The sequence below is a fragment of the Chelonia mydas genome, chromosome 26 (assembly GCF_015237465.2).
Source record: "Chelonia mydas isolate rCheMyd1 chromosome 26, rCheMyd1.pri.v2, whole genome shotgun sequence".
Taxonomy (NCBI): domain Eukaryota; kingdom Metazoa; phylum Chordata; order Testudines; family Cheloniidae; genus Chelonia; species Chelonia mydas.
Window position 1 is genome coordinate 15,411,555 of NC_057859.1, and position 58,878 is coordinate 15,470,432.

Consider the following 58,878-nt stretch of genomic DNA (forward strand, 5'->3'; position numbering starts at 1 on the left):
GTTAGAAAGCTGGCAACCCTGCGGAGACCCCGAAGGCCGGTGGCAAAGGGCTAACAAAAGAGTCATTGACTTAAGTGCTCACCTACAAGGAGGACACCTGGGGACTTGTCCTGGACTGGCAGCCCTGGCGGGCCTCGGTCTCTTCAGCCATTCTCCCCTGCCCACGCTGAGTGCAGCCACGTGCAGGAGCTGCATGGGGAGCTGCCCAGGGAAGGGGGGCGAGGTGGGGCCCTGCGTGGGGCAGGTTCCAGGTGATCTCTCTGGATGGCTGTTAAGTGAAGAGCAAAATGGCAGGCTAGACTCTGTGCAAAGCGTCTGGCTGGGTGCTCCGGGTGCCCCGGGACGCTCTGCGGGACGGTGCTCGGCCCCCGGGAGGCTGATTGTCAGCGCCGGGCGCAGGGGCTGAGCAGGGGCCCACGTGCTCTGTGCTATCAAGTCGCTCACACACCGTCCGTGTGCCGGGGACCCCACGAGACGGCCGGGCTGGGGCTCTGCGCTGACACCAGAGGGGTGAAACGCCCAGGGACTCGGCCGCTGGATCCCTCAGCAGTGTGGGGAGTTGCCAGCCATACACCAAACCACCCCCCCAGACACCACAACCAGACACCCCACCCCCAGCCAGTCATCCCCACACAGCACACCCCCGGCCCCACACCTACCCCCAGCCACCACAACCGCACACCTCACCCCCACACTGCAAACCCTTGGCCCCACAACCAGACACCCCACCGCCATACCCCCAGCCCCACACCTACCCCCAGCCACCCCAACCAGCCACCCCAGCCCATCACCCCCACACTGCCACCCCCGGCCCCACACCTACCCCCAGCCCCACAACCAGACACCCCACCCCCATACCCCCAGCCCCACACCTACCCCCAGCCACCACAACCGTACATCCACATCACACACCGACTCCAGCCCACCAGCCACCACAACCGTACATCCACATCACACACCGACTCCAGCCCACCAGCCATCACACACCCCAGTCACCTACCAACCCATGCTCAAAGCCACTGCCCCTCACCCACCCCCCTACCCTCTCAGCCGTGGGCTATGCCCCTCACCCACTCAGAACCCCCGACTTGGCCCACGGCAGGGCAAGGGGAGTTCCTGCTCTATTCAGGGAAACAACACTTCAGGTTGCCCTCGAACCCTGATCTAATTTCTCCGCGATAGCCTTTATCTCGTCAGCTTTTATTGCCAACGTGCGAGACTACGTGTGCTGCTCAATTCCACCTGGGGCAGATGCGCTGCGGTGAATGAGACCGAGCCACGCCAGGCTCACACTCTTCTTTATCACAGGCGGAGCCGGTAGCAGCATCTCTCATCAAAGTCGCCTGGCGCCTGCCAATGCACGATCCTGTTTGCAGCTGCTTTGGCTCAGGTTGGGCTTTTGGGTGGAAATTTTCCAGGCCAAGCATCTGCCTTGAGCTGCGTGTTCAGAAAAGTTTCAGCCCAGATGTTTCCAAGAAGGAGATCGGGGGGGAAATACGTTGTTTGGTCCCTGTTAAAACACCCCACTTATAACCTTGGTTGAGAAGCTCTAGCGTCCCCAAGCTTTGGAGCAGGGGGTCGTCCTGGTGCCTGGGAGGGGCCTTTTGCTGCTTTCCTAAAAATACACCCACATTTGGCCAAGTTACGAGCCTTTGAAAAATCTTTGCAGCAAGTGCCCCATGGAGACTTGTGAGAGTTTGGCTGCTCCCTTCTGACGATTCTGAATGCGCTGAGCATGCTCGGTCTCTGCAGAGCAACTGAGCGTGTTCCTGCCCAGGGCTGCAGGGACTGAGCAGGACGTTTCCCCCAGGGACGGGGGTAGTGGCCAGCGCGAGGGCAGGCCGGGAGCCTGGCTCTCCTGCGCAGATTGGGACAAGGGCTCTGGGGCGGGAAGCGAGCAGCGAGACAGGGCGCAAACGAAGAGGCACAGTAACCGGCAATCGCTGCACTTTAGCTGCTCTTTGCGCACGACTAACGCAAAACTCGTCACCCAAACCTGCAGCATCCCCGGGAAGATCCCTGGGATCAACCAGATGAGCAGCCAAAGCCAACTTGTGTTGGGGCAGGACCCCTGGGGCGGATGAGCGGAGGGATCCCCGGAGCAAATTTTGCAGGGGGCGCCTGGGTGTGTGCAGTTCAACAATGCGGCTGGCTGGACAGGAGGCAGCATGGCCCGATTTTCAAGCCTCTGTGGAGACCGCAAAACGCAGAGGACAATTGCTGACTGAGAAGTCCTTGTGCGGGTCAGTGTGATGTGACTGTGGGGCTTCACCCTGTGAGGGTGTATGGAAGGACGGGGGAGACGGGGGCTGGGACGTGGAGTTGGGTGGGGTGGGGGAGACAGGACTGGGCTGAGGACAAGTTGGAGCACGTGGGGCAGTAAGGGTCAAGTCTGATCTGGGAGAAACGGGCAGAAGTGTCTGTGCCCACTACAGACATTGCCCTCCAGAGCCTGGCATGGAACCCAGGAGTCCTGAGTCTCCCCCTTCCTCTGCTGTCAGCAAAAAGCCATGAAACCCCCTGGAGGAGTGTGTGTCCTGTCCCCCCTAGTGCTGGTCCATGCAGAGGATGACAACCTACTACTGCTGTCACTTCCTGCAGTAACTCAGGTGGCGGAGATCTGAAGGGTGCAGCCTGGCTGCTAACCCAGGGGGGTGTCAGTGTGACCCCACATGCCAGGATTTCTAGTTTTCAGTTTGTTTTTTTAAAGACACGCCCCCACTCCAAAAAAAACCCCGTTACAATATGTATAATAGCAGCTCCTGTCGCTGTCCCAGACGGCCTGCCCCTGAGTTAATGATACAAGGGATTTACGGTTGTGGTGCAGTCTGATTGGCTTCCTGGCCATCAGGCCAGATAGGCTAATAGCAGGCAGTAGCTGCATTAATGCAGGGTCCGTGGGGGTGGGGCAGACCTGGCCCTGGGCTCCCACTGCCAGCTGCTCCCCCAGGGCTGGCGACACTGAGAGGATGCCAGGCCACTTCCCGCTCACCCTGGTGCTGCTCAGCGCCACCCTGGGCCTGGTGAGTGCGTCCTGGGCATGGCCAGCCACTCCCCACCCCATCAGCTGGTTTGGCGGGGTCTGGGGAGTGCGGGGAGGGCAGGGCACCCTTATACAGAACAGCTGCTGAAGGGTTGCCGGTGCCACCCAGGGGACTGGGCTGGGCTGGCGTCTCTGGCATCATCTCTTCCAAAAACAGGGTGATTGTGCCAGTCTGGGGCAGCTTCAAGGATGGGCAGGGAATGGGCAGGCTCCGATCCACCCCCAGGGCAGGGACTGGCTGGCTCAGGGGGGCAGGGGAGAGAACATGGGGCCTTTCCCCTCTTGGGGGCCCTGGCCCCAATCCAGCCAAGGCTTTCAGTGTCCAAAGGTCTAACGGAGTTGCAGGGTCCCTACGCAGGGGTCTGAGCCCATCACTCGCGGGCAGGCGGTGATCACAGCTCCGCTAGCCGAAGATGCCTGCCTCTGCCCCCAGAGGGGGTCTCTCCAACGGCAACGGCGGGGGTGCTGTGTGGAGGGGCAGCTCAGCTGGCTGCCCTTGCTCTGTGGTTGAGGGGTGCCCAGTTTCTGGGCTGGTGGGACTGGCATTTGCTAGGATGTTTGTGGGCAGACCCATGTGTGTGGGGGGTGCATTCATAGAATCCTAGGACTGGAAGGGACCTCGAGAGTCCAGTCCCCTGCCTCATGGCAGGACTAAGTATTAACGAGACCATCCCGGACAGGTGTTTGTCTAACTGCTCTTAAAAATCCCCAGTGATGGAGATTCCACAATCTCCCTGGGCAATTTATTTCAGGGCTTCACCACCCTGACAGGATGTTTTTCCTAATGTCCAACCTAAACCATCCTTACTGCAGTTTAAGCCCATTGCTTCTTGTCCTGTCCTCAGAGGTTAAGAAGAACAATTTTTCTCCCTCCTCCTTGTAACAACCTTTTATGTACTTGAAAACTGTTCTCATGTCCCCTCTCAGTCCTCTCTTCTCCAGACTAAACAAACCCAAGTTTTTCAGCCTTCCCTCACAGCTCATGTTTTCCAGACCTTTCATCATTTTTGTTGCTCTTCTCTGGACTCTCTCCCATTTGCCCACATTCTTCCTGAAATGTGGCGCCCAGAACTGGACACCATGCTCCAGTTGAGGCCTAATCAGCGCAGAGTAAAGCGGAAGAATTACTTCTCGTGTCTTGCTTACAACACTCCTGCTAATCCAGCCCAGAATGATGTTCGCTTTTTTTGCAGCAGTGTTACACTGTTGACTCATATGTAGCTTGTGATCCACTATGACCCCCAGATTCCCCTTCCGCAGCGCTCCTTCCTAGGCAGTCACTTCCCATTTTGTATGTGTGCAACTGATTGTTCCTTCCTAAGTGGAGTACTTTGCATTTGTCCTTATTGAATTTCATCCTAGTTACTTCAGACCATTTCTCCAGTTTGTCCAGATCATTTTGAATTTTAATCCTGTCCTCCAAAGCACTTGCAACCCCTCCCAATTTGGTATCGTCTGCAAACTTTGTAAGTGTACTTTCTATGCCATTATCTAAATCATTGATGAAGACATTGAACAGAACCGGACCCAGAACTGATCCCTGCGGGACCCCACTCGTTATGCCCTTCCAGCATGACTGTGAACCACTGATAACTACCCTCTGGGAACGGTTTTCGTACCAGTTTTGCACCGACCTTACAGTAGCTCCATCTAGGTTGCATTTCCCTAGTTTGTTTATGAAGGTCATGCAAGACAGTATCAAAAGGTTTACTAAAGTCTAGATATACCACGTCTACCGCTTCCCCACATCCACAAGGCTTGTTACCCTGTCAAAGAAAGCTATCTGGTTGGTTTGACACGATTTGTTCTTGACAAATCCATGCTGACTGTTACTTATCACCTTATTATCTTCTAGATGTTTGCAAATTGATTGCTTAATTATTTGCTCCATTATCTTTCCGGGTACAGAAGTTAAGCTGACCGGTCTGTAATTCCCCGGGTTTTCCTTATTTCCCTTTTTATAGATGGGCACTAGATTTGCCCTAGAGTATTCTAGGATGTATTTGACTTGAAGACATCTAACTTGTCTAAATAATTTTTAACTTGGTCTTTCCCTGTTTTAGCCTCTGATCCTACCTCATTCTCACTGGGAGTCGCTATGTTAGATGTCCAATCGCCACCAACCTTCTTGGTGAAAACCAAAACAAGGAAGTCATTAAGCACCTAGCCAGGGCCAGCCCCTAGCTCCCCTGAAATCCTGCCAGGGGTCCAGGGCTGGGCAGGGCAGGGCCGCTGCTGGTTTGATTGGTTGGCTCGGGTACCCGACAGGTTTCCAAACTCAAATCTGGGAAATTCCCAATTTTAAAGTTGAGAAAAATGGTGGGTCAAAAAACGATCTTGAGGGGGTGGAAAAGAATTCGGGGCAGTCTGGGAATAGGCAGCGCTGGGAGCAGCTGGCCGGGCAGCGTGAAAAGGGCATGCAGCTCTCAGCAGGGTGAGAGGGCAGGGCAGGTGCAGGGCCTGGTGCTGGTCTCACTTTGGGGGGAGGAGGACGGTCTCATTAGGTCGGGGGTTGTGTGGTTGTGGGTCAGTCGCACTCTAGCAGGAGTCATGTGGTGCTGTCAAGGCACTGGGTCAGAGTCACACTAGGAGTGTCACCAAGTTGGGGGTCAGGGTGTGGGGGGGTCAGTCTCCCACTGGGAGGGTTTTTGGTTTGGGGGTCGGGGTGCAAGGGATCAGTCTCACACTGGGGGTGTCCCTGGGTTGGTGGTTGGGTTGTGGCAGTCAGTCTTGCACTGGGGTGTCCCTGGGTTGGAGGGTCGGGATATGGGGGTCAGTCTCCCACTAGGGTGTCCCTGGGTTGGAGATCAGGGTGCAGGTCGTCGGCTCACACTGGGGTGTCCCCAGGTTGAGGGTCATGGTGCAGGTGGTCGGCTCACACTGGGGTTTCCCCAGGTTGGGGGTTGGGTCATGGGGGTCAGTCTTGCCCTGGGTGTCCCTGGGTCATGGGGCTGGGGGATCAGGGCGGGTCCCATCCCCGGTGACTCCCAGCCCCCCAGCTGCGCTGCTGGTAACTTGTCTCCCTTCTCTCCTGCAGGGACAGGCTGCAGAGGCGCTGACGGAAATCCACCAGGCCGGGTACTGCTCCTTCTACGGCGAGTGCGGGCGGAACCCCGAGGTCAACGTGAGCCTGCTGTGGGCGCCGGTGCCCTGCCTGTCCAACACGCGGGCCCGGCTGCTCAAAGGTGCCACCCTCAGCAAGCTGAAGGAGGTGTGCCCCCGGCTGTACACAGGCGAGACTGCCACCTATGCCTGCTGCTCCTATAACCAGCTGGTGGCCCTGCAGCTCAGCCTGGCCATCTCCCAGGCCGTCCTGACCCGCTGCCCTGCCTGCTCCGAGAACTTCGCCAACATCTACTGCCAAAACATCTGCAGCCCCGACCAGAGCCTCTTCACCAACGTCACCCGCTTCTTCAACCGCACCACTGCCCTGGGCGTGCGCCAGGTGGGCGTGCTGGAGTACCAGTGCTTCTACAACCAGACCTTCGCCGACGAGTGCTATGACTCCTGCAAGGGCGTCCGGATCCCCGCCACCGGTGGCTATGCCATCGCTGCCATGTGCGGCAAGTACGGTGCCACCCTGTGCACCAGCCAGCGCTGGCTGGACTTCCAGGGGGACAGCAGCAACGGGCTGGCCCCACTGGAGATCGACTTCCAGCTGGTGCCCGCCAATGGCGTCGTCGGGGAGGGCATCGTGCCGCTCAACAGCAAGACATGGCGCTGTGGCACGGCCATCAGTGACGAGGGAGAGGCGTGCTCCTGCCTGGACTGTGCCGAGTCCTGCCCGCAGATCCCCACTCCCACGCTCCAGCCCCCACCCTTCAAGGTGGGCAGCCTAGACGGGATCTTGTTTGTGTGCTGTCTGCTCTTCTGCCTGCTCACCGTGCTCTTCGGGGCCTTCCTGACGTGGCGCTGCATCTCCAGGCCCAAACAGGCCGGCAGTGAGGGGCGGCAGCATCCGAGGGACCAGCCGAAGCGCTCGGAGAGGCTCAGCCAGGCCACCCACCGCATCCTGGGGGAGATGTTCAGGAGATGGGGCACCATGGTGGCTTCCCACCCGGTCTCGGTCATCTTGGTCTCAGCCGTGGTGGTGGTGGGGCTCTCCTGTGGGATGGTCTTTATCCAGCTCACTACGGACCCTGTGGAGCTCTGGTCCTCGCCTGACAGCCAAGCCCGGCAGGAGAAGGACTTCTACGACCAGAACTTCGGGCCCTTCTTCAGGACCAACCAGGTGATCCTCACGGCCAAGGGCCTCCCCAGCTACACCTACGACTCCCTCCTCCTGGGCAAGAAGAACTTCAGCGGGATCCTCTCCATGGCTGTCCTGCTGGACCTGCTGGAGCTGCAGACACGGCTGCAGGAGATCGAGGTCTGGTCGGAGAAGGACGGCAGGAATGTGACACTCAAGGACATCTGCTACGCCCCCCTGAACCCCAACAACGCCAGCGCCACTGACTGCTTCGTCAACAGCCTGGTGCAGTACTTCCAGAACAACCGCACCCGCCTGGAGATGACAGCCAGCCAGACTCAGGGGGGCCGGACGGGCATGGTGGACTGGAGAGACCACTTCCTCTACTGTGTCAAGTAAGTGCCAGGCCCCGGTGTGGGAGAACAGGTGGTGTGCACGCTTCCCATACAGCTCTGCCAATGCCCCATTCCTGATCCGCAGCCCTCCGCTCGTCCAGCCCTGGGCCCCCCCACAGCTCTCCCCTTTGGCTCGGGGGGTAAGAGTCAACACAGAAGGTTGTGGTTCCATACCCGCTAACGGTCTGTAGAGACTTGGATTTGACTGATGCCCCTTTATTCCCTGTGTCCCCCCCACATCTGTGGCCTATTCCTTCCAGAGCAGGACCAATCGCTTTCCACTCTGCTTCTCTCTTGCGTTTCCAAGCCGTTCTCGGTCTGCGCCGCTGCCTCTCGGCCTCAGGATTCCGGCCCAGCGCCTGCCTCATTCCCGGGCTCAGCTCTCCCCTCCACGCATTTCCTACCATCTCCATTTTCATGCCAGCATTTCCTGGCCCATCACTTTCCCTTTCATCCTCCCTGCAAGTTCTGGGCTTGGGAGCTTTGCTGGCTGTCTGCTAGTGTGGATTTGTCCTAGGCAGCTGGGCCCAGCACGTGGCGTTTGGTTTGGGTTGTGAATCATGTCTGGCTTCGCTATTCTGGCTTTAATGTCTCCATCTGGCTGCCTCTTGTGCTTACAGCGCTGCCAAGTTCTGCGAAGTGTCGGACGTCACAGTCAATCCAGTGACAGTTCGGTGTCAGGCTCTTCAGTGCCTCTCTCCTTTCCCAGTCCGTCCCCGGGAGGAAGCTCCCAGACATCTTAGTGTCATGGATCCCCGGGACTGGGGCTATGGCACAGTCTCTGGGAGGCTCCCTTCAGCGAGCCAGACCCTCGGCAGTCTCGCTATTCCTCCAGGACAAGCCCTGCAGCTTCACCGCCTCCTTAGGCCATCAGCCCCTGGCTTCCCACCGTGAGCTCCTCTCAGCAAGTCCCACCAAGGCAGCCCCTGAGGGAGACTGGGACGATCTCGGGGAGCAGCACATGCCCCTCCACTAGCCTCTGCAGGGACACCCAGTCGGCGCAGGCGCCCAGCTGGACACAGCACAGGGAGGCCTCGGGTAGCCCAGAGAAAAGAAAGATCCAGCCCCGTCCATCCTGGTTAGCCCAGAGCCCTCAGCCCCATCGCTCTGACCTGCCTTTGTCCCAAGTCAGGTGCCCCAGCTGTTTCCCACAGCCCACGTTTAGCTCCCCGAGCTGCAGCTCAGCCCCTGCGCGAAGCGGGCAGTGCTGCTCTCTGGGGCGTTGGTTGCTAGGTCTCCATGCCTGGGCAATCAGATTTGCCGTGCTCTTCTCCAGAGCTCCGCCGGGTACACCCCGGGGGACTCCTTCAGCGTGCCAGCCCCCCAGGGGTCCCCCTTTTCCTTCAGGGTGGGCCATGGCATCCCAGCCCTCCTGCTTCGCACCCGGAGCTCTGCCCAGTGAGCGAGGCCGAGCCAGACGCTGGGCAGAGCCTCGCGGGGCCCAGCGCAGCCTGTCCCAGCAGAGCAGGGTTGATTGGTCAGCTGGGTGCAGGCCGGGCTGAGCTCAGCACAGAGACGTGAAGGCTGAGACATGGCCCTGCTGGCCAAGCCGGTGCCCCCCAGCCACGCGGCCACGGGCGCCTGCCAGGCTCTGCCTCGCCGGCCTGTTGCCTGTCCCAGAAGCCGGCTCTGTATCCCCAGTCCAGCCCCCTCGGGCATTGTTCTCCAGCTGCCTCTGCTCAGCGTCCCTGGTGAGAGCTGGGGGAACCCATCCCTTGCCCCCTCCTACGTGCAGCTCTCTGCCTGGATTTCCCATAGATCTGGGTCAGCCTCGGCCACTCCCACCTCCCCAGCTCCTGCCCGGCCCCAAGGGCAGTCTTAACTCTTTCGCCCCCATGGGGTTGCCATGAAAAGTACAGGGGAAACTGAGTCACAGGTAGTCCTCACAAAAATACTGCCAAAAATTCCCACTTCCTCACAGGGTGGCTCTGGGCTCTGGGGGGCTCCCTGCTGGGATGTGTGCTGGGAGGCTCTGGATCTACACTGGGGGTCTCCCTGGAGTGCTGTGGGGGACTGGCAGTGGCTCAGCCCTGGGGTGGGGAGCTCCCTATGAGGCAGTAGCTCTGCCATGCTGGGTGCCCCCTGCAGAAAGGCTGGAGATGGGGATGGTTGGAGGGTGCCGGCCTTCCTCTCCTGCTGCCCCTGCCATGCCCACCGCCAGCTCCTCCCCTGTCACTGGCTTTCTCCATCTCTTCTCTCCACCCTCCCGCTTCGCAGTTCCCCTCCCCACCCTGCGGTCTGCCTCTAGCCCCCCTTCTCTCTGCCGCCACCCCAGGCCCATCCCTAGGGGAAGCTCCTGGGGCAGGCTGCAATTTGCAGAGCAGTGAGCATAGGCACAGTGCTGCAGAGCCAATGGGACCGTGGCATCCGGAGTCCCGGGGTGCTGGGGCCCTGCAGTGCCCCTGGTAGGCAGCCTGCTCTCACTCACTCCCTCTGCCTCCCCAGCTCGCCGCTTTCCTTCAAGGACATCACGAACCTGCAGCTGAGCTGCATCGCTGACTACGGCGTGCCTGTCTTCCCCTTCCTAGCTGTGGGTGGCTACACAGGTAAGGGGCACCAGTGCTAGGCAGGCACCCAGCTCCTTGGCTTCATGGGCAGCGACCGCCCACCTCCTCCACAGGGCTCACGGCTCCGTGGGGGAGGGGGGCACAAGGGAAGCATGTGGTGGGTTGGCCTGGCAGGTGTTGGCACAGCGCCCCAGCAGCCTGGCACCACGGCCAGGGGAAGAGTGACGGAGCGGCTGAAAGGTGGATAACCAGGCGTCTCTGGGGATGTTCAAAGGGAGCGTCTCCCCAGCGTGAGGGGCAGCTGGTGCACAGCTGCATTTGTTGGGCATGTACCAAGTGAGTGGTGCCAGCTGGCATGAATGGCAAAGCACAGCGGGGCTCGTCAGCGCAGGAGAGGCGATGGGCAGGGTGGGCACAGCCAGGCAGGACCTGGCAAGAGAAGACCAGCGGTGGGTGTCCGAGGCACCGGAGAAGGTGTGAGGCGAAGAGATGAGCAGCAGCATCCGAGTGGGGCAGGACTGCACACAGCGAGGGCATGGAGCAGCGGCAGTGCCAGCTGCTGAGGGGCCAAGGTCCAGCTCTGGGTGAGGACAGCCCGAACTGGAGAGACAGGCTGCAGAAGGAATGGGCAGGAGAGGGCTGAGCCTCACAGGCATCCCACTCTGGGGGCTGGATCAAGGGGGAGCTGGTGGTGGGGCTGGTGTGGGAAGCAGCAGGGAGCCATGGAGCCACTTGCCTGCATCTGGCCTGGTGGGACCGAGCACAGATTGTGCCAGTCCAGCCAGGGTGACTCTGGATCGTCGGCCCTGGGGGGGTCCCGGCATCTGGATGAGAAGCCCCCAGCCCCTGGCACATGTCTTAGCTGGTTCAGTGCCTCAGCCCAGTGCTGGGGGCACTGTGCTCCTGGAGGTGCCGTCTGGAAGAGGAGACCGGAACCAAGGCTCTGGCTGCTTGGGGCCATTGGAGATTCCAGGACTCTGCTAAGGACCCTGGCGTCCTAGCCAGTGCTCCAGGGACTTCAGCCTGCCCGCCTGACCTCCCTCCACCCTGTGGCAGTATCAGCTGGGTACAGAACTGTCACTTCCTGTCTTAAACGGTCAGCAGGCGTTGCAGTGTGGGGTTAGCCAGCTACCACACCGCTGCCTGTCAGTGATGTTGGAAGGCTCCTTGCCCCTCCCCCACTGATCCCAGGGGGCTGGTGTTTGGGACGTGGCCCTAAATCCTGAGCTGGAAGGTGCCCGGGTGGGGCAGGGTGGCAAAGTCTGGATATTTATGATCTCCCTTATCAGCCCAGCTCCTTTCCTGTGAGCCGGGTGCTGCTGTGGGCGGGGGCAGGAGGCTGAGTGCCAAGGGCTGGCGGGAGGAGGGGGATGTCCATGCCTGCCGGCTCTCAGTGCCCTCCCCCGCCAGGTGAAGATTATTCGGAGGCCCAGGCACTGATCCTCACCTTCTCGCTGAACAACAACCTGCGGAGCCAGGCAGGGTATGCCTGGGCTCTGCTGTGGGAGCAGCGCTTCCTGCAGGTGGTGCAGGAGTTCCAGCGGGCCCACACCCGCAACTACACCGTCGCCTACATGGCCGAGGTACTGGGGGTAGCGCCAGGCCCTGGCGTCACAGACACCCGGCTGGGGGCCAGGGCCTGGGGTGCCAACCCTGGACAATGGGGGCTCAAAGACCCCCCCCATCAGGAACTCTCTTATGGCTCAGGGCTGTTCAGGTCTGTTGGGGTCTCTGGAGCTGGGACAGGGTGCAGCGTGCCCCCCCCCAGCCTGGAGTATCCCCCAGCCCAGAGTGACCCCCACATCCTGTTGCCCCCTCTCCTTGCTCCATTAAAGGCCAAGGATGAGCCTCTGCTGCTGGCACAGTGGACAAGCTCTGGTTTGGGGGGCATATGCGCGGGTGATGGTGCTGGGCACAGGGCATTTCCTGATGCCAGATTGGGGCTGGGGGGAGAGGGGGGACAGCAGGAAGGGATGGGGGAGGAACGGCCACAGCCAGGGCAGGGGCAAACAGAGGGCACTTCAGGGTGCATGGGGGAAGCCCAGCCCTCTAGCTCCATAGGAGGCCCCAGGGCACAGCTCTTGGCTCCAGCGGGCACAGTTCCAGCCAGTGGCCATGGGAAGCAGGCGCTGCCCCTTCCCCCTGTGGCACTGCCTGTCTCTAACCCCCTGCCCCCCAGCGCTCCCTGGAGGATGAGATTAACCGCACCACAGCCGAGGACATCCCCATCTTCGCCATCAGCTACCTGGTGATCTTCCTCTACATCGCTCTGGCCCTGGGCGAGTACTCCAGCTGCAAGCGCATCCTGGTACGGGGGCAGCGGGGCTGGTGGGAGGCTTTGGGGCCAGCTTTGGGCCCATCGTGCCAGCTGGGAAGCAGGGGTCTGGGATGGGGCCCTGGCATGAGCCTGCGGTGAGGGCAGTGCCTGTCTGCTGGCCTGTGTCTCACTCCAGTCTCTAGTAGCCAAGCACCCCTGCGCCCACCCATCGCTGGCACGCCCTGGGGCTGAGCGGGCCCTGGAGAGGGGGCTGGCCGTTCCCTGCAGAGTAGGGGGCTGGGGCTGCCTGTGGGGGACTCTCGGTCTCTAGAGCTGGTTGGGTCCCTTTGCGCAGCTTGGAACGGACTCAACCAGCCGCCACAGAACGACCAGGGTCCACTGCATGCACCCCGCACCTCTGCACAGCCCCGGCTCCCCGGCCCCACAGCCCAGCGCTCCCTGGCTTTGCCACGCACAGCTCCAGCCCCATAGCCTGCCCTGAGCGCCAGGGGAGAGCGCCCCCCACTAACCCTGCAACCACCCCCTGGCACTGCCACTCAGAGCCACAGCCCTATAGCCTGCCCTGAGCGCCATGGGAGAGTGCCCCCTGCTGACCCCATAGCCAAGTGTCCCCTGGCACTGCCACACACAGCTACAGCCCCATAGCCTGCCCTGAGCACCAGGGCAGAACACCCCCTGCCGAGCCCCCCAGCCCGCTCCTTGCAACCCCATCCCCGCGTCACTCCCGAGAGGCCCTGCCCCCCACGGGTGCCAGTCGCCCTGACCTGCTGCGCTGCCCTCTGCAGGTGGACTCCAAGGTGACGCTGGGCCTGGGTGGGGTCCTGGTGGTGCTGGGGGCCGTGTTCTCCTCCATGGGCTTCTACGCCTACGTGGGGCTGCCCTCCTCCCTCGTCATCCTCGAGGTGGTGCCCTTCCTCGTGCTGGCTGTGGGCGCTGACAACATCTTCATCTTTGTGCTGGAGTACCAGGTGAGCTGGGGCACCCAGCCCCCCCCCCAGAACACCCAGCCCAGCCCCCCAGAATGCCCAGTCCTCCAGGGAATCCCTTCCATCCCCCACACCCCAGGGCAGTGCCCCCTCTTGGCACATCCTACTGGGCAGCATCCCATCGCTCCTGGGGCCCGCTGGGGATATCCCATCGGTCGTGGGCTGGGGTGTCCCACTGGGGCCCGGCTGAGGGGGCTGGGGTCAGGGACTGACCCTCATGAGCCTGGAGGTCAGAGGGGCCCTTCCCACAGCAGCGGGGGGGATGGGGATCGACCCTGTCTGGCTGTGGGAGCAGGTGATGAAAAGAAGAAATCCAGGCTGGGGCAGGTCCTGTTTGGGGGGCGGGGTCCACTGGCAGGACAGGTGGGAGGGGCAATAGGCAGGGGGTACGTCCCTACCAGGGCGGGGCAATTGGGGGGCATCACCCAGCCCCTTCCCTCACCCTGGCGGGTGCTTTGCAGAGGTCGGTGCGGGAGCCGGGCGAGCGGCGTGAGCAGCACGTCGGGCGGGTGCTGGGCACTGTGGCCCCCAGCATGCTGCTGTGCAGCTTCTCCGAGGCCACCTGCTTCTTCCTGGGTGAGTGCCCGTGGCGCAGGGTGGGGGGCCTGAGCTGGGGGAGGGCTGGGCCCAGGTGTGGGGCACCTGGGGGTGCCCAGCGCCATGGCTGCTTGTGCCCTTCCTGGTATGCCGCCGGGCCATGGCTGGGGCATCGGGACCCGTGCTGGGAAATGCTAGTCTGGCCAGGGTAGCTCCGGGTGCACACAGCGCCCCTCCCCCACACTCACGAACTGCTCCCCCCAGGCACAAAGACCCCCCCCGCTCATGAGCTCTCGTGCCCACAGGCTCCCTGACACGGATGCCCGCAGTTCGCACCTTCGCCCTCAATGCTGCCCTGGCTGTGCTCTTTGACTTCCTGCTCCAGATGTCCATGTTCGTGGCGCTGGTCTCCCTTGATGCCCGCAGGCAGGAGGTGAGGTGCCCCCTCCGCGGGGCATGGGGCTGGGGGGCAGGAGGGGAGGGGTGCCCACTGTGGGGCATGGGGCTGGGGGGCATAAGGGGAGGGCCATCTGCCATGGGGCACGGGGCTGGGGAGCAGGAGGGGAGGGGCACCCGCTGTGGGGCACAGGGCTGGAGGGCACAAGGGGAGGGCCATCTGCCGTGGGGCACGGGGCTGGGGGGGCAGGAGGGGAGGGGTGCCCGCCGGGGGGCTCGGGGCTGGAGGGCAGGAGGGGAGGGGCGCCCACCGTGGGACAGGGGGCTGGGGGACAGGAGGGGAGGGGCGCCCGCCGGGGGGCTCGGGGCTGGAGGGCAGGAGGGGAGGGGCGCCCACCGTGGGACAGGGGGCTGGGGGGCAGGAGGGGAGGGGTGCCCGCCGGGGGGCTCGGGGCTGGAGGGCAGGAGAGGAGGGGCGCCCACGGTGGGACAGGGGGCTGGGGGGCAGGAGGGGAGGGGCGCCCGCTGGGGGGCATGGGGAGGGAAGGGGCGGGGCCGTTCCCCGGCTGCACCGAGCAGGCAGATTTACGGGCAGGGCCGGGTGCCCCTTGGGCCGGGCCAGGTCTAGGGCTGCAGGGCTCCTGCGTCCAGGCCGCTGGCCGGACGGACGTGCCCTGGCTTCCCCGTCCTGGCAGGGCTGTGCCCTGCGCCCTCGTGCCGCTGACACCCCCTTTGCACCCAGGCCGCCTGCCTCGACCTCTGCTGCTGCCACCGCCTGAGCAAGCCGGGGTGCCCAGCGCGGAGTGAGGGGCTGCTGCGCCCCTTCGTGCGGCGCGTCTACACCCCCGCGCTGCTGAACGGCACCGTCAGGGCCCTGGTGGTGAGCGAGGGCCACGCGCAGGGGGCGGGGGGGGCCTGGATGCCAGGACGTGGTTGGGCCCTTGTGCTGGGGCTGGGGTGCCGTGTGGCAGGGAGAGGGCAGGGACTGGAGGCGGGGAAGGGGAGGGTGCTGGGGGGAGGGGCAGTGGGGGGAGGGGCAGTAGAGCTGTCCTCACCAGGGTGCCCCCTCCCCACCAGATGCTGCTTTTCCTGTTCATGTTCTGCGCCGGGATCTACCTGGCGCTGCAGGTGCCTGTGGGGCTGGACCAGGAGCTGGCGCTGCCCAAGGTGAGAACCCCCCCTCACCCCCCCACGTGCCCATTGTAGGTCCTGTGGGCCATGCGGCTCTCACAGGGCGCCTGGAGCCTGGGCTACAGGACCTGTCCAGGCGCTGCCTGGCCCTGATGCCCCTTGGCCAGTCGCACCCCACCCACCCATGTTGGCAGCTTCCCGGGAGCCCCAACAGGGCAGCTTTGTGTCACGGGGTCCCTGGGCCATGCTCTGGGACTGCTCCTTACAAAGCCAGGCAGGACTCTGGGGAGCCTCCTCTCGGGGAGCAGCCTGTCTCCAGGACACACAGCTCACCCGGCTCCACCTTCCTGAGTCTGACCCCAGAGCATTCAGCATCCTCTGCCCCGCCATGCGCTTCCCCCAGCGAGTCCTCTCAGGCGGGGTCCTGGGGAAGCCAGAGGGTCCTGCCCCCCAACTCCGCAGTCAGACGTGACTCTCAGCCAGCCAGTAAAACAGAAGGTTTATTAGACAACAGGAACAGGGTCTAACACAGAGCTTGTAGGTGCAGAGAACAGGACCCCTCAGCCGGGTCCATTTTGGGGGCAGTGAGCCAGACAACCACGGCTGCACTTTGCTCCTCATCCCCAGCCAGCCCCAAACTGAAACTCCCTCCAGCCCCTCCTCCTAGAATATCAGGGTTGGAAGGGACCCCAGAAGGTCATCTAGTCCAACCCCCTGCTCGAAGCAGGACCAATTCCCAGTTAAATCATCCCAGCCAGGGCTTTGTCAAGCCTGACCTTAAAAACCTCTAAGGAAGGAGATTCTACCACCTCCCTAGGTAACGCATTCCAGTGTTTCACCACCCTCTTAGTGAAAAAGTTTTTCCTAATATCCAACCTAAACCTCCCCCATTGCAACTTGAGACCATTACTCCTCGTTCTGTCATCTGCTACCATTGAGAACAGTCTAGAGCCATCCTCTTTGGAACCCCCTTTCAGGTAGTTGAAAGCAGCTATCAAATCCCCCCTCATTCTTCTCTTCTGCAGACTAAACAATCCCAGCTCCCTCAGCCTCTCCTCATAAGTCATGTGCTCTAGACCCCTAATCATTTTTGTTGCCCTTCGCTGGACTCTCTCCAATTTATCCACATCCTTCTTGTAGCGTGGGGCCCAAAACTGGACACAGTACTCCAGATGAGGCCTCACCAGTGTCGAATAGAGGGGAACGATCACGTCCCTCGATCTGCTCGCTATGCCCCTACTTATACATCCCAAAATGCCATTGGCCTTCTTGGCAACAAGGGCACACTGCTGACTCATATCCAGCTTCTCGTCCACTGTCACCCCTAGGTCCTTTTCCGCAGAACTGCTGCCTAGCCATTCGGTCCCTAGTCTGTAGCGGTGCATGGTATTCTTCCATCCTAAGTGCAGGACCCTGCACTTATCCTTATTGAACCTCATCAGATTTCTTTTGGCCCAATCCTCCAATTTGTCTAGGTCCCTCTGTATCCTATCCCTCCCCTCCAGCGTATCTACCACTCCTCCCAGTTTAGTATCATCCGCAAATTTGCTGAGAGTGCAATCCACACCATCCTCCAGATCATTTATGAAGATATTGAACAAAACCGGCCCCAGGACCGACCCCTGGGGCACTCCACTTGACACCGGCTGCCAACTAGACATGGAGCCATTGATCACTACCCGTTGAGCCCGACAATCTAGCCAGCTTTCTACCCACCTTATAGTGCATTCATCCAGCCCATACTTCCTTAACTTGCTGACAAGAATACTGTGGGAGACCGTGTCAAAAGCTTTGCTAAAGTCAAGAAACAATACATCCACTGCTTTCCCTTCATCCACAGAACCAGTAATCTCATCATAAAAGGCGATTAGATTAGTCAGGCATGACCTTCCCTTGGTGAATCCATGCTGACTGTTCCTGATCACTTTCCTCTCCTCTAAGTGCTTCAGGATTGATTCTTTGAGGACCTGCTCCATGATTTTTCCAGGGACTGAGGTGAGGCTGACTGGCCTGTAGTTCCCAGGATCCTCCTTCTTCCCTTTTTTAAAGATTGGCACTACATTAGCCTTTTTCCAGTCATCCGGGACTTCCCCCGTTCGCCACGAGTTTTCAAAGATAATGGCCAAGGGCTCTGCAATCACAGCCGCCAATTCCTTCGGCACTCTCGGATGCAACTCGTCCGGCCCCATGGACTTGTGCACGTCCAGCTTTTCTAAATAGTCCCTAACCACCTCTATCTCCACAGAGGGCTGGCCATCTCTTCCCCATTTTGTGATGCCCAGCGCAGCAGTCTGGGAGCTGACCTTGGGCTTTGTCCCTTTCCCAGGCCAGGAGGTCACCTGGTCTCTTTGTTCTCCAACCCCTTCAGTTGGTACCTTTGCAGGGGAGGGCCCAGGCCATCAGTTGCCAGGAGACAGGGTGTTGGCCATTCTCTGTGCAGACAGCATCACACCTGCCCTCTAGGGCTCTGCAACAATCGCACACCTTTATCCCACCACCTAGATACTTAAGAAATGCCTAGGGGAAACTGAGGCACCCAGACAGTATTCAGAGAAAACATTAAGAACGTTCCCACTTTGTCACACTCTGTCCTGCTCTGCCCAGGCCCTTCTGCCACCCTCATCACCAGGGTATCTGGGCACCTTCCAGCCGTGTGTGGCTCGCTTTCCCTTGGGGCATTGCCCTGTGCTGGGCTTCAAGGAGGCTGGCTGGAGACAGGCGCCTGGTGGGTTGGGCGGGGACTAGGGAGGTGTGGGGTGCCCCATAGCTCTGAAGTTGCTCCATCTCCCGCTCAAAGACACCAGCTTGCCCTGGGGCAGGAGATTCCTGGGGCTGCGAGCTCTGGGCCTGGCACCTCTGTGGGGGCCAGTCTGGGGGGTGCCTGGGAGGGCAGGCCATGCCCTGGCACCACCCTCTGTTCTGTGGAGCCAGTGGAGGGGGCGACATGCTAGCCACGGCTCGTGCCCAGGTCGGTGCCAGTGCGAGGCGGGGAGATGGCGGTGGGCAGTGCCATGGCTGGGTGGGGTGCAGTCTTCGAGCCAACCTAGCTGGCCCCTCCAGGTGGCAGGGGCAGGGAGCTGGCATGATGATTCCTGCGGTGTCTCCTCAGGACTCCTACTTGGTGCAATACTTCCAGTACCTGAACCAATACTTCATGGTGGGCCTCCCCACCTACTTCGTCACCACCAGCGGGTACAACTTCTCCACCGGGCCTGGCCTGAACGGCGTCTGCTCCAGTGCCGGCTGCGACAACAACTCCCTGACCCAGAAGATCCAGTACGCCACAGGCTTCCCCAACGTGTGAGTGCCCCTGGGACCGGGAAAAGGGCGCCCAGCCGTGGGTCCGCACACAGCTCTGCGGGGCCCTTGCTCCCACCCACAGCTCCTGCCCCCGGCTCTGCGGGGCCCTCGCTCCCACCCACAGCCCCTGCCCCCGGCTCTGCGGGGCCCTCACTCCGACCCACAGCCCCTGCCCCCGGCTCTGCTGGGCCCTCGCTCCGACCCACAGCCCCTGCCCCCCGGCTCTGCGGGGCCCTCGCTCCGACCCACAGCCCCATTCCACCCTGCCCCGGCACCCCTCTCCCCACCTCTGACAGGGCCCCTCGCTCCGCCCTACAGCCTCATTCCACCCCATCGCCCCATCTCTGCCAGGGCCCCTTGCTCTGCCCCAACACCCATGCCCCCAGTTCTGCCGCTACCCCTCACTCTGCCAGTACCCTCACCCCCAAGTCTTCTGGGCGCCCCACTGTGTTGATTTGTTCTGTTTGAACAAAGGCGGGCGCCTCTGATGGTTGCTTGGGACCTAAGTCATTATCTGAGCCGGGTCCCCCAGCCCACACCAGCGGCTGCCTCCTGTCCAGCTCTGTCCCTAGCCTGGCCTGGGTAGGCCCGTGGAGCCCTACAGCTGGGCCTGCAACCGCAGGCAGGGCCCCCACTAACCGGCCGCCCCTGCTCCTCGTGCAGATCCTACCTGGCCATCCCGGCTTCGTCCTGGGTGGATGACTTTATTGACTGGCTCCACCCTCTGTCGAGATGCTGCCGCATCAGCTCCAGCGACGGCCAGTTCTGCCCATCCACCAACAGTAGGTCTCGCCCGCGGGGCTGGGGGGGTTAACCTGACTGTGCTGCCCAGGGCTGGGCACGGAAAGGGATACCAGGACCCTGCTCCCCCGGCGGGTCTGGCACTGTGACCCCCCAGACAAGGGGGCAGGCGGTCACTGCAGAGAGAGGGGTCAGAGATGTGGGGGGGGGGCGCCCTGTGGGGCAGGGCAAGGCACGGCTCCTGCAGTCTGGGGAGAGGGAAGGCTGGAGAAGGGGGCTCACCCCGCAGCAAGACAGGACCGTCCCGGCACAGCCACACCTTGGACAGACGGGCCCTGTGCACCCCGATGGCATCTGGCTGCCACTGCTGAATGCCACGGCGAGGCGATTCCAGTGCTAGGGGCCGGGCAGAACCCCAGGGGTTTGGGGCAGGGCGGAAAAGCTGGATTTCCCCTCAGATCGCTGTGAGATCCCGGTGGGGGCAGGCTGGGGCAGCAAGTTAGTGGGGTCTGGCCAGTCCTGCAGGCACGCTGGAAAGCAGGTTTCAGCCAAAAGCGATTTTGCCAGCGCTTGCCAGACTCAGTGTGTGTTCAGTGTGTGTTGGGGGGCAGGAGTGGGGGGAAGGGGGTGGCTGGGAGGGGCGGGGGGGGGGGAGTTTGGCCAGAGTGGGGTGGCAAAGGGCACGGCTGGGTGCAAAGCTCATCCGGCACAAGCAGTGAAGGGCACAGCACACTGGTTTTCGATTCCGTGCGGCCTGTGGAACTCCCGGCCACTGGATCTCTGAGAGCTGAGCAGAGCCCTGCATTGACCTGGGCCGTGACTGCAGTTGGAGCTCCCTGGAGGGATAAAGCAGCAGCAGGGATCTGAGCCCTCCCATCCCTAGCCATGAGCTGGCCCCGGCCTGACAGGGTCTGGGAGAAACAGCTCCAAGGGGCCGGTGATTCCAGAACAGCCATGGGATGGGGGCTCTGGCACGTCCCTGGGACTGGCCCCGTGGGAGAGGAGACGGGTCTGGGCAGAGCCAGGTCTGATCCACCCGGGGGATTCCTCTGGGTGAGGAGAGCCCCCATGCCCACCCGCCCGTCATTCTCGCCCTGCGGCCCCCTCACCATCCTGGCCTCTCACCCCGCAGCCGCCACAAGCTGCCCTCTCAGCTGCATGAGGAACCTGAGCGAGGTCATTCGCCCCTCGGTGGAGCAATTCAACCACTTCCTGCCCTGGTTCCTGCATGACATGCCCAACCTCAACTGTCCCAAGGGGTAGGTGCTGGTGGGGGCAGGGCCGGGCGCTGGGACGGCGGCGGGGGCTGGAAACATGCCCTGCGGGCAGCGGGGCTGGGATTGAGGTGCAGCACATGCCCCACACAGCACCCCCTGCTGGCCAGGAGTGAGACAAGCACCCACACGTGCAGCACCCCCGACCGGCAAAGGGTCAGATAGACAGACACACAGTGCCCCCTGCTGGTGAGGGGTCAGGCAGACGGCGCCTCCTGCTGGCCAGGGGTGTCTCACACACACACAGAGTAACTGACTGTCACAGGCGCCTGCAGCTCTCGCCAGGCCCGTGGCTGTGCTGGGCGGGGCACAGCCTTCTGACAGGACCCATGGGCACTAGCCATTAGCGCTGGGCCAACCTACTGGGAAATATTTCCAACTGACCCCTCACTCTGCCTCCCCACCAGTTTGCCATTCTAGGGGCGTTCTGGGACCGGCTAGTAGCACCCCCAGCCCGTACCCCCAGCCCCACCTCTGTCCCCCAGCCTGGCTAGCAGTGTAGGACACACCCTGGCTGATGGGGCTGGACTCGGAGCCCCAGGCCGGCACCCTGGGGCCCAGCCCTGCCCCACACAGGGACCCCACATCTGCCCCGCTGGGGACCTCTCCAAGCACCCCCTTCCCCATAGTGGGCAGCTCGGGCTGTAGGCAGACTCAGGTGCGGGGAGGGCTTCCCATGGAGCGGAGGGGGGGTCACCCTGCCCCTCCCCGCTCTCACCTACCCCTCTCCTATCCCCACCCAGGGGGCTGGGTGCCTACGACACCGCTGTGAAGCTGGGCCCGGACGGCGAGATCCAGGGTAAGTACCAGCCGCGCTGGGGACACCCACGCATGGGGCAGGGGGAGACCCCCTCTGCAGTGAGATGGGTGGGGAGGGCCTGCCCCCTGGGGGCAACAGGACCACACTGCCCTCCCGCGCCACACAGCGCTGGGGGTCCAGCCCCACTGCCTGTCGCATGCCAGGGAAAGAGTGGGCACAAGGGGGCCCTGTGGGACCATACTGGGGGCAGGATCCGGCAGTGTGGGGAGGGGAGGAGGGTACAAGAAAAGCATAGGGGGGTTCCCAGGATATGGGGGAGGAGGGCACTGGGAGGGCATAGTGGAGGAGGGCGTCCCAGGATATAGGGGTGAGGGCATAGTGGGGGAGGGGGGTCCCAGGATCTGGGAGGAGCGGGACAGTGGGAGGGGTGGGGGTCCCAGGGGAGCTCTCCAAGCCAGGGGGCAGTAGTCTTACCCCCCCATCTCCCCCAGCCTCGCGGTTCATGGCCTACCACACGCCCCTCACTAACTCCCAGGAGTTCACGGCCGCGCTGAGGGCGGCGCGGGAACTGGCGACCAACATCACCCACTCCATGCGGCGGGTGCCGGGCACCGACCCCAGCTTCCGGGTCTTCCCCTACACGTGAGGGGGCAGATGGCACAGAGGGGTCGGGGGGGGCGCTCTGGGGGGTGTTTCCCATAAGGATGTTGCTGCCTTGTCCCATGAGGAGAAGGGGAAGGGGATGCCCATTGGGTCCCCTGTGGGGTGCAGCCTGGTTGGGCCCATGTCTAGAAGGATTGGGGCTGGGGCCAGTCCAGTGAGAGCAGGGGCAGAGGGGCAGCACAATGGGGCCATGTCCCTGAGGCAGGGAGGGTATTGTCCCAGGGGGCTGTCCAGGGGCCCATGTCCCAGGCACAGGGGGATGGGTCCCGGGGGGCCGTGGAAGGGACCCGTGTCCCAAGAGGGAGGCAGGGAAGGGTCCTGGGGGGGCTGTCCAGGGGCCCACATCCCAGGGGGAGGCAGAGGATGGTCCTAGGGGCCATCCAGGGGCCCATGTCCTGGGCAAGGTGGGGGTCCTGAGGGCAGTCTGGAGGGCCATGTCCCAGGCACAGCGGGATGGGTCCTGGGGGCCATCCCAGGAGGAGGTGGGTGGGGAACGGACCGTCCAGGGGCCTGTGTCCCGGGGGAAAGCAGGGGGGTCCCAGGGTGCCGTCCAAGGGGCCCTGTTCCAAGGGGGAGGCAGGGGAGGATCCAGGGGGGGACTGTCCAGAGGCCTGTGTCCCAGGTCGGAGGCAGGGGAGGGTCTCGGGGGGGCGCATTGCTGTCTCACGCCATGCCCGGCCCCCAGGGTCACCTACGTGTTCTACGAGCAGTACCTCACCATCGTCAGCGAGGGCCTCTTCAACCTGGCGCTCTGCCTGGTGCCCACCTTCGCCATCTGCTGTGTGCTGCTGGGCATGGACCTGCGTTCGGGCCTCATCAACCTGCTCACCATCGTCATGATCCTGGTGGACACCGTGGGTGCCATGACGCTCTGGGGCATCAGCTACAATGCCGTCTCCCTCATCAACCTGGTGACGGTGCGTGCTGACCCCGGGCACCCAGCCCCTGGCACCCGGCACCCAGCCTTGGGCACCCAGCCACCCAGCCTCCAGCCCTGGGCACCCGGCACCCAGCCTTGGACACCCAGCCACCCAGCCTCAAGCCCCGGCATCTAGCCTTGGGCACCCAGCATCCAGCATTGGGCACCCAGCACCCAGCCACCCAGCCTCCAGCCCCAGCATCTAGCCCCCGGCACCCAGCCCTGCACACACAGCCCTGGGCACACATTACCCAGCCTCCAGCCACCCGGCCTCCCGCCCCAGGCACCTGGCACCCAGACTCCAGTCCTGGGCACCCAGCCCTGGGAACCCAGCCTCTAGCCCCGGGCACCCAGCATCCAGCGTTGGGCACCCAGCACCCAGCCACCCAGCCTCCAGCCCTGCACACCCAGCCCTGGGCACACATTACCCAGCCTCCAGCCACCCGGCCTCCAGCCCCAGGCACCTGGCACCCAGCCTCCAGTCTCTGACACCCAGCCTCCAGGCCCTGGCACCCAGCCCTGATTCCCAGCCCCAGCTGTCTGGCACCCAGACCTGGACACTCAGCTTCCAGCCTCCATCCCCAGGAATCCAACCCCCAGTCCTGGCTGCCCGGCACCCAGCACCCAACCTCCAGTCCCAGGTGCCTGCTTCCCAGCATCCCCCCACCCTGCCCATGCTGCCATTCACAGGTGGCCACAGGACCCAGCCCTGGTAGGGGAGGGCATGGCTGTGATGTCCCGAAGCCCACTGCATGCTGGGACAGGACTTGGCGGGTGTGTGGGTCCTTGATTCAGTGCTGTATGGAGAGCCTGTTACCCAGCAGGCCCAGTGCCCCCTCGCTGCCCTCTGCCACTGTGCCCCATGGGGCAGGGTCTCTGATCCTGGGCATGGGGTATGGGTGCTGAGCGGGCTGCAGGTGCTGGGGGGCCATGGAGTTTGGGTGCTGTGGGCAGAGGGTGTGGGTGCTGGGGGGCGTTGTGAGCCTGCTGCAGCCCTGCCTGCCCCAGCCCCAGCACTGCTAACTCCCTGTGCCCCTTGCAGGCCGTGGGCATCTCGGTGGAGTTCGTGTCCCACCTGACCCGGGCCTTCGCTGTCAGCACCCAGCCCACCCGGCTGGAGAGGGCCAAGGAGGCCACCATCAACATGGGCAGCGCGGTGAGTGGGGGGCCGGAGGGCGAGGTGGGGGGTCGGGGCCGGCCAGCCCCGGGGAAGGAGGGCCTGTGAGGGGGTGGCCGGGGCCATCTCTGACCAACCCCCTTCCCTGCAGGTCTTTGCTGGCGTGGCCATGACCAACCTGCCGGGAATCGTGGTGCTGGCGTTCGCCAAGGCCCAGCTCATCCAGATCTTCTTCTTCCGCCTGAACCTGCTCATCACGCTGCTGGGCCTGCTGCATGGCCTGGTCTTCCTACCCGTGCTGCTCAGCTACTTCGGTGCCTACCGCCACGCTGCCCGCCTGCCCCCAGCGCCCTCCCCCCGGCCGCCACGCTGCCCGCCTGCCCCCAGCGCCCTCCCCCCGGCCGCCACGCTGCCCGCCTGCCCCCAGTGCCCTCCCCCCGGCCACCTGCGCTGCCCGCCTGCCCCCAGCGCCCTCCCCCCGGCCGCCACGCTGCCCGCCTGCCCCCAGTGCCCTCCCCCCGGCCGCCACGCTGCCCGCCTGCCCCCAGCGCCCTCCCCCCGGCCGCCACGCTGCCCGCCTGCCCCCAGCGCCCTCCCCCCGGCCGCCACGCTGCCCGCCTGCCCCCAGCGCCCTCCCCCCGGCCGCCACGCTGCCCGCCTGCCCCCAGCGCCCTTCCCCCGGCCGCCACGCTGCCCGCCTGCCCCCAGTGCCCTTCCCCCGGCCGCCACGCTGCCCGCCTGCCCCCAGCGCCCTTCCCCCAGCCACCTGCGCTGCCCGCCTGCCCCCAGCGCCCTCCCCCCGGCCGCCACGCAGCCCGCCTACCCCCAGCGCCCTCCCCCCGACCGCCACACTGCCCGGCTGCCCCCAGAGCCCTTCCCCCGGCCGCCACGCTGCCCGGCTGCCCCCAGCGCCCTCCCCCCGGCCGCCACACTGCCCGGCTGCCCCCAGAGCCCTTCCCCCGGCCGCCACGCTGCCCGGCTGCCCCCAGCGCCCTCCCCCCCGGCCGCCACGCTGCCCGCCTGCCCCCAGCGCCCTTCCCCCGGCCACCACGCTGCCCGCCTGCCCCCCAGCGCCCTTCCCCCCGGCCACCACGCTGCCCGCCTGCCCCCAGCGCCCTCCCCCCGGCCACCTGCGCTGCCCGCCTGCCCCCAGCGCCCTCCCCCCGGCCGCCACGCTGCCCGCCTGCCCCCAGCGCCCTCCCCCCGGCCGCCACGCTGCCCGCCTGCCCCCAGCGCCCTTCCCCCGGCCACCACGCTGCCCGCCTGCCCCCAGCGCCCTTCCCCCGGCCACCACGCTGCCCGCCTGCCCCCAGTGCCCTCCCCCCGGCCACCTGCGCTGCCCGCCTGCCCCCAGCACCCTCCCCCCGGCCGCCACGCTGCCCGCCTGCCCCCAGCGCCCTTCCCCCGGCCGCCACGCTGCCCGCCTGCCCCCAGTGCCCTCCCCCCGGCCGCCACGCTGCCCGCCTGCCCCCAGCGCCCTTCCCCCAGCCACCTGCGCTGCCCGCCTGCCCCCAGCGCCCTCCCCCCGGCCGCCACGCAGCCCGCCTACCCCCAGCGCCCTCCCCCCGACCGCCACACTGCCCGGCTGCCCCCAGAGCCCTTCCCCCGGCCGCCACGCTGCCCGGCTGCCCCCAGCGCCCTCCCCCCGACCGCCACACTGCCCGGCTGCCCCCAGAGCCCTTCCCCCGGCCGCCACGCTGCCCGCCTGCCCCCAGAGCCCTTCCCCCGGCCGCCACGCTGCCCGCCTGCCCCCAGCGCCCTCCCCCCGGCCGCCACGCTGCCCGCCTGCCCCCAGTACTCACCCCAGCCACCTGCGCTGCCCGCCTGCCCCCAGCGCCCTTCCCCCAGCCACCTGCGCTGCCCGGCTGCCCCCAGCGCCCTCCCCCCGGCCACCACGCTGCCCGCCTGCCCCCAGCGCCCTCCCCCCGGCCGCCACGCTGCCCGCCTGCCCCCAGTACTCACCCAGCCACCTGCGCTGCCCGCCTGCCCCCAGTACTCACCCCAGCCGCCACGCTGGCTGCCTGCCACCAGTACTCACCCCAGCCACCTGCGCTGCCCGCCTGCCCCCAGCGCCCTTCCCCCGGCCGCCACGCTGCCCGCCTGGCCCCAGTACTCACCCCAGCCACCTGCGCTGCCCGCCTGCCCCCAGCGCCCTTCCCCCGGCCGCCACGCTGCCCGCCTGCCCCCAGTACTCACCCCAGCCACCTGCGCTGCCCGCCTGCCCCCAGCGCCCTTCCCCCGGCCGCCACGCTGCCCGGCTGCCCCCAGTACTCACCCCAGCCACCTGCGCTGCCCGCCTGCCCCCAGTGCCCTTCCCCCGGCCGCCACGCTGCCCGGCTGCCCCCAGCGCCCTTCCCCCAGCCGCCGCGCTGCCCAGCTGCCCCCAGCGCCCTCCCCCCGGCCGCCACGCTGCCCGGCTGCCCCCAGCACCCTGCCCCCGGCCACCCGCGCTGCCTGCCTGCCCCCAGCACCCTCCCTCCGGCAACCACGCTGCCCGCCTGCCCCCAGTGTTCGTCCCGGCCACCTGCACTGCCCGTCTGCCCCCAGCACCCTCCCCCCGGCCGCCGTGCTGCCCGCCTGCCCCCAGTACTTCCCCCGGCCGCCGCACTGCCCGGCTGCCCCCAGCGCCCTCCCCCCGGCCGCCGCACTGCCCGGCTGCCCCCAGCGCCCTCCCCCCGGCCGCCGCACTGCCCGGCTGCCCCCAACACCCCCCCCAGCCACCCGCGCTGCCCACCTGCCCCGCAGCGCCCTCCCCCCAGCCGCTGCGCTGCCCGGCTGCCCCCAGCGCCTGCCCACGCTGCCCGCCTGTTCCCGGTGCTTGTCCCGGCCGCCGCGCTGCCCGCCTGCCCCCAGTACTCACCCCGGCCTCCTGCGCTGGCCACCTGCCCCCAGCGCCCTCCCTCCGGCAACTGCGCTGCCCGCCTGCCCCCAGTGTTCATCCCGGCCGCCAGCACTGCCCGCCTGCCCCCAGCGCCCTCCCCCCAGCCACCGCGCTGCCCATCTGCCCCCACTGCTCATACAGTATCGCACCCGTCCTGCCTTCCCCAGTGCCCCATCCACCCCGTGCTGCCCACCAGCACCCAACCCAGCCGCCCTGCACTATCTGCTTCCCCCACAGCATCCCACTCACCCCGCGCTTCCCACTTGCCCCACAGTGCCTGCCCCACTACCTGCGATGTCCACCTGTTCAACACCCAGGGCTCCTGCTCCAGAGGTCGGAGCTGGGGGGAAGGAGGCAGGGCACAGGGGCACCATGGTTGGCACAGGGGGAGCTGCCTGTAGTAGCCCTAGCCATGGCGTCTGCCATCCCACCCAGCTCTAACCTGCCCCTCCTGTACCCTAGGGCCCAGTGCCAGCCCCGCCACAGCCCTGGCCAAGGCCCCACAGCCGGAGCCGGAGAAGAGGAATCCTGATGGCAGCCTGACCGTGAGGAACCCCAGCTTCCAGGACAAGGAAGAGCAGCACAAGGGCCAGGGGCCAGAGGACCCCCCTATGGCCTCCCACCGCCTCTGAGGGGCAGAACCAGGGGGCACCGAGCTGCTGCTACAGCCAGGGGGGTCACTCCTCTCTGACTCAATGTGGGTCAGGGGGTTCTGCTGCTGGATAGCCCCCAACCCTTTGAATCTTCACATCTCCCCACCTCCACCACCACCGCCTTGGAGGGGCCAGGCCAGCGGCTCAGGGTTGGGGGGATGGGAACCCCACATAGCGTGGGGCGCTCTCCCCACGCACTCAGTGCCTGCCCCAGGGCAGAGCCAGGGGGTGTTTTCAGGGAGTGTGGTGGGGGCTCCCCACCTTCAGCACTGACCTCAAAGCCCTAGCTCAGCGCTAGGGGGCGCTCACGCCTCACACTCAGTGCTGCCCCAGCGAGACACCCCGTCACTCGGGCCCCTGTGGGGGCTCATGCACTTTCCTTGCCCAGTGAGTTGTCAGCCCCTAGGACGGGCCGAGCTGGGGGGCCTGCATGTCTCTGATCCCCGGAAGTCTGGTGGCTCTGATTTGCTGTGTTTAATTCCAGGCAGATTCTGGCCCTGGGGCCGGATGGAACCCGCCTCTCAGTGTTTACAAGACAATTTCCTACCTGAATTATATTTAAACCTTGCTCTCACCCTTCTGCCTTTGTCTGCGTTTAACCTTGCAAACGGGAATCCTGGGGCAGGGTTCCTCCGTCTCCACCCCACACTGGGGCGTTGGGGCAGCTGCTGCACGGCGGCTGTGCTCCCCCACAGAGGCAGCTGCATTTCAGTGTAAAGGATTCCTGCCTTTGCTAAGCACTTGGGGATGAAATTGTTTCATTGACTCTTGAGCCAGAAGGGCCCCTGTTCAGCACAGGCCAGTAATTTTCACCCAGTCTAAGCCCAGACCAGGAGAGATGGAGGGGCACCCATGCCTGAGGCCCCTGAGAGGGCAGGAACTTAACCAGGTGCAACATGCCCAGATGATGCCAGCAGGCGATCTGCTCCCCCCAACTGCAGGGGAAGGCGATACTCCCCCCCATCACCCCTCCAGGTCCCTGCCAGTCTGACCTGGGGGAAAGGCACACTCGCTGGGCATCTAGGACAGATTCTCTGTGCCACCTCCAAACACGTGCACCGCACCCCCTCTCCCACAGTGTCCTGGCTCCACCGTGGGCAAGCTCTGATGGGTCTGACCAGTTGGGCACTGGGAGAAAGATTCCTTCCTGACCCCTACAGGTGATCAACTGCAGCCCTGAAGCATGCGGTTGGATTACTGTTGTTATCTTGGTGCAAGGCATTCTGCATGTGTTGAGGGCCACGACAGAGGGCAACGGCCAGGGAGACTCAGCTTCGCAGACTCCAGGGCCAGAAGGGACCCCCGCAGCCCGACCCATGGGCTGTAAAGGTCCTCTGAGGATTCGGCTTACAGCCTAGCCCTTAAAAAGTGATCGGCTCAAGATGTTGAGACTCCAAGCCATGGCGATTCCAGCACCTCCTCACTGCGCTGTCCTGATGTTTAACCGTCACTGCTGGGAGTTTGTCCCGCTTCCAGTCACGAGTTGGGAATGCCCCAGCCGCTCTCAGACCTTCGTCCACGTGGCAGGACCTTGGCACGATGCCCCATCACCTCTCGGCCTCCTCATCCATAGGCCGATTCAGTCACACTCCATGGTGATTGTTGGGACACACTCCAGTATCTCCCCACCCTTCCTGGGGTGCGGACCCCAGCACTGGACCCGGGATTCCTGTAATGGTCTCGCTAGGGCTGTGTCCTGCGGGAAGCTCGTGGCCTTCGACAGGCCGTTCTCCTTTGGGTCTCCTCAGGATCTCCGGGGCCCAGTTAGCCGCAGCCTTGCATCGAGCACTCATTAGCCACAACCCGCATGTCCTTGTCTGAGCCCCTGCTCACCAGGGCGCCGTCTCCCAGCCCGCAGGGAAAACCCGGGGTCTGGGTTCCCTGTGGCCTCGGGCTGCATTCAGACGCTGCTGGTCCGAGGGCGCGGCAGGTCTCTCTGTTGCAGGAACCCGGCCCGCCGGGACAACACCCACCCCAGCCTCCCACTCGCCTGCCAACTGTGCCCGCAAAGATCTGAGCCTCCACTAGGGCGGGGGTGGCGGGGGGGTAATTAAACAGCTTTGGCCCAAGGACCGAGCCCCGGAGGACCCTGCTAGAAGCATCCCCCCCAGCTGATAGCTCCCCATAACAATGCCCCAGTGCGATCCGTGAGCCAGGTTTTCTCCATCCCCCGCAGGTCCTGTGTGGTCCATGCAATGTGGGTCCTTACAGATCGGCCCCCCGGCAGTGCCAGCCTGTTACCAGTGAGGGCCTGGAGCAGTGACTTTATTTCCCTCTGGCCGTGCTGCAGCCAGGCAGCCCCGAGTGGACCCAGGAGCCGTGGCTCCCCGCGCCCCCTGCTCTAACCATGAGACCCCACTCGCCTCCCTGAGCTGGGGATAGAACCCAGGAGTCCTGACTCCTAACCCTCCCCCACCACACACATAGGCAGAGCTGGCTCACTTGTAAATCAGAGAGGGCAGGATTCCACCCCCCCTTCAGTATTGGCTCTGCGGTGCCCTATGCCCTGCCCCCGTTGCTCCCCTGCCCGGCCTGCTCCCACCATTAAGCTGGACCCTCCAGCCCCAGGTTTCTAAGGTGTGCCTCTGTGCTCCAGGGCAGGCCAGCTGGGTGGGTGCAGGGCCCTGGGCCATTCACATGCTGATCACCCAGGGGCAGCGCTACCTGCCCACAGGCTCCCCTGCCCTGCTCTCGGGGGTCCTGCCAGGTAGGGGGCAGGGTAGGGGTCAGGCCCATGGCCCAGCCAGCCTCTCTGCTGCAGGGGGTGGCATAGCAGGAGATGGGCCCCGTACCCTGACCATGGGGGTTGCCCAGTTTGCGGAGGCAATGGGGAAATCCTACCCCCCATGTGGATCCAGCTGCCCCCCAAAGCGACCCTTATCCCTGCCCTGCTCTCGCTGCAGGTCCCTCTTACCCATGCTGAGCCAGGGCCCCAGGGTGTGGGTGGGGTGCCCCATCCCCAGCCAAGGTGGCACTCACACAAAGCATTGAGCCTGGCCGCAGCCCCTTGGAGAACTAATCAGCCACACACTGCAGCCCTGACTCACAGAAATCTCGGAGCCCCACACGGGCATGGTCCTTACCGAGTTTGGCAAAGCCCAGAGCCTGTTTCCCAGCCCTGCGAGCGGGTTGGACCTGTGGCAATGCTCCCTGGGGCAGGGCCCAGCAGTGACCCACTCCAGCCCCACTGCAAATGGAGTGGCAGCCAGTCTGGCCCCTGCATGGGGCTATGGAGGGCACCTGCCCTCAGCTGGTTATGTTTGCCCACCCAGGCTGACAGACACGGACACTCCCATCTGAGACCTAGACAGGCTTTCTGCGCCCATCACCCTGGTATCAGGGCCTGGGTACAGAACTGGACACAGCAATCCATGCACCGATCACCTCCAGGCTCAACAACTGCTCCCAGGAACCAGCCCCAAGAACTCCCCGGCGCCACCCCACTGGGCACGTTCTGCCCTGCTATTCCCCGGGCCCGTGGACAGGTCCCATGTTTCCGAGACATGTCTCCCTGTGAGCTCCTGCTGCAGCCACGAGGCACCGGGACGACATTGGGCTGGACGCCGGAACTCACTCCCAGAGGAGATCAGAGCCCCTGGGTCTGAGCACGTGCCCTGCTAACCGCAGCCTGCATGGCCCTGGTTTGGGGTTCTGTTCCTAGAACCCCCAGAAACCAGCCAGCTCTTCCCTGGCAGGCGGGCAAGGGGCAGCGCGAGGGGGCAAGATGCTGCAAAACAGCCCCCAAAGCTGTAAACCTGCAGGCAAGGGATGCTGAGACACATACCCCAACGTGCCACAACGGAGCCCTGATCTCAGTCGTCTCCGTCTGGCTGGTTTGGTTTGCCTTGGTGTGCAAAGGAATCCCAGCCTTGGGCTGTAACTGCCCTGCTCTAAGCAATTTGTCCTGAATTGATACTCTCAGAAGTGTCCCACCAAGGGCAGCATCGTTACAGTGGCATAGTCCGGCTAGGATCCACAGAACCAGGTCAATTAAGCTTTGGATCAGAACCCCACGCTACCCAAATTTGAATTTTGGTATTGAGAGTTTTGCTGGTTAAAGATCAGTGACCACGAGCCAGAAAGCAGCAACAGAAGCAATGAAACTGCAAGCCTTGAGAGACGGCCTGCAGTTTGAGCATGAACAAAAACTGGCAGAAATTCGAATGAGAGAGAAGCAAGCCTAGGCCCAGCTGGAGAAAGAAGCTGATGAAAGAAAGAAGGAGGCTGATGAGAGAGAGGAAAGGGCTCGTAGGGAGCATATTAAGCTGCTGGCTGCTGAGGAGGGGTTCCCCAAACATGACAAGAAACTGCCAGACTTCAGCTCCAAGTCAAAAAAGCAAGGGAAGAACAGCAGAAACTGTATCATCTTGGAAGTCCAGTTTATAGCAATGTTGGTATGTTGTATAACTCTGAGCAGTTGTCTGGGTGTAACCAAACGTACCCCAACACTGCCACCTTTTATGTAAATGCTGTTACTGTGAGTTCAGTAGAGGGTGGCCCCATAAATTGTGCCAATGCTCTGTATGGGAGTGGTAATGGAAAATTCATAGAGAGTGTAAAAATCAATGGTAAAAGCTGTTTAGGGCAAATTATAGCTTCTAACATCACTCTTGTTAAAGTAGATCTTGTCAAAGAGAAAGATTACTTACCAAATCAGAGTGTAAATGTTTTCGTCCTCTATGAGTTTACTGGTTTCAGAGTAGCAGCCGTGTTAGTCTGTACCCGTAAAAAGAAAAGGAGGACTTGTGGCACCTTAGAGACTAACCAATTTCTTTGAGCATAAGCTTTCATGAGCTACAGCATTTCCAGCACTTTACAAGAACAGTAGGGGGGGAATAAACATGGGGAAATAGTTTTACTTTGTGTAATGACCCATCCACTCCCATTCTATTTTCAAGCCTAAATTAATTGTATCCAGTTTGCAAATTAATTCCAATTCAGCAGTCTCTCGTTGGAGTCTGTTTTGGAAGTTTTTTTTGTTGAAGAATTGCCACTTTTAGTTCTGTAATCGAGTGACCAAAGAGATTGAAGTGTTCTCTGACTGGTTTTTGAATGTTATGATTCCTGATGTCAGATTTGTGTCCATTTATTCTTTTACGTAGAGAGTGTCCAGTTTGGCCAATGTACATGGCAGAGGGGCATTGCTGGCATGTGATGGCATATATCACATTGGTGGATGTGCAGGTGAACGAGCCTCTGATCGTGTGGCTGATGTTATTAGGCCCTGTGATGGTGTCCCCTGAATAGATATGTGAACACAGTTGGCAACGGGCTGTGTTGCAAGGATAGGTTCCTGGGTTAGTGGTTCTGTTGTGTGGCGTGTGGTTGCTGGTGAGTATTTGCTTCAGGTTGGGGGGCTGTCTGTAGGGAAGGACTGGCCTGTCTCCCAAGATCTGTGAGAGTGATGGGTTCAGGATAGGTTGTAGATCTTTGATGATGAGCTGGAGAGGTTTTAGTTGGGGGCTGAAGGTGACGGCTAGCGGTGTTCTGTTATTTTCTTTGTTGGGCCTGTCCTGTAGTCGGTAACTTCTGGGAACTCTTCTGGCTCTGTCAATCTGTTTCTTCACTTCCGCAGGTGGGTATTGTACTTGTAAGAACGCTTGATAGAGATCTTGTAGGTGTTTGTCTCTGTCTGAGGGGTTGGAGCAAATGCGGTTGTATCGAAGAGCTTGGCTGTAGACAATGGATTGTGTGGTGTGGTCTGGGTGAAAGGTGGAGGCAGGTAGATAGGCATAGCGGTCGGTAGGTTTCCGGTATAGGGTGGTGTCTGTTTATGTGACCATCGCATATTAGCACCGTAGTGTCCAGGAAGTGGATCTCTTGTGTGGACTGGTCCAGGCTGAGGTTGATGGTGGGATGCATCCAGTTAGTGTCTTAGGGCTTGGCTACACTTGCGAGGTAGAGTGCATTAAAGCAGCCCCAGGCACCCTAGCTCAATCCCCGTCCACACTGGCAAGGCAAGTAGAGCGCTCTGACTCCACGGCTAGAGCGCTCCCGGTGCTCCACCTCGGCGAGTGGAATAACGTTTGCTGCGCCCCTGCTGGAGCGCCGCGGCGCCAGCGTGGACGCCCTGGTCCGTTAGTGCGCTCGGATCGGCCTCCAGAAGTGTCCCACAATGCCTGTGCTAGCCACTCTGGTCATCACTTTGAACTCTACTGCCCTGCCCTCAGGTGACCAACCGTCAGACACGCCCTTTAAATTCTCTGGGAATTTTGAAAATCCCCTTCCTGTTTGCTCAGCCAGGCGTGGAGTGCTCTTGGTGAATCTTTCCAGGTGACCATGCCTCCACGCGCCAGGCGATCCCCCAGTATGGAGCAATGGCGAGGTGCTGGACCTCATCAGTGTTTGGGGGGAGGAAGCTGTCCAGTCCCAGCTGAGCTCCAGCTGTAGGAATTACAATACCTTCGGGCAGATATCAAGGGACATGATGGAAAGGGGCCATGAGCGGGATACACTGCAGTGCAGGGTTAAAGTAAAGGAGCTGTGGAATGCCTACAGCAAAGCCCGCGAGGAAAACAGCCGCTCCGGTGCTGCCCCCGCAACCTGCCGTTTCTACAAAGAGCTGGACGCGACACTTGGGGCCGATCCCACCTCCACTCCGAGTACCACTATGGACACTTCACAGCCCAGTTCAATAAGGCGGGAGGAGGAGGAGGAGCAGAAAAGTGGGAGTGAGGGTGCTGAGGTGGAGGAAGACACCCCGGAATCCCTAGATTCACGCAGTCAGGAGCCAGGAGGAAGGTAGCCAGTCGTGGCAGCCAGTGCTGGGGGAAGGACAAACACCAGAGGAGGTTCCCGGTAAGCGGCTTTTATTTTGGGAAGGAAGTTATTCGGTGCAGGCTCTTGGGGCGAGGAGAGTTAGGGCTGAATGCATGCCTAGATGCGGAATAGGGCGTTGACGTGCTCTCTCACATCACGGTAATCGGCCTCAGTGATCTCTTCAAAGGTCTCATCCAGAACTTGGGCAATGCACTTGCGCAGGTTTCTCGGGAGAGCCACTGTGTTCCTTTGTGGGGAGGGATAGCTCAGTGGTTTGAGCATTGGCCTGCTAAACCCAGGGATGTGAGTTCAATCCTTGAGGGGGCCATTTAGGGATCTGGGGCAAAAATTGGGGATTGGTCCTGCTTCAAGCAGGGGGTTGGACTAGATGACCTCCTGAGGTCCCTTCCAACCCTAATCTTCTATGATTCTATGATTGTCCCAGTAAGGCTAATTTATCCACACCACTGTGCCGTGAGGGGCAGGGGGGACCATTGCTGCACACAGGCAAGGCTGCAGCAGAAGACCCTCCCTTGCTTCCCAGATCACCCTCAGCAGCGAGATATCTTCCAGGATGAACTCCTGTGGAAAATAGGGGGCCAGTGTTCAGTATAGGGGTCCCCTGCCACTGTTGGCTCTCCCCAAGGCACAGAAACCCAGAGGACAGTACGGCCGTGAAACAATCAGTCACGCTCGCTCCTGTGCTTTCTCACCATTTTGGGGCTCCCAGGGGTTATGTGTGCTCGCTTTGGGATGCTATTGTGTAGACTGTGCTTGCCCTTAAGTACGGGGGAATCATTGCTCTATCTGGTGTGAACAATGCTGCCTCTGTTAAGTGTTGCATTTTGCCTTTACAGATGCAACCTTGAGATCTCAGCTGTCCGTGTTATCACCGGCCAAAAAACTTCAATGAATTAGGAAGAGGCCACGTAAAAGCAAAGAAGACATGCTGCATGAAGTCATGCAGCAGTCCCTTAACGAGAATCGAAAAGTGCAGAAGTGGCGGGAGAGTGAAAGGAGCATCAGCCAGCAGAATGAGGGGCGCCGGCACAAATGCACAGTGCTCTGGCAGCAAAGCACGGATCGGCTGATAAGCATCTTGGAGCGCCAAGCGGACTCGATCCAGGCACTCGTAGCTGTGCAGGCGGAGCATGACCATGCCCACCCTCCCCTGCAGCCCTTGTCCCAAAACTCATTCCCTTGTGCCCCCATGTCACCTCCAACCCACTTTCCCCAACATCTGGGTTCTTACTGCCATCAGCTGTCTCCAACACCTGTAGCTTCACCACCCAGCCCTGAAAACTATGACCCTTACCCTCTGCACTCAACCCCCATCACCATGCAGTATAGCCACCCTGAACTGCAGCACTCATTGCACAGCACTCCAAACAGGAAGGCTGAGTATGATAACGGGACATACGCAAATCTGTGATTGTACTGTTCCCCACCCCACCCCCTTGCCCTTTCTGTTTCCCCAAGCAGTTGTGTTTCTTTTCAATAAATTAATTTTATTTTCAGTGAATGGATTTTTTGGCTTTGAAAATACTCTTTATTATTTATTGCGTAAAGTAAAAAATACCTTAGCCCAGAAAAGCAACAGGCACTGCAAGTCAGCGTAGCAAACACAGATTCCTACTAACATTGGAACCACTGCACTTCACTCCTGTGCAGGGCACCAGACACTACTGGTGGCTTTCAGCCTCAAATTGGTCCCTCAAGACATCCCTAATCCTTGCAGCCCCACGCTGGGCCCCTCTAATAGCCCTGCTCTCTGGCTGTTCAAATTCAGCCTCCAGGTGTTGAAATTCCAAGGTCCATGCCTGAGTGAATCTTTCACCCTTCCCTTCACAAATGTTATGGAGGGTACAGCATGCGGATATAACTGTGGGGATGCTCTCATTGGCCAGGTCCAGCTTCCCATACAGACAGCACCAGCGGCCCTTTAAACAGCCAAAAGCACACTCCACAGTCATTCTGCACCAGCTCAGCCTGTTGTTGAACCGCTCCTTACTGTCAAGGCTCCCTGTGTAGGGTTTCATGAGCCACGGCATTAAAGGATAAGCGGGATCTCCAAGGATCACAATGGGCATTTCAACTTCCCCTACGGTGATCTTCTGGTCTGGGAAAAAAGTCCTGGCTTGCAGCTTCCTGAACAGGCCAGTGTTCCAAAAGATGCATGCGTCATGCACCTTTCTAGACCAGCCTGCGTTAATGTCAATGAAACGCCCACAGTGGTCCACAAGCACCTGAAGAACCATAGAGAAATATCCCCTCTGATTTATATACTCGGCGGCTAGGTGGGCTGGTGCCAGAATTGGAATGTGCGTCCCATCTATCACCCCTCAGCAGTTAGGGAAACCCATTTGTGCAAAACTGGGCACAATGTCATGCACGTTACCCAGAGTCATGGTTTTTCTGAGCAGGATGCGAATAACGGCCCTGCAAACTTGCATCAACACGATTCCAACAGTCGACTTTCCCAATCCAAACTGGTTAGTGACCAATCAGTAGCTGTCTGGAGTTGCCAGATTTCAATAGTCACCCACTTCTCCACTGGCAGGGCAGCTCTCGATCTCGTGTCCTTGCGCCGCAGGGTGGGGGTGAGCTCAGCACACAGTCCCATGAAAGTGGCTTTTCTCATCTGAAAGTTCTGCAGCCACTGCTCATCATCCCAGACTTGCCTGACGATGTGATCCCACCACACAGTGCGTGTTTCCCGAGCCCAAAAGTGGCGTTCCACTGTGGTGAGCATGTCCGTGAATGTCACAAGCAATTTCATGTTGTATGCATTATGCGAGTCGACATCGTCAGACTCCTCACTGTCAGTTTGTAGCTTAAGGAGTAACTCGACTGCAATTCGTGACATGCTGGCGAGACCCATCAGCATATTCCTCAGCAGTTCGGGCTCCATTCCTGCAGACCGAAAGGGAAGACAGCGCGCGCAGTACAAAAAATGTTGAAAGATGGCACCAAGTGTGGATGGAATCACAGGGATTGCTGGGATGTGAAGCGATGCATCACGGGGCATTGGGACAGGACCCAGAATGCCCCGCCCCCTTCCCACAAGCCACAGCGCCAGAATAGGAAGAGCTGCTCTGTGGGATAGCTGCCCATAATGCACCACTCCCATGCCGCTGCAAGTGCCGCAAATGTGGCCAAGCCAGTGCACTTGTTGCTGTCAGTGTGAACACACGGCAGCGCTTTCCCTGCTGGGGTCTCCGAGGGCTCAAAAGGTTTAACTCAAAGCGCTCGACATCTGCAAATGTAGCCATGCCCTTAGCAAAATCCCAGAGCCCAGACAATTCTGGTGCTTGTATTTGACTTATTGCTAATGTGTCACTGGGAAAGTTTGGAGCAACTCTGGCTGATCCGGGTAAGATCCTAGCCAGGGCACAAGGAGAGCAGAAAGGTGATGTGATTGTGTTACCTGCTGACAGTCTTTAGAGCAGGGGTGGGCAAACTTTTTGGCCTGAGGGCCACATTGGGGTTCCAAAACTGTATGGAGGACCAGGTATGGAAGGCTGTGCCTCCCCAAACCCTAACCCTATCCGCCCCCTCCCACGTCCCGCCCCCTGACTGCCCCCCTCAGAACCCCCAACCCATCCAACGCCCCTACTTCTTGTCCCCTGACCGCCCCCTGGGACCCCACCCCCTATCCAACCCCCCCGCTACTGACTACCCTGACCCCTATCCACACCCCCACCCCCTGACAGGCCCCCGGGACCCCACCCCCTACCCAACCCCCCCCAAAGCCCCTTTCAGAATGTGGCCCTGTGAACATGGGCGGAGGACTCTGGAGGAGCAAGGGCGGCCGGAGAGAAGCAGCGGTTTCCCCTTCAAAGCGCCGCTTCTCTCCGGCCAGCTGCGCAGCCACCCCTGCTCCTCCTGAGTCCTCCGGCCACGTTCGCAGCACTCCCACCACCCGCACCGCCCGCCTGCTCCCCTGAGTCTGCAGGTGTGCCTCCGTTCCTGCTCTCCCCTGCCCCCGCAATGCAGCCCTCTCCTGCGCTGGCCCGCAGAGTGCGGGCGAGGGGGATAGCAGGGGAGGGGCCGGAGACTAGCCTCCTCGGCTAGGAGCTCAAGGGCCGGGCAGGACAGTCCCGCGGGCCGGACGTGGCCCGCAGGCCGTAGTTTGCCCACCTCAGCTTTAGAGCAAGCCCTAGGTGAAGAGGGTAAGGGCAGAATTTCTGTGAGGGGTGAACTGTTGCTTAAAGAAGCTCCTAAAGAAAGGAATCCTCATGGAAATATGTGCAAGCAGTTTGCTGTAGCTGAAGGGTGTGGAAGTGATTTGATCAAGCAAGTTTCAGTTCCTAACAGCCAGAAATTTTCTATTGTGAATGGATCCACTGACTTTCCTTTTGAAAGATCCCGTGTGAATAGCTTTGAGAAGGTCTCAGATGGAGTGAAAACTGTTAAGAAAGTTGAACAGCCCTATGACCAAGTGGCTGTGTTTGGCCAGCTTGTTGGGGAGACCATGGTGTTGGAACAGGAATGTCTCCGTGCTCATTCTGTAAGTGAGCAGTCTGCGCTTCAGGGGCTGAGGACAGATTTGGTTACGGGTGTTTCAGAGCAGAACAGTTGTAGGGCTGAATGCTTGAGGATGCAGGGGAGAGCAAGCAAACTCTCACCCCCAGACTCTTTGGATTTGTGTGGTATCTCTTTAAGACAAAGTCAAGCCTTGAAATTGGTAACAGCTGAGAATTTAGAAGCTAGTGTTTGTGTTGATGCAAATTACCTGACTGATAGGGAGAAGAAAGGCTTGCTAATAGCTTTTAGCAAAGAGAGCACACCCAATCAGCCAGTGAATTCCGTTAAGCAAGCAAAATCAGGGTTTAATCCTTCAGGACAAGAAGAAAAGAGAGAACTTAATTTTGCAAAGGGAAGCCACAGGGTAACCCTAAAAGGCCCAAACCCCAGTGATATTGAGCCGGAGGTGTGGCATGACAAAAATGATTGTAAATGGACACTTGCAATGGATTTGTTGCTATTGCTAATGGTAATTCTTGTAACTAATGTGTTGCTATTACCAAGAACTGTAAAAATGTACAATGTGCCAAATCTTTTGAAAAAACCCTTGAACATGTTAAAAGGAATACATGAGAAAACACTTTATTTTAAAAGGCCTTGTTATGCTGATGTTTCACAGTTAATGCCTGTAAACAGTATTGGAACTTTTCATAGGGGAAAAGACATTCCAAACCTGATGTGCTGTATGAAAAGGGAAACTGAGGCACACTACTAAATTGCTTTCACGACTAAATGCCAAGATTTCTATACTATGGACAACATTAATATCTACATTGTCTTAATATTAATTGGGTTCCAAACATTTGTCAGACCTTGTAGGGATAAAGTAGCTATATTCTTTGGCTCTTGGCAAGATCACACGAGACATACAGGAACCATGCTGCCAGAGCAGATCCAATCCACTATTGTTCTAACCAAGTTTCACCTTGAGTTTGTAAAGAGATTCAATCCTGTTAGTGAACAGGACTTTGATAAACCATTTCGGTTATACACCAATAGTCGCTGCAGTAAGACAGAACCCAGGATGGGGAGCTCTTGGGATGCCGTCAGAGATGTTTGTGTCGTCCCTTCCTGCATCATTTTTGCATTGGGGGTGTGATGTTATTGACATAAACTGTGACCGTATAGATCATTGCTGCAACCACTGTTATATATTTGCAGCAAATATTGTGCAAAGGTTGTTGTGTGAGGGGTCTATGGGAAGGTTATGATTTTCTGGCTTTGATTATGCTCTCTGTACGGGTGTACCAATTTTGTAGTTAAAGTTATGAATGTTGGCTATGTACTTGTATCTCAATGTGTTTTGATTCTGAGAAGCCTCAGTGAAGCATTTGGTGAAGCATTCCGTGAGCTTCTTGAGACGGGACTATTCTCAGTAAGTGCCCAATCAAAAAAACTTAACTGACACTTAACTGGCTGTATTTTAAAGAATCCTTATTGAGGTTACAGGGACAAACCATCCTGATGTGTAGAAAGAATAGTAAATATGGCAGGTGACCAGCTTGGCTTAACAGTGAAATCCTTGCTGATCTTAAACACAAAAAAGAGGCTTACAAGAAGTGGAAGATTGGACAAATGACCAGGGAAGAGTATAAAAATATTGCTCGGGCTTGCAGGAGTGAAATCAGGAAGGCCAAATCACACTGGAGTTGCAGCTAGCAAGAGATGTTAAGAGTAACAAGAAGGGTTTCTTCAGGTATGTTAGCAACAAGAAGAAAGCCAAGGAAAGTGTGGGCCCCTCACTGAATGAGGGAGGCAACCTAGTGACAGAGGATGTGGAAAAAGGTAATGTACTCAATGCTTTTTTTGCCTCTGTCTTCACGAACAAGGTCAGCTCCCAGACTGCTGCACTGGGCAGGACAGCATGGGGAGGAGGTGGCCAGCCCTCTGTGGAGAAAGAGGTGGTTAGGGACTATTTAGAAAAGCTGGATGACCACAAGTCCATGGGGCTGGATGCGTTGCATCCGAGAGTGCTAAAGGAGTTGGCGGATGTGATTGCAGAGCCATTGGCCATTATCTTTGAAAACTCATGGTGATCGGGGGAGGTCCCAGATGACTGGAAAAAGGCTAACGTAGTGCCCATCTTTAAGAAAGGGAAGAAGGAGGATCCTGGGAACTACAGGCCAGTCAGCCTCATAGAATCATAGAATCATAGAATATCAGGGTTGGAAGGGACCCCAGAAGGTCATCTAGTCCAACCCCCTGCTCGAAGCAGGACCAAGTCCCAGTTAAATCATCCCAGCCAGGGCTTTGTCAAGCCTGACCTTAAAAACCTCTAAGGAAGGAGATTCTACCACCTCCCTAGGTAACGCATTCCAGTGTTTCACCACCCTCTTAGTGAAAAAGTTTTTCCTAATATCCAATCTAAACCTCCCCCATTGCAACTTGAGACCATTACTCCTCGTTCTGTCATCTGCTCACCTCAGTCCCTGGAAAAATCATGGAGCAGGTCCTCAATGAATCAATTCTGAAGCACTTAGAGGAGAGGAAAGTGATCAGGAACAGTCAGCATGGATTCACCAAGGGCAAGTCATGCCTGACTAACCTAATTGCCTTCTATGATGAGATAACTGGTTCTGTGCATGAGGGGAAAGCAGTGGACGCGTTGTTCCTTGACTTTAGCAAAGCTTTGGACACGGTCTCCCACAGTATTCTTGCCAGCAAGTTAAAGAAGTATGGGCTGGATGAATGGACTATAAGGAGGTGTGACAAAGTTCCTGCTCTACCTTGGTGGGTCTTGCGCTTATTGGCGGATTTGCTCGCTTGGGAGATTCACGGCAGCTCTCAGCTTGGCCATTTTTCCTGAACCCACAGTCCAGGTCGACTCCTCCTGTGTCTGACCAGGAGTTGGGAGGTTTGGGGGGAACCCGGGCCCGCCCTCTACTCCGGGTTCCAGCCCAGGGCCCTGTGGAATGCAGCTGTCTAGAGTGCCTCCTGGAACAGCTGTGCGACAGCTACAACTCCCTGGGCTACTTCCCCATGGCCTCCTCCTCTTTATCCTCACCATAGGACCTTCCTCCTGGTGTCTGATAATGCTTGTACACCTCAGTCCTCCAACAGTCCGCGTTCTCACTCGCAGCTCCTCACACACACACCACAAACTGAAGTGAGCTCCTTTTTAAACCCAGGTGCCGTGATTAGCCTACCTTAATTGATTCTAGCAGCTTCTTGATTGGCTGCAGGTGTTCTAATCAGCCTGTTTTAATTGTCTCCAGAAGGTTCCTGATTGTTCTGGAGCCTTCCCTGTTGGAGGACGGGACCGTCCCTTGCTTGCTCCTCAGCTATCTGCTTTCTTTTCTTTCCTAAAGCCCCCTGGCCTGGATTTTTCTTACTTTTGGACCCTGCCTTAGTTCCCCCCCCGACCGGGCCAGACGCTTTTTGTTTTGGTTTGCTTTTTTGTTGTTTTTTTTTTCTTGCCGTTTACGTGCTGGTCGGCCTCCAGCTTGCTGCCAGCACCCGCCCCCCCCACGCCTGCTTTCGGGCGCAGCTATTTGCCTCAGCTGAACCTCCAGGAGGAGGGGGGGAAGATTGCCGATTTTGCTGTCCGGAGGGGGGAGTGGAAGCCCCCAGACCCAGCCGCTTTGCTGGCAGCTCGGACTATCTCTACAACATTTTTAGCATGTCGGAAGCCTTGGAACACAGCCAACATGGCCGGAGAAGAAGGATTTCAGAAGACAGGAGAAATAATTTAAGAAGCTACAAATCATCGTGAAGGGGGCCGTAAGACTGAGTAATTTTTTGAATTCTACTCTCGTGGGGGGGAGTTTGACTGTGTTTTAATTGCGTTTGTGGCGGCACAGGGGGTGTGGCAATAAGCTGCCCCCTGATCCATTGGTGCCCCCCTCACCCCCCCCCACCGTTACTACAACTGTCACGGCCCCCCGCTGCTTCGTCCCTGCTGGCAATCTGCCATCTGCCTTCTGATCCAGCTGTTTGCTTTGGACTTTGCCTTTCGGACCGGATATAACAGCTGACCAAACGAGACTCTTTGGACAAACGTGCGTGGGTTTACACCCCCCCTCCCCCGGACTGCTTATTTTACAGCCTGCCCCTATTATTGGATTCCCCCCCCCCCTTGTCCACCCCATTTGGTATTTTCCCCCCTTTCCCCCACCTGCAGTCTAGTAGGGAGGAGTGGTTAATTCGCCTCCCCCTCCCCCTTTTTTCCTTCCGGTGTCTCCCCGTCTCTCCCTGCTCACAATGGCAGGGAATGAGAGGGGCGAGGCCCCTTTAGCAAATTTAGTTGTTTCTCCCCCACCCCCCCCCGCCCAACCCCCAACCTCCCCCCCCCCCCCCACGATTGTTAAAATACTTGCCACCGCCCCCGCTGGGGCACCGGCAGCAGGAGGCACCAGAGTGATTACTGCCGCTGCTGTGCCCACTGCCCCTTCAGGTTCTAAGAACCCCCTGCCAGCTGGCTGCAAAGGCCAGGGTGGGCAGAAAGGAAAGGGCCCCGCTAAAACATCTGGGCCCTCCATGGCAGGGGCTGCCCCCACAGCCGTGGCCTCGTCATCGACCGCGGCGCCCCTCCCCACAGTTCCCTCCACCAGCTCTGCGAGTGCCCCTCCCCCGGGCCCCAGGACGTATGCCCGGGCGGTGGCAGGCTCCCCCTTGCCTGCCGCCTCATCATCTCACCCACCCACTGCCTCCGCTACCATTACCAGCAGCCGGGGCCCTTTTCCCGCCTTGACCAGGAGGCACGGTGTCCGTTGCCTCCTGGTGCCCGCCTCACCCCACGTGGAGACATACGTGCAGGCGTTGGCGAAAGTGGCAGGACCCACGGCTATTGTGGCGGCCTCCAAGATGTATGGGAAGGTGGTTTTTTTCTTAGCTACGGAGGCTGCTGCCCAGGAGGCGGTAGAGAGGGGCCTGGCAGTGGGGGGGGTGTTCGTCCCCCTAGAGCCGCTAGAAGACCTGGGCGTTCGCCTCGTCCTCACCTCCGTTCCTCCCTTTTTACCCAATGCTGCCCTGTTACCCGCTCTCTCCGCCCTGGGGAAACTTACCTCTGTCATCAGCCCTCTCCCGTTGGGCTGCAAGGACCCCACCCTCCGTCACGTCCTTTCGTTCCGCCGGCAAGTGCAGCTTTTACCGCCGGCGGGGGTGCGTGACGGGGAGGTGCTTGCAGGGTCCTTCCTAGTCCCCTACCAAGGAGCCCGCTATCGGGTCTTCTACTCCACCGGAGAGGCCCGGTGCTACCTCTGCCGCTCAGCGGGGCATGTCCGCAGAGACTGCCCTTTGGCCCGGGGGGGAGGGGCACCCGAGACCCCCGAGACCCGGCAGGACATCGGCCCCGTTGTTGCCGACGCCCCTGGCTGCCCAGCACCTGAAACCAACCCTCCTCCTACTCACTCCATCGCTGCTCCCGTCCGGGCCCAGGAGACTCCTTCCTTACAACGCCCGGGCGAGCAAGAGAGTCCCACCCTTGCTATTTCCACTTCGGCAGAGCCTATGGAGGAGGGTGCGACAAAGATATTATCGGGCATAGGAGAGGGCCCACCCCAAGGAGAACCCCCTCCCCCTCCTCATGCTGCCTCACCGCTACCCCCCCGAACCCCTGAACCATCGCCTCCGCCCCCCGACACGACCCCTGCTAACCAGCCCCCAGACGACGCTATGGAGGGCTGGAACCTAGTCCAGGGGAAACGGAGCAAGCGGAAGGCTCGAGCTCCGCTGCATCCATCCGACGCGGAAGCCCCCCGGAAGACCAGGAAGGGAGGCACTGACATCGAGCCCTCCGCTACGACCACGAGTGAGGTCCATCCGCTGGTGTCGGGAGGGGAAGACAGACTGGCTTTGGAGGGCAGGACCCCCCCTCCACGGGAGACCCTCCCCTCCGAGGCCCCTGAGGACGCCCCTTCTGCCCGGATACCATCCGAACCCCCCGCGAATCCCGAGGCGACTGCTGAAGCGGGCCCTAGAGGAGAGGCCCCCGGGGTAGCAGGCGTTGGCCTCTCCTCCGTGTACGCGGAGATTGAGGCCCTAGATTTGACCCCGGTCACCCAGGGAGAGGATGATCTACTCCCAGCTGGCCTCGGGATGGGCAATTTCACCCCAGCCCCTTTTTCCCCAGGCTCCCTCCCCCTGCTTGCCTTCCCGGGCGAGCACCATGCAGAAGGTGGTCTACCACCTGATGCCACGGCCGCCAAGACCACCGCGGAGTCAATGCCTAGCATTACTGGGAGCCCCCTCCCTTACCCCTTAACCCTCGTCTCTGCTCAGGAGGCACCTTCCTTTAGCTGCTTGCCTCCTGAATCTCAGAGCCTTACCTCTGCCCCTGCCCCCTCCCCTGCCCCCGCCCAGTTTACCCCCTCCTGCAATGCTCCTGCCGCCCCTGGGGTCGTTTTTTTTCCGCCTTTTGCAGATTCCCCCCAGGGAACAGTCTCTGCACTTTTTAGTCGCGACCCATTAGGAGTTGCAATTTTTCCCCCGCCATCCCCTTCCACCCCAAGGCATGAAATGGATTTAATAACCCCAGCCTGTCAGACGCCCCGTCGGTGGTCCGCACCCTGCCTACCCGCCTTAGCGGACCTCGAGGCTGTATTAAGAACCCCACCGGGGAATACCCCGGGAACCGTAACCCCACCCCCCCATGAGCTGCGGCATGCACTACGGAAGTTCTTAGAACACACCCGTGGTGCCCGCAATAAGGTACAGCTGGCTCTTCAGCTCTGGGGGGACTTTGAACAAATTTTTCAGGCCACAAGGGCCCTTATGAAGGAGGGCAGAGGGCAAGGCAGGCGCGGTGCTGCGGCCTACGAGCGGGCCCGCAGCTTCCAAAGCGATCTACTCGTCTACGAGATGGGTCACGGGCTGCTGCGCAACTCGCCGGGGGCCACAAACACCCCCGCCACTGAGAAACCCCCACCCCCCCAGCCCTCCGCATGATGCCTTTTCTTATTGCAAACTTGAACACCAGGGGCTGTAGGATGGCTCTCCGCAGGTCCCAGGTGCTCTCTTACCTTCGGGAAGGGGGGTACTCTGTAGTTTTCCTGCAGGAGACCCATACGGACCCGACCGTCGAGGACAGGTGGCGGCTGGAGTGGGGGGACGGGGTCTACTTTAGCCACTTCACGACTTGACAAGCTGGAGTGGCGACCCTGTTCTCCCCCACCCTACAGCCCGAGGTGCTAGGGGTCACTGAGGTCGTGCCGGGCCACCTGCTGCACCTTCGAGTCCGTATGGACGGGCTCGTGGTTAACCTTGTTAATATCTATGCCCCGCAAATGAGCCCAAAGCGGCCACAATTTTACCAGCGGGTGTCCGACTTTCTCGGCACCCTAGATTCGCACGAGTGCCTGGTCCTGGGAGGGGACTTCAACACCACCCTCGAGGAACAGGACCGCTCAGGGGCCGAGCCGAGCCCAACTGCTGCGAACATCCTCCGGGGAATAGTTGAGTATCACTCCCTAGTGGATGTCTGGCGTGACCATCACCCAGATGACACCTCCACGTTCACTTTTCTCTGGGTGGAGGCCCATCGGTCACACCACTCTTGTTTGGACCGTATTTATTTATCCCGTTTCCATCTTTCACAGGCTCACTCCTCCACCATTCGGCCGGCCCCTTTTTCCGACCATCATTTAGTTACTATAACGGTCTCCCTCCGGGCAGAGAGACCGGGGCCGGCCTATTGGCACTTTAATAATAGCCTGTTGGAGGACGAGAACTTTGTGACGTCCTTCCGGGAGTTTTGGCTGGCCTGGCGAGAGCAGTGGCGTGCCTTTCCCTCGGTGCGGCGATGGTGGGATTTAGGGAAGGTACGCGCCAAGCTCTTCTGCCGCAACTACACTCGGGGCACCAGCCGGCGGAGAAATGCGGCGATAGAGCAGTTGGAACGGGAGGTCTTGGAGCTGGAGAGGCGCCTGGCCGCCGACCCAAAGGATCCGTCCCTCTGCGGAGCGTGCCGGGAGAAGCGGGAGGAGCTTCGGGCCCTCGAGGACTACCGGGCCCGAGGTGCCTTCGTCCGGTCCCGCATCCGCCTCCTTCGGGAGATGGACCGCGGCTCCCGCTTCTTCTATGCCCTGGAGAAAACGAGGGGGGCCAAGAAACACGTCACCTGCCTTCTAGCGGAAGACGGCACCCCCCTCACGGATCCGGAGGAGATGTGTGGGAGGGCCCGCGACTTCTACACAAGCCTTTTCTCCCCGGATCCGACCGATCCTGACGCTTGCGAGGTGCTCTGGGAGGAACTCCCCACGGTCAGCGTAGGCGACCGAGACCGGCTGGAGCTGCCTCTCACCCTGGCCGAGTTCTCGGAAGCCCTCCGCCGCATGCCCACCAATAAATCTCCGGGCATGGACGGGCTGACCGTGGAGTTTTACCGCGCGTTCTGGGACATCCTCGGCCCAGACCTAGTCACCGTCTGGGCTGAGTCTTTGCAGGGCGGGGTCCTCCCTCTGTCGTGCAGGCGAGCGGTGCTCGCCTTGCTGCCGAAGAAGGGGGACCTCCGCGACTTACGAAACTGGCGTCCCCTCTCACTCCTTAGCACAGATTACAAAATCGTAGCGAAAGCAATTTCGCTGCGGCTAGGGTCCGTGATGGCGGACGTGATCCACCCAGACCAGACCTATACTGTCCCGGGTCGCAGCATTTTTGACAACCTCTTTCTAGTCCGAGACCTTTTGGAACTCGGGCGGAGAGACGGTCTGTCGTTCGCCCTCCTGTCTCTTGATCAGGAGAAGGCGTTCGATAGAGTAGATCATGGGTACCTCCGGAGCACCCTGCGGGCGTTTGGATTCGGACCTCAGTTTGTGAGTTTTCTCCGGGTGCTGTACGCCTCCGCGGAGTGTTTGGTTAGGCTCAACTGGACCCTGACCGAACCGGTCAGCTTCGGGCGAGGGGTGCGGCAGGGGTGCCCCCTCTCAGGCCAGCTGTACGCTCTGGCGATCGAGCCTTTCCTCTGTCTCCTCTGCAGGAGGTTGACGGGGTTGGTGCTGCGGGAGCCGGAGCTGCGGCTGGTCCTGTCGGCGTACGCCGATGACGTCCTCCTCGTGGTCCAGGACCCGGGCGACTTGGCGCGAGTGGAGGCATGCCAAGCCATCTATTCAGCAGCCTCCTCCGCCCGAGTCAACTGGGTCAAGAGCTCTGGCTTGGCGGTGGGGGGCTGGCGGCAGGTAAGCTCCCTCCCACCCGCGCTTCAGACCATCCGGTGGAGTGCCGGCCCTCTGCTCTATCTCGGCGTTTACCTTTCTGCCACGCACCCTTCTCCGCCGGAGAACTGGCAAAATTTGGAAGGCGGCGTGATTGAGCGGATCAGGAAATGGACGAGGCTACTCCGATGTCTCTCCCTTCGGGGGAGAGCACTGGTGCTTAACCAACTAGTCCTGTCCACGCTCTGGTACCGGCTCAACACCCTAGCCCCGGCCCCGGGTTTCCTGTCCCACCTCCGGAGATTGATTCTGGAGTTCTTTTGGTCAGGATTGCACTGGGCCCCTGTTGGAGTTCTTCATTTGCCCCTGAAGGAAGGAGGGCAGGGCCTGAAGTGTCTGTACACTCAGGTCCGCGTTTTCCGCCTCCAGGCCCTGCAGAGGCTCCTTTATAGTGCAGGTAGTTCGACGTGGAGCATATTGGCGCATGCCTTCCTACGCCGCTTCCATGGGCTCCGATATGACCGGCAGCTCTTTTATCTTTGTCCGAGAGGTTTTCCGCGAGACCTCTCCGGGCTGCCGGATTTCTACCAGGACCTCCTCCGGACCTGGAAACTGTTTTCAACGACCAGGTCCGTGGCGGCCATCGTGGGGGCAGATCTCCTCACGGAGCCCCTGCTACACAACCCCCAACTTCGTGTGCAGGCGGCGGAGTCCCGCACGGTGCGCCAGAGGTTGGTCCTGGCGGGAGTTACGAGGGTCGGGGACCTCCTGGACTACGACCGGGGAGACTGGCTGGATCCCCCGACGCTCGCTCGACGCATGGGGCTCTCCAGCCTTCGCACCCCCCGGTGCGTGCTTCAGGAGGTGGAGGCCGCTTTGACCCCCGCCGCTCGGGCTTATGTTAGCCGAGCCTTGCGCGAGGGCGCACCCCGCCCATCCTCTACCCCAGGCCCGCCGGACCTTTCCATCGGGCCCCTACCCTGCCGATCCCAACACACCCCTCATCCTTTCACTGCAAGCCGGCTGCATGAACTGCAACCGGTCGGTTTTCAAGTTGCGCCACGGCAATATTTATATACACTCACGCTTCATACCCTTCACGCCCGCACCCTGGTGTCCCGCCCCGATACAAAGTGGCGAGATCTCCTACCACCTTTGGAGGGTGAGCAACCTCGGTGGGCCAGCCTGTACTCCACCTTGGTCCCGAGGCCCGTCGGGGACATCAGTTGGCGGCTCCTTCACGGGGCTGTGAGCACGGGCGTGTTTTTGACACGGTTTACTTCCATCCCGGATACTTGTCCTTTTTGTAATGTGAGGGAAACCCTGGCGCATGTCTATTTAGAGTGTGCCAGATTGCAGCCCCTTTTTCGGCTCCTCACAAATCTTCTATTGCGCTTCTGGCTTCATTTTTCTCCCCACCTCTTCATCTACACACTCCCCATCCGTGGCCCCACCAAGTCGCGGGATCTCCTGGTTAACCTCCTCCTAGCTTTGGCTAAAACAGCCATTTATAAGACCAGAGAGCGGAGGTTGGCTCATGAGGCGTCCTGCGATTGTAGGGCCGTTTTCCGATCCTCAGTACATTCACGCATCCGGGCGGAGTTCCTCTGGGCGGCGTCCACCGACTCCCTTGACACCTTCGAGGAGCGGTGGGCGCTGTCCGGGGTTCTCTGCTCGGTGACCCCGTCCGGTTCCCTCCGCCTGACCCTCTGATTGAGGGATGGAGCGAGGGACGCCAGCCACAGCCGTTAGCTGCTGTGAATACCATCATTATTGTCATCTAGGAGGGGTCTTATAATACATGGGTGTACCCCCCTCCCTCCCAACCACCCACCCCACAGCCGTGCCCATCTTGTCGGGCACTCTCAGGAGAGGGAGGGTCGGTGACCCTGGGCGCGGCACTAGGTAACTCGAGGGGGTGGAAGACCACGAGTGTCGAGGAAGCCCCCCCGCTCTAGGCCACCAGGTAACTCAGGAGGGTGGAAGACCACGAGTGTCGAGGAAGCCCCCCCGCTCTGGGCCTGGGCTAACCTGAACACCTCTCCCTCCTGAAAGCTGTTGTGTTATATCTTTTGATTGCGTTGTTTTGTTGCTAAGTTTTTCTTTATCTTTTTGTAATTTCTGTAACTGTTACAAATAAACTTCTTTTCTGTTTCAAAAAAAAAAAAAAAAAAAAAAAAAAAAAAAAAAAAGCCTTCCCTGTTGGAGGACGGGACCGTCCCTTGCTTGCTCCTCAGCTATCTGCTTTCTTTTCTTTCCTAAAGCCCCCTGGCCTGGATTTTTCTTACTTTTGGACCCTGCCTTAGTTCCCCCCCCGACCGGGCCAGACGCTTTTTGTTTTGGTTTGCTTTTTTGTTGTTTTTTTTTTCTTGCCGTTTACGTGCTGGTCGGCCTCCAGCTTGCTGCCAGCACCCGCCCCCCCCACGCCTGCTTTCGGGCGCAGCTATTTGCCTCAGCTGAACCTCCAGGAGGAGGGGGGGAAGATTGCCGATTTTGCTGTCCGGAGGGGGGAGTGGAAGCCCCCAGACCCAGCCGCTTTGCTGGCAGCTCGGACTATCTCTACAACATTTTTAGCATGTCGGAAGCCTTGGAACACAGCCAACATGGCCGGAGAAGAAGGATTTCAGAAGACAGGAGAAATAATTTAAGAAGCTACAAATCATCGTGAAGGGGGCCGTAAGACTGAGTAATTTTTTGAATTCTACTCTCGTGGGGGGGAGTTTGACTGTGTTTTAATTGCGTTTGTGGCGGCACAGGGGGTGTGGCAATAAGCTGCCCCCTGATCCATTGGTGCCCCCCTCACCCCCCCCCACCGTTACTACAACTGTCACGGCCCCCCGCTGCTTCGTCCCTGCTGGCAATCTGCCATCTGCCTTCTGATCCAGCTGTTTGCTTTGGACTTTGCCTTTCGGACCGGATATAACAGCTGACCAAACGAGACTCTTTGGACAAACGTGCGTGGGTTTACACCCCCCCTCCCCCGGACTGCTTATTTTACAGCCTGCCCCTATTATTGGATTCCCCCCCCCCTTGTCCACCCCATTTGGTATTTTCCCCCCTTTCCCCCACCTGCAGTCTAGTAGGGAGGAGTGGTTAATTCGCCTCCCCCTCCCCCTTTTTTCCTTCCGGTGTCTCCCCGTCTCTCCCTGCTCACAATGGCAGGGAATGAGAGGGGCGAGGCCCCTTTAGCAAATTTAGTTGTTTCTCCCCCACCCCCCCCCCCCCCCCCCCCCACCCCCCCCCCCCCCCCACCACGATTGTTAAAATACTTGCCACCGCCCCCGCTGGGGCACCGGCAGCAGGAGGCACCAGAGTGATTACTGCCGCTGCTGTGCCCACTGCCCCTTCAGGTTCTAAGAACCCCCTGCCAGCTGGCTGCAAAGGCCAGGGTGGGCAGAAAGGAAAGGGCCCCGCTAAAACATCTGGGCCCTCCATGGCAGGGGCTGCCCCCACAGCCGTGGCCTCGTCATCGACCGCGGCGCCCCTCCCCACAGTTCCCTCCACCAGCTCTGCGAGTGCCCCTCCCCCGGGCCCCAGGACGTATGCCCGGGCGGTGGCAGGCTCCCCCTTGCCTGCCGCCTCATCATCTCACCCACCCACTGCCTCCGCTACCATTACCAGCAGCCGGGGCCCTTTTCCCGCCTTGACCAGGAGGCACGGTGTCCGTTGCCTCCTGGTGCCCGCCTCACCCCACGTGGAGACATACGTGCAGGCGTTGGCGAAAGTGGCAGGACCCACGGCTATTGTGGCGGCCTCCAAGATGTATGGGAAGGTGGTTTTTTTCTTAGCTACGGAGGCTGCTGCCCAGGAGGCGGTAGAGAGGGGCCTGGCAGTGGGGGGGGTGTTCGTCCCCCTAGAGCCGCTAGAAGACCTGGGCGTTCGCCTCGTCCTCACCTCCGTTCCTCCCTTTTTACCCAATGCTGCCCTGTTACCCGCTCTCTCCGCCCTGGGGAAACTTACCTCTGTCATCAGCCCTCTCCCGTTGGGCTGCAAGGACCCCACCCTCCGTCACGTCCTTTCGTTCCGCCGGCAAGTGCAGCTTTTACCGCCGGCGGGGGTGCGTGACGGGGAGGTGCTTGCAGGGTCCTTCCTAGTCCCCTACCAAGGAGCCCGCTATCGGGTCTTCTACTCCACCGGAGAGGCCCGGTGCTACCTCTGCCGCTCAGCGGGGCATGTCCGCAGAGACTGCCCTTTGGCCCGGGGGGGAGGGGCACCCGAGACCCCCGAGACCCGGCAGGACATCGGCCCCGTTGTTGCCGACGCCCCTGGCTGCCCAGCACCTGAAACCAACCCTCCTCCTACTCACTCCATCGCTGCTCCCGTCCGGGCCCAGGAGACTCCTTCCTTACAACGCCCGGGCGAGCAAGAGAGTCCCACCCTTGCTATTTCCACTTCGGCAGAGCCTATGGAGGAGGGTGCGACAAAGATATTATCGGGCATAGGAGAGGGCCCACCCCAAGGAGAACCCCCTCCCCCTCCTCATGCTGCCTCACCGCTACCCCCCCGAACCCCTGAACCATCGCCTCCGCCCCCCGACACGACCCCTGCTAACCAGCCCCCAGACGACGCTATGGAGGGCTGGAACCTAGTCCAGGGGAAACGGAGCAAGCGGAAGGCTCGAGCTCCGCTGCATCCATCCGACGCGGAAGCCCCCCGGAAGACCAGGAAGGGAGGCACTGACATCGAGCCCTCCGCTACGACCACGAGTGAGGTCCATCCGCTGGTGTCGGGAGGGGAAGACAGACTGGCTTTGGAGGGCAGGACCCCCCCTCCACGGGAGACCCTCCCCTCCGAGGCCCCTGAGGACGCCCCTTCTGCCCGGATACCATCCGAACCCCCCGCGAATCCCGAGGCGACTGCTGAAGCGGGCCCTAGAGGAGAGGCCCCCGGGGTAGCAGGCGTTGGCCTCTCCTCCGTGTACGCGGAGATTGAGGCCCTAGATTTGACCCCGGTCACCCAGGGAGAGGATGATCTACTCCCAGCTGGCCTCGGGATGGGCAATTTCACCCCAGCCCCTTTTTCCCCAGGCTCCCTCCCCCTGCTTGCCTTCCCGGGCGAGCACCATGCAGAAGGTGGTCTACCACCTGATGCCACGGCCGCCAAGACCACCGCGGAGTCAATGCCTAGCATTACTGGGAGCCCCCTCCCTTACCCCTTAACCCTCGTCTCTGCTCAGGAGGCACCTTCCTTTAGCTGCTTGCCTCCTGAATCTCAGAGCCTTACCTCTGCCCCTGCCCCCTCCCCTGCCCCCGCCCAGTTTACCCCCTCCTGCAATGCTCCTGCCGCCCCTGGGGTCGTTTTTTTTTCCGCCTTTTGCAGATTCCCCCCAGGGAACAGTCTCTGCACTTTTTAGTCGCGACCCATTAGGAGTTGCAATTTTTCCCCCGCCATCCCCTTCCACCCCAAGGCATGAAATGGATTTAATAACCCCAGCCTGTCAGACGCCCCGTCGGTGGTCCGCACCCTGCCTACCCGCCTTAGCGGACCTCGAGGCTGTATTAAGAACCCCACCGGGGAATACCCCGGGAACCGTAACCCCACCCCCCCATGAGCTGCGGCATGCACTACGGAAGTTCTTAGAACACACCCGTGGTGCCCGCAATAAGGTACAGCTGGCTCTTCAGCTCTGGGGGGACTTTGAACAAATTTTTCAGGCCACAAGGGCCCTTATGAAGGAGGGCAGAGGGCAAGGCAGGCGCGGTGCTGCGGCCTACGAGCGGGCCCGCAGCTTCCAAAGCGATCTACTCGTCTACGAGATGGGTCACGGGCTGCTGCGCAACTCGCCGGGGGCCACAAACACCCCCGCCACTGAGAAACCCCCACCCCCCCAGCCCTCCGCATGATGCCTTTTCTTATTGCAAACTTGAACACCAGGGGCTGTAGGATGGCTCTCCGCAGGTCCCAGGTGCTCTCTTACCTTCGGGAAGGGGGGTACTCTGTAGTTTTCCTGCAGGAGACCCATACGGACCCGACCGTCGAGGACAGGTGGCGGCTGGAGTGGGGGGACGGGGTCTACTTTAGCCACTTCACGACTTGACAAGCTGGAGTGGCGACCCTGTTCTCCCCCACCCTACAGCCCGAGGTGCTAGGGGTCACTGAGGTCGTGCCGGGCCACCTGCTGCACCTTCGAGTCCGTATGGACGGGCTCGTGGTTAACCTTGTTAATATCTATGCCCCGCAAATGAGCCCAAAGCGGCCACAATTTTACCAGCGGGTGTCCGACTTTCTCGGCACCCTAGATTCGCACGAGTGCCTGGTCCTGGGAGGGGACTTCAACACCACCCTCGAGGAGCAGGACCGCTCAGGGGCCGAGCCGAGCCCAACTGCTGCGAACATCCTCCGGGGAATAGTTGAGTATCACTCCCTAGTGGATGTCTGGCGTGACCATCACCCAGATGACACCTCCACGTTCACTTTTCTCTGGGTGGAGGCCCATCGGTCACACCACTCTCGTTTGGACCGTATTTATTTATCCCGTTTCCATCTTTCACAGGCTCACTCCTCCACCATTCGGCCGGCCCCTTTTTCCGACCATCATTTAGTTACTATAACGGTCTCCCTCCGGGCAGAGAGACCGGGGCCGGCCTATTGGCACTTTAATAATAGCCTGTTGGAGGACGAGAACTTTGTGACGTCCTTCCGGGAGTTTTGGCTGGCCTGGCGAGAGCAGTGGCGTGCCTTTCCCTCGGTGCGGCGATGGTGGGATTTAGGGAAGGTACGCGCCAAGCTCTTCTGCCGCAACTACACTCGGGGCACCAGCCGGCGGAGAAATGCGGCGATAGAGCAGTTGGAACGGGAGGTCTTGGAGCTGGAGAGGCGCCTGGCCGCCGACCCAAAGGATCCGTCCCTCTGCGGAGCGTGCCGGGAGAAGCGGGAGGAGCTTCGGGCCCTCGAGGACTACCGGGCCCGAGGTGCCTTCGTCCGGTCCCGCATCCGCCTCCTTCGGGAGATGGACCGCGGCTCCCGCTTCTTCTATGCCCTGGAGAAAACGAGGGGGGCCAAGAAACACGTCACCTGCCTTCTAGCGGAAGACGGCACCCCCCTCACGGATCCGGAGGAGATGTGTGGGAGGGCCCGCGACTTCTACACAAGCCTTTTCTCCCCGGATCCGACCGATCCTGACGCTTGCGAGGTGCTCTGGGAGGAACTCCCCACGGTCAGCGTAGGCGACCGAGACCGGCTGGAGCTGCCTCTCACCCTGGCCGAGTTCTCGGAAGCCCTCCGCCGCATGCCCACCAATAAATCTCCGGGCATGGACGGGCTGACCGTGGAGTTTTACCGCGCGTTCTGGGACATCCTCGGCCCAGACCTAGTCACCGTCTGGGCTGAGTCTTTGCAGGGCGGGGTCCTCCCTCTGTCGTGCAGGCGAGCGGTGCTCGCCTTGCTGCCGAAGAAGGGGGACCTCCGCGACTTACGAAACTGGCGTCCCCTCTCACTCCTTAGCACAGATTACAAAATCGTAGCGAAAGCAATTTCGCTGCGGCTAGGGTCCGTGATGGCGGACGTGATCCACCCAGACCAGACCTATACTGTCCCGGGTCGCAGCATTTTTGACAACCTCTTTCTAGTCCGAGACCTTTTGGAACTCGGGCGGAGAGACGGTCTGTCGTTCGCCCTCCTGTCTCTTGATCAGGAGAAGGCGTTCGATAGAGTAGATCATGGGTACCTCCGGAGCACCCTGCGGGCGTTTGGATTCGGACCTCAGTTTGTGAGTTTTCTCCGGGTGCTGTACGCCTCCGCGGAGTGTTTGGTTAGGCTCAACTGGACCCTGACCGAACCGGTCAGCTTCGGGCGAGGGGTGCGGCAGGGGTGCCCCCTCTCAGGCCAGCTGTACGCTCTGGCGATCGAGCCTTTCCTCTGTCTCCTCTGCAGGAGGTTGACGGGGTTGGTGCTGCGGGAGCCGGAGCTGCGGCTGGTCCTGTCGGCGTACGCCGATGACGTCCTCCTCGTGGTCCAGGACCCGGGCGACTTGGCGCGAGTGGAGGCATGCCAAGCCATCTATTCAGCAGCCTCCTCCGCCCGAGTCAACTGGGTCAAGAGCTCTGGCTTGGCGGTGGGGGGCTGGCGGCAGGTAAGCTCCCTCCCACCCGCGCTTCAGACCATCCGGTGGAGTGCCGGCCCTCTGCTCTATCTCGGCGTTTACCTTTCTGCCACGCACCCTTCTCCGCCGGAGAACTGGCAAAATTTGGAAGGCGGCGTGATTGAGCGGATCAGGAAATGGACGAGGCTACTCCGATGTCTCTCCCTTCGGGGGAGAGCACTGGTGCTTAACCAACTAGTCCTGTCCACGCTCTGGTACCGGCTCAACACCCTAGCCCCGGCCCCGGGTTTCCTGTCCCACCTCCGGAGATTGATTCTGGAGTTCTTTTGGTCAGGATTGCACTGGGCCCCTGTTGGAGTTCTTCATTTGCCCCTGAAGGAAGGAGGGCAGGGCCTGAAGTGTCTGTACACTCAGGTCCGCGTTTTCCGCCTCCAGGCCCTGCAGAGGCTCCTTTATAGTGCAGCTAGTTCGACGTGGAGCATATTGGCGCATGCCTTCCTACGCCGCTTCCATGGGCTCCGATATGACCGGCAGCTCTTTTATCTTTGTCCGAGAGGTTTTCCGCGAGACCTCTCCGGGCTGCCGGATTTCTACCAGGACCTCCTCCGGACCTGGAAACTGTTTTCAACGACCAGGTCCGTGGCGGCCATCGTGGGGGCAGATCTCCTCACGGAGCCCCTGCTACACAACCCCCAACTTCGTGTGCAGGCGGCGGAGTCCCGCACGGTGCGCCAGAGGTTGGTCCTGGCGGGAGTTACGAGGGTCGGGGACCTCCTGGACTACGACCGGGGAGACTGGCTGGATCCCCTGACGCTCGCTCAACGCATGGGGCTCTCCAGCCTTCGCACCCCCCGGCGCGTGCTTCAGGAGGTGGAGGCCGCTTTGACCCCCGCCGCTCGGGCTTATGTCAGCCGAGCCTTGCGCGAGGGCGCACCCCGCCCATCCTCTTACCCCAGGCCCGCCGGACCTTTCCATCGGGCCCCTACCCTGCCGATCCCAACACACCCCTCATCCTTTCACTGCAAGCCGGCTGCATGAACTGCAGCCAGTCGGTTTTCAAGTTGCACCACGGCAATATTTATATACACTCACGCTTCATACCCTTCACGCCCGCACCCTGGTGTCCCGCCCCGATACAAAGTGGCGAGATCTCCTACCACCTTTGGAGGGTGAGCAACCTCGGTGGGCCAGCCTGTACTCCACCTTGGTCCCGAGGCCCGTCGGGGACATCAGTTGGCGGCTCCTTCACGGGGCTGTGAGCACGGGCGTGTTTTTGACACGGTTTACCTTCCATCCCGGATACTTGTCCTTTTTGTAATGTGAGGGAAACCCTGGCGCATGTCTATTTAGAGTGTGCCAGATTGCAGCCCCTTTTTCGGCTCCTCACAAATCTTCTATTGCGCTTCTGGCTTCATTTTTCTCCCCACCTCTTCATCTACACACTCCCCATCCGTGGCCCCACCAAGTCGCGGGATCTCCTGGTTAACCTCCTCCTAGCTTTGGCTAAAACAGCCATTTATAAGACCAGAGAGCGGAGGTTGGCTCATGAGGCGTCCTGCGATTGTAGGGCCGTTTTCCGATCCTCAGTACATTCACGCATCCGGGCGGAGTTCCTCTGGGCGGCGTCCACCGACTCCCTTGACACCTTCGAGGAGCGGTGGGCGCTGTCCGGGGTTCTCTGCTCGGTGACCCCGTCCGGTTCCCTCCGCCTGACCCTCTGATTGAGGGATGGAGCGAGGGACGCCAGCCACAGCCGTTAGCTGCTGTGAATACCATCATTATTGTCATCTAGGAGGGGTCTTATAATACATGGGTGTACCCCCCTCCCTCCCAACCACCCACCCCACAGCCGTGCCCATCTTGTCGGGCCCACTCAGGAGAGGGAGGGTCGGTGACCCTGGGCGCGGCACTAGGTAACTCGAGGGGGTGGAAGACCACGAGTGTCGAGGAAGCCCCCCCGCTCTAGGCCACCGGGTAACTCAGGAGGGTGGAAGACCACGAGTGTCGAGGAAGCCCCCCCGCTCTGGGCCTGGGCTAGCCTGAACACCTCTCCCTCCTGAAAGCTGTTGTGTTATACCTTCTGATTGCGTTGTTTTGTTGCTAAGTTTTTCTTTATCTTTTTGTAATTTCTGTAACTGTTACAAATAAACTTCTTTTCTGTTTCAAAAAAAAAAAAAAAAAAAAAGCCTTCCCTGTTGGAGGACGGGACCGTCCCTTGCTTGCTCCTCAGCTATCTGCTTTCTTTTCTTTCCTAAAGCCCCCTGGCCTGGATTTTTCTTACTTTTGGACCCTGCCTTAGTTCCCCCCCCGACCGGGCCAGACGCTTTTTGTTTTGGTTTGCTTTTTTGTTGTTTTTTTTTTTCTTGCCGTTTACGTGCTGGTCGGCCTCCCGCTTGCTGCCAGCACCCGCCCCCCCCACGCCTGCTTTCGGGCGCAGCTATTTGCCTCAGCTGAACCTCAGGAGGAGGGGGGAAGATTGCCGATTTTGCTGTCCGGGAGGGGGGAGTGGAAGCCCCCAGACCCAGCCGCTTTGCTGGCAGCTCGGACTATCTCTACAACATTTTTAGCATGTCGGAAGCCTTGGAACACAGCCAACATGGCCGAGAAGAAGGATTTCAGAAGACAGGAGAAATAATTTAAGAAGCTACAATCATCGTGAAGGGGGCCGTAAGACTGAGTAATTTTTTGAATT

At 60.7% G+C, this 58,878-nt stretch overlaps 1 protein-coding gene across 1 annotated transcript; it reads left to right on the forward strand.

Annotated features, from left to right (window-relative positions):
* The first annotated feature begins 2,969 nt into the window (after window positions 1-2,969).
* On the forward strand, window positions 2,970-27,749 carry NPC1L1 (NPC1 like intracellular cholesterol transporter 1). The gene is made up of 19 exons (XM_037886130.1): window positions 2,970-3,023; window positions 6,081-7,627; window positions 10,073-10,173; window positions 11,545-11,717; window positions 12,314-12,442; window positions 13,198-13,380; window positions 13,860-13,974; window positions 14,241-14,368; window positions 15,074-15,211; window positions 15,409-15,498; window positions 18,572-18,762; window positions 19,426-19,544; window positions 20,636-20,762; window positions 21,521-21,576; window positions 22,029-22,179; window positions 22,886-23,117; window positions 24,162-24,275; window positions 24,388-24,550; window positions 27,580-27,749. The coding sequence occupies exons 1-19, from the start codon at window positions 2,970-2,972 to the stop codon at window positions 27,747-27,749; spliced, it is 3,981 nt and encodes a 1,326-aa protein (XP_037742058.1).
* The last annotated feature ends 31,129 nt before the right edge of the window (window positions 27,750-58,878 follow it).

Excerpts from the sequence above, each read along its gene's own strand:
- NPC1L1 (XM_037886130.1), top strand. The coding sequence starts at position 2,970 with ATGCCAGGCCACTTCCCGCTCACCCTGGTGCTGCTCAGCGCCACCCTG. Across the intron at positions 14,369-15,073 it reads TTGATGCCCGCAGGCAGGAG|GCCGCCTGCCTCGACCTCTG; the intron begins GTGAGGTGCCCC and ends CTTTGCACCCAG. Across the intron at positions 20,763-21,520 it reads AACCTCAACTGTCCCAAGGG|GGGGCTGGGTGCCTACGACA; the intron begins GTAGGTGCTGGT and ends ATCCCCACCCAG.